This window comes from Caretta caretta, chromosome 1 (genome assembly GCF_965140235.1).
Source record: "Caretta caretta isolate rCarCar2 chromosome 1, rCarCar1.hap1, whole genome shotgun sequence".
NCBI lineage: Eukaryota > Metazoa > Chordata > Testudines > Cheloniidae > Caretta > Caretta caretta.
The window spans coordinates 179,738,680-179,810,768 of NC_134206.1; the positions used below are offsets into that span (position 1 = coordinate 179,738,680).

The 72,089-nt window shown below is 42.7% G+C and overlaps 1 long non-coding RNA gene across 1 annotated transcript; it reads left to right on the top strand.

Moving 5' to 3' along the window:
* The first annotated feature begins 18,034 nt into the window (after positions 1 to 18,034).
* LOC125630089 (uncharacterized) lies at positions 18,035 to 58,942 on the top strand. Its single transcript, XR_007354554.2, has 4 exons — positions 18,035 to 18,125; positions 19,896 to 19,990; positions 47,343 to 47,477; positions 58,639 to 58,942. It is a non-coding gene; the product is annotated as an uncharacterized LOC125630089 (long non-coding RNA).
* Positions 58,943 to 72,089: the final 13,147 nt, after the last annotated feature.

Genomic DNA, 72,089 nt, shown 5'->3' on the forward strand with positions numbered 1-72,089 from the left:
CAGAGCAGTGGGCTGCTGGGGGCAGTCAGCCCCAACTGCTGGAGCAGGGGACCCCACAGCAGCAAGGCCCAGAAGCTGAGATTTAGTAATGGGTATTTTCAGTAAAAGTCATGGACAGGTCACAGGCCATGAATTTTTGTTCATGGACAGGTCACAGGCTATAAACAAAAATTCATGGCCTGTGACCTGTCCATGACTTTTACTGAAAATATCCATGACAATCTTAATTTAAATTATGGTGTATAAGTTACCTGCCTTGGGAGAAAATACTAGGTACTAAAAGGGTTTTTAATTATAATGGAGAAAAGCATAACGAGCTAATGGCTGGAAATGAAAGCCAGACAAATTAAAAATAAGCCACACATTTTAGCTGTGAGGGTGATTAACCCTTGGAACAAACTACCAAGTGCGGTGCTGGATTCTCCATCTCTCAACCTCTTCAGCTCAAGAATGTGTATGTTTCTGGAAGGTATGCGTTAGTCAAGTCAAAGTTACTTTGTACTGAGCTCTGTAACCACATGAAGCTCTATTGCCTGTGTTTTAGGAGGTCAGACTAGGTGATACAATGATTCCTTCTGGCCTATGTCACAAGCTGGATGACTCTTTAAGGGAATTCAGGCCCAGCTTTGTCTGTGATGGCAGCAACTTATCCCTCACAACTGATCCTGAGTGGGTGGCTTAATTCCAAATACTGGATACAGCTGGACAATGGTCATGAAGGTCTACTAAAAGAAAGCTCAGTTAGGAAGAAGGAGACTTAGGAGTTTGGGAGTTCCTCCTTATGTGTGGGCTAGAAGTTAGCCAGAAGAAGAACTGGGGAAAGCCACAGGGCAGGAGTTAGCTCCTGTGGTTTGCCTCAAAATAGTGACAAGGCTCCATGGGGAAGGTTGGGCATTCAGCTGAGGAACAGAGTGTAGGGGAAACAAAAGAGGGATGAAAGATCAAGCCCAAGGATGTCAGAAGTGGTTAGAGTTTATATTTTCATTTGGGATTTGCTGAGGGGCTTCAGAAGGAAGACTGAGCCCCCTGCCGGAAAAGAATGGTGAACAGAAACAGGCTGTGAGCCTTTGGCTGTTCAAGAGGTCATGTAGCCTGGGAAGGAAAAAAAAATACACAGTGGGCCCAGGAAGGGTCTGGGGAAAAGGCCTGCTGACAGGCTTCTTCCTACCTCAGCCTAAGGAGGAACCCAGGGCCAGACAATATGCTGAATAAACAGACCTTACCAGCTCACTGCAGGGTCCCCGGGCTGGAAGCTAGAGGATAGGGAAGACCTGGGTTCCCTACAGGCCCACTGAGAAAATGGTACAAAGAGCCAGAGATCAGCACAGAAGGATTAGTGAGTCTGAATTTGGATCAAAGACTCCATGTGAGGCTATTGGTCTTTGGTTTGTCACACTCTCTTGCCCCAGACAGGGTGAGACGTGAAAGTGACCTGCCAATAGGGCAGAGTCACAAGAAGAGGCAGATCACCACAGAGCCAGAGCAGCTGTCAGTGGGGGGCACAAGATAAGGAGAGCCTGCTATGCTAGCCCAACCACAAGGGAACGCGCCAGCAGTGAGTCCACTTATCTACACCTTAATCTGTTAATCAAACATTTTTATATTCAAGCCACAGCTGCACATATTCTGGGCCAAATTCAATGGAGGTGTATAAAACCAGGTAAACTCGGCTCATTGTCTCTGCAGCATCAGAATATGCACAGACTGCTCTGTTCTTTTCAATGCAGAAAACAATCAGCTCTCCAGTAGACACAAAATTTAAAACTCTGAATGAACTCACTTAAAAGGTTAATGGTGACTAGACACTCCACACCTTATTAACAACAACGGTGAAGGATCTCAAGTCGAACTAGGGAAAGAACAGGTTAAAGAATATTTAACTAAAGTTAGATGTATTCAAATCAGCAGGGCCTAATAAAATTCATCCTAGGGTACTTAAGGAATGAACAAAACCAATTACCTTCAAGAACTCATGGAGGATAGGTGAAGTCCCAAAGGAGTGGAGAAGGGCAAACATAGTATCTAACATTAAAAAGGGGAACAAAGAGGACCTGGGAAATTATAGACCAATCAGCCTAAATTTGATTCCTGGAGAGATACTGGAACAAATTATTAAACAATCAATTTCTAAGCACCTAGATAAGAGGGTTGTAGGGAACACCCAGCATGGATTTGTCAAGAACAAGTCATGCCAAACAAACTGAATTTCCTTCTTTGACAGGTTACTGGCCTAATGGATGGAGGAAGAAACAGCAGATGTGATACGTCTTGGGGCTGTGGGTTTTTTGTTGTTGTTGTGGTGGTGGTTGTTTTGGGTTTTTTGTTAATAGAGGCTTTCTATAGAGTCCCACATGACATTCTCATAAGCAAACAAGGGAAATATGGTCCAGACAAAATTACTATAAGGAGGATGCACAACTGGTTGAAAGCCCATACTCAAAGTAGTTATCAAAAGTTTGCTGTCAAACTAGGAGGACCTATCTAGTGAGGGAACTGGGATTGTCTAATCTGCAGGAGAGAAGAATGAGGGGGGATTTGATAGCTGCTTTCAACTACCTGAAGGGGGAGGTTCCAAAGAAGATGGATCCAGGCTCTTCTCAGTGGTACCAGATGACAGAACAAGGAGTAATGGTCTGAAGTTGCAGTGGGGGAGGTTTAGGTTGGATATTAGGAAAAAACTTTTTCACTAAGATGGTGGTGAAGCACTGGAGTGGGTTACCTAGGGAGGTGGTATCTCCTTCCTTAACAGTTTTTAAGGTCAGGCTTGACAAAGCCCTGGCCGGGATGATTTAGTTGGGGATTCGTCCTGCTTCGAGCAGGGAGTTTGGACTAGATGACCTCCTGAGGTCCCTTCCAACCCTGATATTCTATGAGTGGGGTCCCACGTGGGTCAGTCCTAAATGTGGTACGAACTGATATTTTCATTAATGACTTGGATAATGGAGTGGAAAGATCTGCAAATTTTATGAGCGCAGACACCAAGCTGGAGGGGTTGCAATCACTTCAGAGAAAAGAATCAGAAGTCAAAAAGACCTTGACAAATTAGAGAATTAGTCTGAAATCAACAAGATGAAATTAAGTAAAGACAATATGACAAAAATCTTCAAATATATTAAGGGCTCTTTATAATGAGTACTGTGGTCAATTGTTCTCCATGTCCACTGAAGGTAGGACAGGAAGAAATAAGCTTAACCTGCAGGAAGGGAGATTGAGGTTGGGTATTAAGAAACCCTTTCTTACAGTAAAAGCAGTAACGATCTGGAATAGGCTTCCACGTGAGGTTGTGGAATCCCTATCACTGGCGGCTTTTAAGAAAAGGCTGGACAAACACCTGTCAGGGATGGTCTAGAGGCATACTTGGTCCTGCCTCAGCACAGAGGGCTGGACTTGACCTCTCAAGGTCCCTAAGTTTCTATGAAACAGAAACCAGCATGGTGCTGGAGTAACAGTGGCAGATCAGGCTCTGCAAGTCTATCCCATAATGCAATTCTCATGGACTTCATGAGAAGTTGCAGCTATGTATCTGAAAACAGCATGAAGACCAGAGATAATAGACATAGTAAAGTGCATAATATAATTTCCCCAAGTAGCAGGATGGATTTTGATTGGTTGCATGAGCTCCTTCTGTTCCAAAACAATAATTATTTATATAGAACCTTTCTGCAAAGCATTTCATATCTCCCTGCAAACATTAAGCCTCAAAACACCTCTTTGATGTAAGTATAATATCAATTTTCCAGAAGGATAAATACATACAAAGGAAAGAGGGCAGGGATCTCTACTGAGAATCTATTTTTCTATCTTCCCTGTTGTAGTTCTAAATTATCCTGAGCATACTTCAGAACATCGTCAGGGCTGCTCTAAGCTTTACTGGTTGGCAATGGATCCAGCATTGACAAAATGAGCTGAAATTAGTTGGAGTGCAGTAGCCATGCCCTCTGATATGTACCCTACACCAGTGACTACAGTAGGAGGCCATATATATATATGGCAGTGCTACACCAGTTGCAAGGCACCTGGGGTCCCCTCACACCAGGCGAATTCCCAGGCAGAGAGGTCAGGTAGGTTTCCAGCACTGTGCTAAGCAGCCAGATTATAGGAGAGGCTCTGTCCCTTTATAATTATTGTGAGGAAAAGAGCCCTCTTTTTTCCAGTTGCAAACATACGCCTATAAATGAGTGGGATGAAAAGAATAAAACAATGTTGAACTGAAAATTGCAGTAGCACCCCAACTCCATACTAATATCAAGAATCACCTGCACAAAGTGTGGCTTATTGATAGTCCTACACCTATATGCAGGCCACCTGACACAACATTAGAGTGTTTAAAAACAAAACTGTACACACGCAAGAAATTGATGAATGGAGATCCATGGAGTGCTTTATCAACTACCTGCCACTGTGTGCGCCAGCCAGTAAAATCTCACTTATTCTGATAAGTAAATTAAAGCATGCATAAAAAATATATGCATCTGTTGAAGAAACTGGGCTAAAGATGGCCAACCTAAAGGCATCATATATTAGTACATGACCTGATATTAAGGAACACCCTTTAGGAATATTTATAGACTCTGAAAATGTTATCGTACTATCAGATCTGCCATAAAGGTTACTTTGAAGGATTTTTAAATAGCCTATCAGAGTGAATTGGTGTTTGCATTTGCAGTAAACTATTTGAAAATTATCAATGTGGTCTTGAATTAAAATAGTATTCTGTGATAATGTTTACGATGGCCAGATTACAGTATTTTCAAATTTTGATGTCACTATGTTGAATGCATCCTACTGTTTGGTCAAACCCACTTTTATGCAGCTCCTATTTAATTCCTGATATGAGATACTTTTCCAAAAGCCATATTTGGAAATAAAATATATGTTTCAGTTTGATGATCTCTGATCCATGCAACTCTCCTGTACACAAGGCTTGGACTGTGGCAAAATGGAACAGAATACTCTGCCTGGGTGTTGGCTGTAACTAAGCTAAATTCAGCACATCTGCAGACTACTAAACAATTCAGTCCTCATCTGCTGAGTTGTTGACCTAAGTCAGGTGGGGCAGGACAATGCAGAGCAGAAATAAAATATCCCTACAACATGTGCACAAAGCATCTGTTCCTTGCATGGCTTAATGATGCAAGGGAAAACATGTTAAATTGTATGATTTTATCAATACAGTTTTTCCTAATTAATTTCAGATGATGCATTTTTCCATGCTAGACAGCCAGGGCAGTGAATTACATATCTGGTGGATGTGTGTGTATGTACTCTTTATTTATACATGGTGTATACATATATACACATACCATGTCTGAATAAAGAGTACATATATATCTATATTTGGATATATAGTATAAGGCGAATATGTCTGTTTATCATTGTCTTTGGAAAGAATCAAACCAACAGCAGTGGGCAGAAACTAAAGACCACATTCTTGGCACATACTGCAGCCTCTCTGTGCGGATCCACTGTCTTCTTTCAGTGTAGCCAGCTAAGAGAGAGGGGCCCCCAAGGCCCTACATTTTCCTCTTTCTCCTCTTTTCCCTTTCTAGCTTTTATCCCTTAGCCTGTCGTCCTATTTCCTTCTTGCACCTAATTTCCTCTTTTCCCTTCTTTCCTTCAGAGTGTGTGAGATGCAGAAGGCAACAGTAATTAGAGCCCTGCGCAGACACAAAATTTATATCCGCAAATGCAGATATCCACGCATAGAAATCCGTGGTATTCATGGAGCTGCAGGGTTCTACCGGGCCCCAAGTGGCAAAAGCTGCAGCATGTCAGGCTGCTGCTTCCAGTGGCCAGCGCCCCACATGGGCAGCTCCTCTGGTGTAGCTGTATCACCCCCAGCCCTGCCCACTGGGGTGAGCACCAGGCTCACTGACAACTGTCCCTGGTTGCGCTAGTGTGTACAAATGGCTCACAAGCCCCTGGACAGGAGAGGCAGACCTTGGTGTGGAAGGAACAGCTGCCAATGAGCCTGGTCCCCATCCCAGTGGGCAGGGCTGGGGTCAGTTAGAAACGAAGTGTAAGCTCCTTTAGACAAAAAGGTAATTTATTAGTTATCTTAACCAAAATTTGCTCTAGCCTTTTTAACCAAGCTTGGTTGAGACCCCTTTTTCATGAAGCAAAAGCACTCTCCTTTTATTTCCTCAGTGAAGGGCACAGGAGACTCCTCTGTCCTCCTCAAGCAAACCTTTGTCGTACACCTCCAGATAAGGTATTTTCATCTGCTGCTTTTTTCTTCCTGTTAGTTTCTTTCTGATGTCCTTACAATTCCTCATTTGCACTTAGTTCACACTAGTGATAGACCAACTGTGAATGAGGTAATATTTAATTTACCTGTAAATGGACAGATGGACATGTAAACATCTCTTGTTTGACAGAAAACCTGTTTTTCACCTTTTCTGGTGATACAGACTAAGAATATATTTTCAGTAGATATTTACATAGTATCTATACGTGTGTTTCAGACTAGAGACCAAGTGGCTAGGCTGAAGTTCTGCAGAAAAGGACGTAGGTGTTACAGTGGATGAGAAGCTGGATACGAGTCAATAGTGTGCCCTTGTTGAGAAGAAGGCTAACAGCATTTTGGGCTGTATAAGTAGGAGCATTGCCAGCAGATCAAGGGACGTGATCATTCCCCTGTATTTGGCATTGGTGAGGCCTCATCTGGAGTACTGTGCCCAGTTTTGGGCCCCACACTACAAGAAGGATGTGGAAAAATTGGAAAGCGTCCAGCGGAGGGCAACAAAAATGATTAGGGGGCTGGAGCACATGACTTATGAGGAGAGGCTGAGGGAACTGGGATTGTTTTAGTCTGCAGAAGAGAAGAATGAGAGGAGATTTGATAGCTGCTTTCAACTACCTGAAAGGGGGTTCCAAAGAGGATGGATCCAGGCTGTTCTCAGTGGTACCAGATGACAGAACAAGGAGTAATGGTCTCAAGTTGCAGTAGGGGAGGTTTAGGTTGGATATTAGGAAAAACTTTTTCACTAGGAGGGTGGTGAAGCCCTGGAATGGGTTATCTAGGGAGGTGGTGGAATCTCCTTCCTTAGAAGTTTTTAAGGTCAGGCTTGACAAAGCCCTGGCTGGGATGATTTAGTTGGGGATTGGTCCTGCTTTGAGCAGGGAGTTGGACTAGATGACCTCCTGAGGTCCCTTCCAACCCTGATATGCTATGATTCACAATTATATTGATGACCAGAGTGCACCAGCTTTCATTTGAGAACCAGAACATACATATCAGATTCCGGAGATTCCTGTAACCTCCTTGATAGTTGGCATTAAGAGATTCTTTAGTCACAATGACTGTCAAGCCACTTATGCTTTGTTTGGGGTGAGGGGTAGATTCATTTTTGTTTTTTAACCCTTGGGTCTGGCAGTACTGCAGGAAGCATGTGAGAGAAGGAAACTAAAAAGGATAGCAAGGAAGAGTATGTGAAAGGGAAACAATGAATGGTGGAGAAGAGATGGTAATGAACACAGAGTACCAAATGAAGCTGTGTAAGAGGGTATGCTGACTTGAGCTAACTCAGCATCCTGTCCCTCAAATCTCTGCCCACTTACACTAATTGAACTGTAACTGTAGCGTTGTTCTAAATCAGCCATAAAAATGTTGGCATACTGTGGGGCCATGCGGGTACCCATAGCAGTGCCGAGACACCACTGACTTCCTGAGGAAACTTCAATCCATCGGTGATCTTCCTGATAACACCATCCTGGCCACTATGGATGTAGAAGCCCTCTGCACCAACATTCCACACAAAGATGGATTACAAGCCATCAAGAACACTATCCCCGATAATGTCACGGCTAACCTGGTGGCTGAACTTTGTGACTTTGTCCTTACCCATAACTATTTCACATTTGGGGACAATGTATACCTTCAGATCAGCGGCACTGCTATGGGTACCCGCATGGCCACACAGTATGCCAACATTTTTATGGCTGATTTAGAACAACGCTTCCTCAGCTCTCGTCCCCTAAAGCCCCTACTCTACTTGCGCTATATTGATGACATCTTCATCATCTGGACCCATGGAAAAGAAGCCCTTGAGGAATTCCACCATGATTTCAACAATTTCCATCTCACCACCAACCTCAGCCTGGTCCAGTCCACACAAGAGATCCACTTCCTGGACACTACAGTGCTAATAAACAATGGCCACATAAACACCACCCTATACCGGAAACCTACTGACCGCTATTCCTACCTGCATGCCTCCAGCTTTCACCCTGACCACACCACACGATCCATTGTCTACAGCCAAGCTCTGCGATACAACCGCATTTGCTCCAACCCCTCAGACAGAGACAAACACCTACAAGATCTCTGTCAAGCTTTCTTACAACTACAATACCCACCTGCAGAAGTAAAGAAACAGATTGATAGAGCCAGAAGAGTTCCCAGAAGTTACCTACTACAGGACAGGCCTAACAAAGAAAATAACAGAACGCCACTAGCGGTCACCTTCAGCCCCCAACTAAAACCCCTCCAACGCATTATTAAGGATCTACAACCTATCCTAAAGGATGACCCAACACTCTCACAAGTCTTGGGAGACAGGCCAGTCCTTGCCTACAGACAGCCCCGCAACCTGAAGCAAATACTCACCAACAACCACATACCACACAACAGAACCACTAACCCAGGAACTTATCCTTGCAACAAAGCCCGTTGCCAATTGTGCCCACATATCTATTCAGGGGACACCATCACAGGGCCTAATAACATCAGCCACACTATCAGAGGCTCGTTCACCTGCACATCCACCAATGTGATATATGCCATCATGTGCCAGCAATGCCCCTCTGCCATGTACATTGGTCAAACTGGACAGTCTCTACATAAAAGAATAAATGGACACAAATCAGATGTCAAGAATTATAACATTCATAAACCAGTCGGAGAACACTTCAATCTCTCTGGTCACGCAATCACAGACATGAAGGTCGCTATCTTAAAACAAAAAAACTTCAAATCCAGACTCCAGCGAGAAACTGCTGAATTGGAATTCATTTGCAAATTGGATACTATTAATTTAGGCTTAAATAGAGACTGGGAGTGGCTAAGTCATTATGCAAGGTAGCCTGTTTCCTCTTGTTTTTTCCTACCCCCCCCCCCAGATGTTCTGGATTTAAACTTGGAGAGTGGTCAGTTTAGATGAGCTATTACCAGCAGGAGAGTGAGTTTGTGTGTGTATGGGGGTGGGGGGATGTGAGAAAACCTGGATCTATGCAGGAAATAGCCCGACTTGATTATGTAAAGAGTTGTCACTTTGGATGGGCTAGCACCAGCAGGAGAGTGAATTTGTGTGGGGGGTTGGAGGGTGAGAAAACCTGGATTTGTGCTGGAAATGGCCCACCTGTTGATCACTTTAGATAAGCTATTACCAGCAGGACAGTGGGGTGGGAGGAGGTATTGTTTCATATTCTCTGTGTGTATATAAAGTCTGCTGCAGTTTCCACGGTATACATCTGATGAAGTGAGCTGTAGCTCACGAAAGCTCATGCTCAAATAAATTGGTTAGTCTCTAAGGTGCCACAAGTACTCCTTTTCTTTTTGCGAATACAGACTAACACGGCTGTTCCTCTGAAACCTATCCATCAATAGATATCAGTAATAGGCAGACACACAAGAGGGCCTGGGAAATATTCTACTGGTGGGGGAGCTATGAATTTCAAATATAGACTTCCTGTTTCATAGCTAGTCAGGGCTTGAGCCTGATCTGCTGAAATTACTGTATGTGCAAAATATGAGACTCTTTGGGATGGTTAGTATTTGCAGGGAGCAATTTTTGCCCATAGGGTACAGTGCATGCAGTTTCACAGAACTCGTGCAGAAGAGCAAAATACAGGAGTGATATCTGGTCTGTTTGTGATGGAGGTGGTTGGGTAGAACTAGGGGAAGGGAGTGCTGGAAAGCTGGCAACTCTACTGGGGCAGCATTAAGGTTCTGGTGCATTCTCTCTGTTTGGTGGTGGGCCTCTGGATGGGAAAGTAGAAGGTATGTATTATTCGTAGCCTCAACTTTTCATTTCCTTGCTCTTTTGGTTCTGTGTAGATCTAGAACAAACTTAACTGACATGCAACAAAGTGCTTTGTGCATTAATTTTCCTTGGGGTGTGTGTGTGCGTGTTTTGTTTTTCTCTTTGTCTTTATTGTTTGGTTTTGTTTGTGTGTTTTTTAGATAGGATCTTTGGGAGAGGAGAAATTTCCTTTATGAAGAACAGGATCTTTGTTAAAGCCCTATTGGCATGGGAATGGTGTTTTAATGAAGACTATATCCTGTGAGAAAGGAGCCATTACTATGTCAAAGATCCTGCTCTTCATTAAATTGTCCAGAGGACCCAAGTGTTCTGCTTCTGAACTGGCTGAACAGTAAAGCTGATGGAAATTTTTTGATTGAAAAGTATTTTTCATCCAAAGTCTTTTTTTTTTTTTGTGAAAATGAACAGTTTCACAAACCCAGTTAGATATTTTTCAAAATTGTGGTTGTTGTGTTTTTTTTTTTTTTTTTAAAAGAGCCATTTGGGGATGTGGGAGGGGGAAATGTTCTAATTCAGAAAGTTTTGTCCAGCACTTCTCAGCTGATTCATGAGCTTGAGCAAGCTGAACAGTTTAATGAAGAGCAGGATCTTTGACATAACAATATTTCCTTTTAGACAGAGCAGGATCTTCAGGAAAGCAACAGAGTACTTTGAAGATCCTGATCTTCATGAACAGTTCAGCGGAACCAGAAGCAGGTCCAAATAATTTCATGTATCAGCTAGTCCTTGACTCACCATCAAGTACTGTGTAGAAGATCTCTTCTCTGATGTAGCACAAATGTCCACAGATGATCAAAATTCATTCCCCAAACTCCTGATTTTAGATGGAGAGAGCATTATTGAGGGCAGTTTTTCTCTACTCATGTGTTCCAAAGGGCTTCCCTATACCATGTCAAGGAATGGAAGTGTCTGTTGTAAATCTTGTTCTCTATCCCTTAACTATTTCACAATGGCTATGTAACAAAGGGCTTGTCCACAAATGGTGTGGACTACATAGTTATGAGTTGCAATGTGCAATGAAGTGTTGCTCTGTAACTGCCCCTGCAGATGCTGCTAGAACAAACTAAAAGGTACCTAGTTCACATTAACATAGTCCTGTTTGAAACAGTAAGGTCACTATATGATTTGTACAGCACCTGGCACAAATGGGTCCTGCTCCATGACTGGGATTCTTAGGATTCTGCTAATCTTCATGAAAAATATATTGGCATATGAGTAGAAACTAAATACTGAGGATTTGTTACTGTTTCCATGTTACAGAACTCCAGCTGAACAAAGGATCAATTCTTACTGGACTTAAATGAACCTGTAGTGATGGATGTGATTAGGTTAGGGTACTTTCAATGCTAGAAAGGGAGCCAGAGTAGGTGTTAATAATAAGATAGTAATACACTTTTAGCAGTGGATAAGAATTATTTTTAAAAAAGAAAAGTGTGTGGAAACATGGAGTCAGACTGAACTGAATTGTTTACCACCATGTAGTTCATGGTAGTGGAGCACTCTGAGTTAGCTAACAGCATTAAATTAGGGACTGCAGTGATATCTAGGGATTTTTAATTTGCCTCTGATAGTTAATCATTCAGTAATAAAAAGGACTAGGATTTTGTAAAGAATCCATATATGTTAAAGGCAGCTCACTGAGAATACTTTAGACTGCATTTTGTTTCATATGGTAAGTGCAATGATCATTGAGGTGTTTTTGGATACAAATACAGGTACATTAAAATGTAAATGGCCCAGTTTGATAAATCAGAAACATATTAAGAAAAATGGATTGCTAGTGTATACAAAAAGGGAATACAGTTTAAAGAGGTGCTGGAACTGGATCAGGGGGACAGTGTAGTGTTATGTAAAACTAAACATATATAAGTTTTAAAACTATTGTGGATGAATTACACTTTATTAAAGAAGCCAGAAGCTGTGGCATAGGTTTTTATGGAAAGAAATATAAAGAGGCTATTTGATGAGCGAAATGGAAAAATTTGCCCTTTCCTGGAAGGGTAAGTGGGAGAAATTCCATTCTGTTGCAGCTTCCCCAGCAGATGGATGATGATGCAGACTGAACCTTTTTGCACCTGTGGGGTTGCCTCGGGCCTAGTAAATGGGACTCAGGGAGTTATCTATGAAGAGAGCTTGACAAAACTGGGCTTCAACCACACAACAGAACCACTAACCCAGGAACCTATCCTTGCAACAAAGCCCGTTGCCAACTGTGCCCACACATCTATTCAGGGGACACCATCACAGGGCCTAATAACATCAGCCACACTATCAGAGGCTCGTTCACCTGCACATCCACCAATGTGATATATGCCATCATGTGCCAGCAATGCCCCTCTGCCATGTACATTGGCCAAACTGGACAGTCTCTACGTAAAAGAATAAATGGACACAAATCAGATGTCAAGAATTATAACATTCAAAAACCAGTTGGAGAACACTTCAATCTCTCTGGTCTCTCGATTACAGACCTAAAAGTTGCAATACTTCAACAAAAAACTTCAAAAACAGACTCCAACAAGAGACTGCTGAATTGGAATTAATTTGCAAACTGGACACAATTAACTTAGGCTTGAATAGAGACTAGGAGCGGATGGGTCATTACACAAAGTAAAACTATTTATTTCCCCATGTTTATTCCCCCCCACACACTGTTCCTCAGACATTCTTGTCAACTGCTGGAAATGGCCCACCTTGATTATCACTACAAAAAGTCCCCCTCCACCCCACTCTCCTGCTGGTAATAGCTCACCTTAAGTGATCACTCTGGTTACAGTGTGTATGGTAACACCCATTGTTTCATGTTCTCTATGTATGTAAATCTTCCCACTGTATTTTCCACTGAATGCATCCGATGAAGTGAGCTGTAGCTCATGAAAGAAAGCTTATGCTCAAATAAATTTGTTAGTTTCTAAGGTGCCACAAGTCCTCCTTTTCTTTTTGCGAATACAGACTAACACGGCTGCTACTCTGAAAACTGGGCTTAGATAGTCCTGGGAGAAAATAGTTAAGAGAGAACATGTCTGAAGCATTTCAACTGCCTAAAGATTAATTAAAACAGCAGATATAAAATTAAACTTGAGCTATTCAAGGTTGTTAGAAAGATCTGATCAGGTAACCCATGAGGGTGAACTTAAGAGGGAATATATGCAAGAGGAATTTATAATAAGAATGAGTAGAAGAGAGTTGTGAATATATGGAATGGATTTGGACAGAGGTCATGGTGTCAATCTACATTTTCTCCCCTGCTTGTCACCATAATATTTAAAACATCTTTCCACTCAAGTAGAATCGATTATATTTAAGCAAAAATTGGATAGAGTGTGTGAGTTCATAAATTAAAGGGATGTTAGACAAGTTTTGTTTGGCACAACCCATCACTCTTTCTAGATTTAAAGAAGGGAATTTTCACTGATTGTGCTTTATTCCCAGGATGGATGTGGAGGTTTTGCATCAGTTTTTTTTTTTCTCCCATGCGAGCAAGAAAAAGGGTTTTTAAAAAGTTTAAAAATGTACAGAAGAGAGATGGCAGAATTATCATGAAAGTATTACAGACAGCTAGGCTACTTCTGGTGCCTACATCTCTTTATTAGTACTAGACCCTATAGTGAAACAGTCCTGGGACAGGCTAAAAGAAAACTTACAATGGAGACTCCACTACCGTTTAAAGCAAAGTATAGAACACTGTAATATAGAACAATGTCCCACAGCACTGTTACGCAAAATTTAACAGATGGTTAAATACACACAATTCAAAGCCAGCTTAGAGGCTCAGACCGCAGCCATAGCCTAAGCGGCTTTATGCCACCAGAGCAGCACAAGACAACCAGAAAGTTGACTGAAATGATTACATGTATAAGGGGAAGTTTCCAAGTGGTGTGTAGAGCTCTGTGCTACCTCCCTCCCACACTCCAAGCTAAAACGGGTGCAGTGGCTAAGAAGCCTCCCTGCAAAGGCTTTCACCAGCTACCAGGAGAGCACTTGGGGTATGTCTACTGCAGTTAGACACCCACTGCAATTAGATGCCCAGGCCAGCTGACTCAAGTTCTCAGGGATATTTAATTGCAGTGTGGACCTTTGGTCTCGGGCTGGAGTCTGGGCTCTAGGGCTCTCCCTCCTCACAGAGTCCTAGAGCCTTGGCTCCAGCCCGAGCCCAAACATCTATACCACAATTAAACAGCTCTGCTAGCCTGAGACAGCTGGCATGGTCCAGTTGCACGTTTTTAATTGCAGTGTAGACTTACCGTGGGTGCGTTAGAGCAGTGAAAGCAACAGCTGCCTTTGCTAGGCATGAATGGCCTAGCCCTAGACAGGTGTCCTTCAACTAGTGGATTGTGACTTCAACTCCCCAATTACCTTTTTGTGATTCACAAGGAGTTGTTGAAAAATTTATTTCATTTCTAAAGCAAAGAAAAAGAAATTCCAGCATAACTCTGGGGTGACAAAAATCTTCAAAGTTTGAGGTTAAATTTAGTAGTTGTATTGGAGGCTTATCATTGATATGTTTTTCCTTTATCACAAATGTTAGGGGGTTGTGAAAAAAATTCACTTTGAATAAGGGATTGTCAGTCTGAAAAGACTGAGAAACACCATCATAAAACAAGCTAAGCTTCCTTTACTCCACCCAGGGACACCTCTATGCCAAGGAAATCCCCAGCTGGCTGCTTATGCTAGCTCTAAGGATGGCTTGTGCAGCTGGAGTGGGACAGAGAAGCTTGACGGGGGTCAAGGATTTGGACCCATACTTTTAAAACTTCATTTCTAATTTTTTATAACGTTCACGTGGCCTATGAAATTCCAGAGGGAGAGGTTTCTTTCTGGAGAAGTTGGGAAGCTAGCATCAATCTTAAAAATGGTGTAGCCACTCCCTAATTAAACCAGCATTTGGAATGGCTGCAGATGCTTGGTTACTTACCCCCATTCTATATTGATTCTATTTTTATTTCCTCTTTCTGGTTTGATTAGTACCAGACCTCTCATCATTGCTTGCAGCTCCCACGGGTCTCTTCTTTCGATCACTTTGCACTTATATTCAATTTATTTGAGCATGAGCTTTCGTGAGCTACAGCTCACTTCATCAGATGCATACCGTGGAAACTGCAGCAGACTTTATATACACACAGAGAATATGAAACAATACCTCCTCCCACCCCACTGTCCTGCTGGTAATAGCCCATCTAAAGTGATCAACAGGTGGGCCATTTCCAGCACAAATCCAGGTTTTCTCACCCTCCACCCCCCCATACAAATTCACTCTCCTGCTGGTGCTAGCCCATCCAAAGTGCAACAAGTACTCCTTTTCTTTTTGCGAATACAGACTAACACGGCTGTTCCTCTGAAACCTGTCACTTATATTCAGTCTTCCTGTGTGTTCACAACTGCTGGGGATATCTACTGTATATTTGCTTTTTATACCAACCCTTCCCCTCACAAAAAAGTGGGGTGAAAAACCAGTGGAAAAAGGCAGGAATCAGCTATACACGATGAAGAGAGGTTAAAATCTTTCTTTGGTCAAAAAAAAAAAAAAAGCTTTTGGAAATGTTGAGAGACAAGGATTGGGTAACAGAGGCAACTTGTAGGAATTGTCACCAATGAAACTGAGCTTGAGACAGAAGCTAGTCTACAACCATATGGAAATGTTTAACAGTGCCATGGTTTATGAATCATTGTTTTTCCTGGACTTTACTTTCTCAAAAGAATGCAGGGCTTGGATAAGGTTAAATGTGTGAGGAAATGGATTGAGAGCATGTGGCTATTAAATTTTGTTAAATGTATTTTACTTTACTTTTTCGCCATATGCCCTAAGAGCAAGGAAAGGAGAACATTGGTATTTGCGTTATTTATTTAAATGTTTGGAACAGAATTCTTCTCTTAGATCTGCATAGCCAGTTATAACACAGGTATTTTGATCTTCTGACATGCACATAAATCTACGGGTAACTGCCCTGGCATCAGTCGATCTGGTAAGCTGATCCTTGATACATTAAGTTCAATGGCACTCCATGTGGACTGAAGGGTCCACCCCCACAGATTTGCCTAAAGGATTGGGATCACAATGAACAAAAAGCTGGTGATTAATACCAGGTCTTGGCGGGGTTGGGGGAAGAAAGAGATGCCTTTAAACTAGAAATATGCCAAAGACCTTCTTACCCATTTTATTTGGAGTATGAAACTCAGTATACCAATATGATGCAATTGTTTTATTAATTTGCTGGTTACACTGAATGCCATATGCAGCACCCATAGTCAATAATATCTTAGTGTACAGACTATGCTGGAACTATTGTGAAATTGGGAGGAATTTCTTGGTGACATTCAGAGGCTAAAGTATAAATAGCATCAGTGCTGCTTTAATCTTGGGAGAAATTCTAAACAATTTTCAAATACAAAGGGAAGCTCTGAGAGCAGTTTTATGGCTACCTATTTCTAATTTTGGTGTTGTGTACACAACAATTGTATAAGATTCATATTCTGTAAATATGCATCTCATAAAGAAAACACTATCTTTGACTTTTGTTGCATGCAATTATAAAGCAGATTATTTGTAACTACTAATCTCCAAACACTGAAGACGTATGTTCATTTGTTACTGAAATTTAGTTTAATATTTTCTCTAGTTTCATTCTGAAAATAGTGGTGATGGAAATTGACTATCGAGTTAAACTGAGCTGTTGTTGTACCTCAAGGATTGGGGTCCAATTTACAAATATGGCCCTGGTGACTAAAGCTGGGAGCACAATGGATTTTTGGGTTGTTGGCAATTTCGAAAAGTCAAAATTTTGTTTTGGGTTGAACAAAATATTGTTTGATGTGAAAAGAAACATAGTGGTTCAATTTTGATCATTTTTAACACTTTAGAACTTTCCTTTAATTTTATAAAATTCAAAAGTCATTTTAAACTGAAAATCAAAATATTCTGTTAGAAAATGTTGAAATGAAAGGCTTTCAGTTTTTTCCAGATTTTTCCAAAACTATCTATTTGGTGAAAGCAACACAAATTTGCAAGACATTTTCAGTATCACCATCATTTTTTGCCAAAAAAAAAGTTTTTGTTTGAAAAATTTACCCTCGTCTACCTGTGGCTGCTAACAAAGTTTAGGGTCAAGAAGAAGTAATCTGCCAAATCCCTTCAAAAATCTGTTTATAAGCCGTAAAGGATTTAGAATTGGTGACAAATCCAGTATCATTCACAATATCGTTCAAACAGCCCTTACACCCACCTTTTATTAAAACATGCTTGATTTTCATCAATCTTTACTCTGGTTTGTATACGTGCTGTGCTTGATCGGGGAACCTTAACCTGAGGACTGAATTGTAAAGCTGATTTCTTTAAATACTGTAAGGCTAGAACAATCAGCCCTTATTAATAGCATCAGTCCTTTCTGTTCAGTATTGTGGCTGATCCCACAGCAGGGTGTTGTGTACCACAGCACTCACAACTAACTCCTTATTGATGCTGTGCGCACCATGAGCAAGAAGCCAGGTGCAGTAGGTATTTGAAGTGCTCAGTTGTACAGGCTCTTGTCCTTATTGGGTTCCCATAAACACAGAGACACAGTGAGGAAAATAACAGAACTACTTTACTTTGGCTTGACAGAAGAGGCAACCACTCTGACACTGTTTTGTTTAGTAGAGTAGAACCTCAGAGTTATGGACACTTCGGGAATGGACGTTGTCCATAACTCTGAAATGTTTGTGACTCTGAACAAGCCATTATGGGATGCACCTCAGGGCGGACTGCTCTGCTCTGCACAGCTCTGCAGTGGCTGCCCGGTGAGTGGGGGTGGGGACAGGCAGCTGGTTCTAGCCCCTGGCTGCAAGGGTGATGGGTGAGGCATCCTGGGGCACCGCAGTGCAGGCTGTGGCCCTTTAAAAGTGAGCTGCTCCTCCGGAGTTCAGCGTGCAGGCAGGAGCTCGGGCTCGGGCTCCAGCAACTTACGCTCCAGACCAGGTTTCAGTAGCAGCTTGGGAAATTTCTTTCCCAGCCTCTGAGCTTGCAAGCTTGTCCTCCTCACAGCCAGGGGGAGAGGGGAAAACAGGGTTCACAACCTCCTACCTGTAAAATGGCTGCCCCAGGCCGTGGTGAGTACAGGGTGGGGGTGCAGACAGGCAGCCCACATGAGCCTACCTTTAAGTTGCAATACAGTACAGTACTGTCTTTGCTGGCTTGTTTGTGGTGGGGTTTTTTTGTCTCCGCTGCTAGGGTGACCAGATGTCCCAATTTTATAGGGACAGTCGCGATATTTGGGGCTTTTTCTTATATAGGTGCCTATTACCCCCTACCCCGTCCCGATTTTTTCACCCTTGCTGTCTGGTCACCCTACCCACTACTGCCTGATAGCTTACTTCCGGTTCCTCATAGCGTCCGGTTGACCGCTCAGTCCGTAACTTTGGTGTTTGTATCTTTTGAGGTTCTACTGAAGTTGCAACAAAAGATTAAAACAGTTTTGCATCTTCCTGTGGCTACTGCTGTCCCCCTGCTGGCAACAGGGTAAATGAGCCCAACTCTCAGCCTTCCAGGTCAAGCTGCTTACTGCCTACCCTTTTCTTTGCAGCTCCCTTCCAGGCTGTGCCTTCTGCATGCAGGCAGCCTTCGGCTCTCCCTTAAACCTGATCCCCTCCAGCCTCAGATTATTACTTCCTTTTCCTGTACTGGAAGAGATTAAGAACCCCTCTGCTAACTGGACAGAGAACTGTGATGTGAGAATGAGCCAGTAAGTTGGTTACAATATTGCAACCAGCTTCCCAACAGAGTACTGCTGAAATCTTTTGCCTGGCCATAAAATCACCTCTTACCATGGAAAATGTTGCTGGAACGTAGAATGGTGTATAATAAGCAGTTTAACAACATTACTTTATACTTTGGGAGGCTCATAGTTTTCTGTCACGTGTAGGGCAAGGGATGAAAGCTGAGGTGGGAGGGGGAGTTAATATAAATGGCATAAGCCATTCATGAAGGAAAGAAGACGCTTCTGCTCCTAAAAAGAACAAATTTAGGCCTTGCAGTCTGCATTTTTAAAGCCCCCAAAATTTAGGTTCTGTAGTTGCAATAAATTAAATTTATATTTACCAATGTATATAAATTCATAGAAATTTTTTTTAATTTCAAAAGTAAGAGATGACTCTGTGCTTGACCAACAGCCATAGGACAAGTGGTAGCAGGCAGAAGTATAGCAAATGGGACTGGATGAATGGAATTAACTTAATGATCACAATATGATTTATGATATTTGGGAGAAAACATCAAATAGCTGGAAATGCCATACCTCCCAAGCAAATTAAGACATGCTTTACAGGCAATGCATTCCCAAGAGAACTCTAGTGAATATGGCAGATCAGAGCTCAACTCACTTTTAAAGCGTCACAGATGATGAAAGTGTCTGAGCTAATCTGCATTCAAAATATTTTCCTTTTGTAATTAAAAAATGTGTATGTAGATGCATTACCTAGGGACAACTACTGAATTAATCAGCACATTTACACAGTGGCATGATCTTAACCATAAGATGAGGCTGGGAGACGAGAGAAAATGGACTTTGTTAGTTCTAGCAGAGATGTCACAAGTAAAGCTATTTGGATAACAGATTTTTTGGTTCAGTAGCAGTTCTAAAATGTATTTTTTTAAAAAAAATTTGTTGACCTGAAAGATTTTTTTTAAAAATATTGGTAAATCAAAAAGCTGGAGGGAAAATATTGATTTTAGGTCAAATTAAACATTTTTAAAGTGTTGGGGTTTTTGTATTTTAATAACATTTAAAAATCCTTTTAACCCAAAACCACAACATTTTTAAAATAAAATACTTAATATCAAAATGTTTATACTTTTTTTCATAATTTTTTCAACATGAACAGTTTGGTGAAACAGACACAAATTCATGGAGCATTCTAGTGTTGCCAAATCTGAATTATTTGCCAGAAGAAAGTCTTGGATGAAAGATTTCACCCAGGTAAGATTTGTTTATATGATTGCAGTTAAGGCAAAATAATACTTTGCTACCTGACCCCCTACATCTTACTTTACATCCTTCCCCTCTCATATAACATCCACTCCGCCAGTTACACAAATTGCCTTTTCCAAAAATTGTATATACCGTAGTGTCAAGTGTTGTCTAGTGGATGGAAGGTAGAACTAGACAATAGTGTCACACTACGGTATAGATAGGAGGACTGTGCTAAAAGCATTTTGTTATCTATTTAATATTTGGTGGAGGAGGCTAGAAAACCTGTCTCATCCATTCATTGGAAGTCTCCCCTCAATTTCTTCACTCCCCCCACTTATTTATTTCATGAAAATACAGAAACTGAATCAAAATCAGGGTTTGAATTGTAGTATAATTGTGCTTTTCATGGTAGATAATTAAACTGCTATGTCTTTGAGAAAAGGTCAGCATGTCGGGGTAGCATATATTCATCTCTCGAGGGCATTTGCCCTCATTAGCCATGAATCACTGTTTCATAAGCTAAGAGCCTTGGCTAGGCTCCATCTATGCGAAAATATGTTGGGAAAACCATATGAATTCACTGAGATTCACTTTAATAGTTTATTACTAATTAAGCTGCATATGCCTCTTTATGTTACTCAGACAACTAGCCCTCACTGGTGTCTAGACACAGATTAGATGTTTAGTACTTCTTTTTTATTGCCATGCTTTGGAGTCCATTGACATGCTTGTCACTGCTCTTGTTCTATGTACACAGGGACCTGCTAGGAGAGTTAGCTAGGAGACCTACATTAGGATGCCTTCAATATGCTGACAACACCCAAGTTTCTCATTCCATCTTTGCCAAACCAAATGGTACAATAGGCAAACACTGGTTGTTCTATGATTGGGCATAGACAAAAGCTAATTTGTTGTGGTTCAGTACAGATAAAATGGAAGGAACGTTGCAGGGAAGCACCTGGAAGAGATGGAGGAGATTATATTGGACGCTTTCATTGAAGGTATATGCCCACCAGTTGTAACAAGTTCAGAATCTGGGTGTCTAGTTAGATGCTCACCTGCTGTTAAGGTGATCAGATGGCAATGGTGGACATGATTTTGTTTCAGTCTGTCTCTTTTTTTTGCCACGAGATTGCAACCTTTTCTTTAAGAAACAAACTTCACTCCATCTCATATCGCTCTGGCCCACATCCACAAAGAGATGTAGGTGCCTAAGTCCCAGAATCAGGCACTGCTGTGATCCAAAAAACCATGCTCTGCTGCCGGCTAGTCCAGTAGGTGCTTTGTGGATCTGGGCCTTTGGACTTTAAACCACTGCAATATGATCTGCATGGGGCTGTGGGCCCTAGCATCATCCATACACTGAAGCTGTTGTAGAGTCCAGCAACCTGTTTATTAAGTGGAGCATCCTACCTACATAGGACTTATTTTACACTGGGTTTAATTTTTTAAATAAGACACCATAGGACACCATATTTTTTTAAACTTTTTTATTGTGCTTAAAACCCCTTGTGATCAAAATAATAAGTAAAATAATATTAGTAGTACCTGTATGTGTAAAATAAATTGCAGTTCCCACAGAAGTGAATTTTTGTTTTTTGTTTTTCAATTAACCTTTGGGCAATATACAGAAGAAGGCATTCATTGACAGCGTGAATTGAAACTTTGATAAGAGCTGAATGTGACTTTAGCAGAATACCTTCTTAATGAACTAAATATGTTCGGCAAACCTAGAGACGGAGTTATTGTAATAGAACTCGGATATGCTTTCAGGAATAGACTGGCAAGGGTGAGGTGTGTCTAGCAGCACAGTTTAAAAGTCTGATTAACTTGCACACAAAAACTGAGCAAGTCACCTTTTCAGTGTACTATAATAAGCACAAAGCTTGTATTTGTTTCAACAGAGCACAGGAACTGCCATAGTGATCAAACCAGTGGTCCAGTTAGTCCTACATCCTGTGTCAAACAGTGGCTAGTACCAGATGTTTGAGAGGAGTCTGCAGGAAGTTGTGCAATAGCCTGCCCAGAGGAAAAGTCCTAGCCTCCATTATTTAGAGGTTGACTTAAGCCCTGAATCACAAAGGTTTATATAGCTTCAAAAAAATCTGTTCTTAACAAAAATCCTTACTATAATAATTGTGGATATTCTTGTTACTCACTTTAATGCCAAATTCTTTTTAAAATCTGGATAAGCTCTTGGTGTCATGGATATATTGTGGCAGTGAGTTCCACAAGTTAATTCCATGTGTGGAAAAATATTTCCTTTCATTAGTTTTAAACTTTTTGCTTTTCAGTTTTATTGAATGTCCCTTACTCTTGTATTATGAGAGGGTGAATAGAGGAGCTTGGTCTACCTTCTACATACCATTTATTTTTATTATTATATACTTTTATCATGTCCCATCTTCTTTGTTAATCTTAGATTGAAGACAATCAGAAACTTTCCACTCTCTCTCCTTATATGGAGTTTTTTATACTCATGTTGCCTGTCACTGGACACCTCACCCCCAGTCTCTGCTAAATCCTCCATGAGATAGTGGCCATTACTGAACACATTATTCCAGGTGAGGGCATACTATTGATTTATACAATAGCATCAGAAGATGGCCACTGCACACAGAGTGGGCCTTTGGGAACCACAAAGTCTGCTGCTGAATATTCTGCCAATGAGGAAACGAGAGAATATTCTCAATTTTCATTTCACAGAAAAAGTGTTTTCCCCTTGTGAAGGTAGGATTGAAAGTATAAACTGTGGTTAGCTTCCTACTAGGGTTAAACGCGACAATCAACTGGGCTCCACTTCTGCAACTGGAGGCTACAGGGCACCCAAAATTTTACTTTCATTTTATGCAAAAAGTGAGTGTATGTAACAGTTTTATTTGGGGGAGTATCATTAAAAAAACCTTAAACTAGAACGTTGCATAGCCCTATGATCAATAGTGAACAGGAGTTTGTGGACAGGGTAGGGAGGATATGGTGAAAAAAGTAGTTCTTCAGGACTCGCATAAATACAAAGGTTGCCTATGATGGTGCTAATTCACTATTGAGAATGCTTTTGATTGCAGTGCTGCTCTCTACTTTCACTGGAAAGATTAGCAATTTTAGGGGCTGGGGGCCACTTGCCCTTCCGTCTACAGACTGCACTCTGATATTGCACTGAAGGGGATAGATGCTGCCAGAAACCCTCACTGCTCTCTTCATTTGCACTGTTTGAGAGAAAGGGACAAAGAAAGGCAACTGCCACAAACACTTTGTGTTTGTTTAAAGGAGAGAGGGATTTAACTGCTGGGGGTTAGCACCCTTCTCCCCTCATTTCCAGCCACCACTCAAAGAGCTTTCTTCATGTCAAAGGGAGTCGCCTATCCCTTGGTATCATAATAGTGTAAAATGAGAGAGATTCCCAAATATGCTGTACTATAAATGGGTGATCCGGAAAGAGAGTAGAGCATAAACAAAAAGAAAAACAGGGATAAATGTTAGGTGCTTAAATTAAGATAACTCCTGTTGGCACTTACATGGCAGAAATCTAATATTTTTACACCCAAATTATTTAAAGATTTATTCATGAGTATTTTAGGCAGGAAGCTGTTTTTTCTCATGTGTAGGGAAGCTAAATAATTTCACAAGGTAAAACCCCCTCTTCACCATTTTGCTTGATTCTTTTCCCCAGCATCAGGATATTGTTCCAAAACCATATCTGGATTATCCTTCAGGACTCCACTGCACTGAACTAGCTGGTGGTTTTTAATGACTCTCTGTAGCGTCTCCTGGGGACAGAAATGGATTTTTCTTGTCTTACTGTCCAAAAAGCCAGTGAATGCCCGTTGTCCTATTGCCCTTGCTGTGTAGTGTGTCGTGGCATCAGCAGCATTGTCTAGGATATCAGAAATGTCAGCATCAGGACTTTCAGAATGTTAAATAGACTAGTTTGGGATATTTCTTCAACAGCAGAGGGTTTTAGTTTTTTTCTTTTTTTTTTTTCAGTGTGGACCATATCTTAATAAAGGGGTTATCTTGTGGATACCTCCTATCCATTCACCATTGCACAAACTCCTCCCCTCCGTTTGCAGTCATAGAACATTCTGTGGCAGTTACAGAAAATGCTTACATTAAAAAAAGAGAGGTATTATTTAGTATTTATTTTAGCTTTCCTTCAGTGTAACTTAGTAGCTGGATACAAGAAGATGAGCCATTACCATGTGCTCTATAGCTGAGTGGTGGCCATGGACCAAAGTTTCGGGATCTTTCTCCAACTCTCTATAAAACCATCAAATTTAATTCCCATTGTTTCAAGGCCCTGTACAACTCCACCTCTGCTCAGTCTAACATACTCTTCTTATATCTTCCCATTCCCACTGCTCTTTACTAATGATGCCAGTCTCAATGCCCCATTTGTCTGCTTTTGACCCAACATCTTTCCCCACAGACTTTTTTACCACCCCACCTTCTATGCATTAAATGACCTCCCAGTTCTGAGATGCCAAGCTGCTACCTCTTCTCATTCAAATCCCTTATTAACTTCCTGCTTGTATGCAAAAAGTGAGCCAATAATTTTTTTAAAGTTTAATTGAATAATCATGAGAAACATATGTCTAAAGAGATTAACTGTATGATATACTGTTTGTAATTTCTTGTCCATCCTTATTCCATTTCATCCCAGCTGCTTATACCTTCCACTTGTCCTATATAACATTAGGACTAGATTCTGCCATGCTTAAGTAATAGCTTAATCCACAAGTAGTCCCATTGACTTCAGTAGGGCTACTTGTTGGGTGTGTTACTCTAGTTCATAATGAGTAATATCAGAATCTGGCCCTTAGGGCTGAATTGTGGCTTTACCACAAACCTTGAGCAAAGAACAGTTGTGCTGGCTCAAGACCAGCCCAAGAATCAAACTGTGATATAGTCAGAATCTGTTTCCCCATTGCCCTCCTTTTGAGTATATATGTATATGGATGTATATCTGTCTACCTCTATATCTATAAAATGCACCCACTTGTCTGTAGAGAGAAATTATGTATTGATACTCCCAATTTCTTAAGTATCAATCAAAGGAATCATCTATTTTTTAAATCTATCTATATATATTTGAATGTGTAGTATGGGATTTCCAGAAATGGCTACATAAATTAGGAGAACAAGTTCTGTTGTATTATGTTGTTTACAGAACCATAAGCTTGCCCTATAGTCTTACTGAAATTCTAGAATCTCTTCTAAAATATTATGTGTATGCTTGATTGAAATATTTTAATTCATCACTGGACATGTAATAAACTTTCTTCTGTCACTGGATGACATGAAGGATTTTTTTCCACTGACATTAGTTTTTTGAACTGCTTCTGGTCAGATGCCAGGCTCCTCCAAAAGTATTGTAAATAAACATGAGCAATTCAGTCTAGCATATATGCAATTGTGACAGAATGTCCACACCCTACACACTATTGTAGTAATCTTTGTACAAATATGCTTTCTAAGGTATCGTTTGCAAACTCATCATTTTCTGGTCAATAGTGTCCTGATAAAATTTGTGGCAACACTATATGTGTAATTATAATAATCCTCTGTATGGTATTATTAGCACATGTTCCAAACTGAGGTTGGCAAACAGGTCTGTCTCAAACAAAGGAATGTGTGTTCTGCTTAATTTGCATTTAAGTGGTAAACAGAGTCATCAAGCAGGAATGGAAAACAAAAAAGCTCCAACAGGTGAGGAAAATCAGCAGGTAACATCCTTTCCTATAGATTCTGTCTCCTGAATCTCAGTTGGAAATCTTTTTTCCAAGAGGGGGACTGGCATGCTCTCTTCCCCCCCCCCCCCCCCCACCAAATGATTCACTGCACCAGAAAGAGCAAAGGAAACTGCCATTGAACTGCAAAAGGGTCCTGACCTACAGGGATTTCCCTATATGCCCCCCTGAATTTCCCCAACACCCCCCCCCCCAAGTTACATGCAGTGTTACTAATTTAGTCATTGGTTGGAAATTTGAATTGAAAGTGAAACACTAATACACACTTTAAAAGCATATATAGTATATGAGAAAATACTTGTACATGAGAAAGCATAATGGGTTTGAAAAGTATGAACAAAGACTAGCTTCCTCATACAGCTGTTATTTATGACAATGTCGGCACATTTATTTCGGCTATATTGGCCAACCTAATTTCAAATTATGTTTTGTAAGCAAGGTCTGAATGAACTCCCCCTGACAGGTAGTGATGAGCCAGGGGTGGGGGGAAAGGCCTCAGGACCAGACTGTATTTACATGAACTCACCTACCCTGCCTAGGTATCTAGGAGACAGAGCTGTGCTGTCCAAGTGATCAGTTTTGGCTGGTGCTGGGTTACAAAACACTTTTGTAAATGGACAACCTACCCTAAATTCTCAGTTACTGAGGGACAATCTTCACTCACTGATATATTTGCTTTCCACAACTAATTCTCTCTGTACAACTTTTCATGAGTGTTGTACCCGAATACTTGGATGCTAATATATAAACTGTATTGTTAAATTTATTCACCTAAATTTGAGTTATTGCTGATTATACACTACATGTACCTTATTACTTTTAAAACAAACTTTGTGGATAATCTAAGCACTATACCAAGATGTACAGACACTCTTTTCTTAACCTATACATTTATATATATTTTTTAACATTTAGCTATCCTAAAATTTTTAAATTTGAATGTGGGGGTCATGAAATGCTGTTATTGTATGAGCAGAGGGCAGCAGAACTGTATGTAGCCTGCCTGAATGAGGGGGGTCTCCCTCAGTGCTTAATTTGTGCTAGGGCTTGCCAGGGCTGATCCCTGGCACCTCTAGACTTGGCAGCTCATAGCCCCAAGACCTCTGGGCTTGACACATCAGTTATGAAAGTAACAAACTCGATTGAGCCCCAGCACCTCTCTCATTACAAATTAAGCACTGGTCACTCACAACTGAACTGCACTTCCTAAGCAGGCGGTTTGGATGCCATATCCTAGTGAAGAGAGAGAGGGTAAGGCACAGGTGTTTTGCTTGGTTGTGTGGGATCTGCCTAAGAGTCATAGGCACTATTTGACCTGCCCCCCTCTCCTGTTTAGAGAGAGAGCTGATTAGGCTCCCATAGAGTCTTTTGGTTTAAGTGACCACTAGAGTTGAAATCACCGATAGGTTTAAGTGCTTAGACCTGTTGTGGGACAGTGTTTCTGTGGAAGAGACAGCCCAGTCTGCACTAGCAGCGAGGTTCCCCCACTGAGAGCTGAAAGCTGGGTGGAACCTTGAGAGACCGACTCGCAGAGGTCACAGTGGCAGATGGCAGCGGGAGGTGACAGTACAGGGCCATTGGGGACAGAGCAGTGGAGTGAATGATGGCACGATGAACAAGAGCAGTCAGAGCATTTATTTGTTGGACTATGTTTTAGTGACTTCACCCCAGAAATACTAGATCTGTGACTGGGAAACTTTATATAAATATACATTTCCCAGTCGGCCGAGATTTTTAAAATGCATTATTTGCAAGGTCATTATCTCACATACACACTATCTTGAGAGGTCATTATCTTGGAGTTTCTATACTAAACTTTTTATTATAATTTTTTTATGTAAGACTGGCCATATTGGGTCAGACCAATGGTCCATCTACCTCAGTATCCTGTCTTCCAACAGCAGCCAATGCCAGGTGCTTCAGAGGGAATGAACAGAACAGGGAATCATTGAGTGATCCATCCCCAGTCGTCCACTCTCAGCTTCTGGCGAACAGAGACTAGGGATGCTTAAAGCATGGTGATGCATCCCTGCCCATCCTGGCTAATAGCCATTGATGGACCTATCCTCCAGGAACTTATCTAGTTCTTTTTTGAACCCTGTGATAATGTTGGCCTTCACAACATCCCTGGCAAAAAGTTCCACAGATGACTGTGCATTGTGTGAAGAAGTACTTCCTTTTGTTTGTTTTAAACTTGCTGCCTATTAATTTCATTGAGTGACCCCTGGTTCTTGTGTTAAGTGAAGGGGTAAATAACATGTACTTATTCATTTTTTCTCCACACTAGTCAAGATTTTATAGGTATCTATCATATCCCCTCTTAGCCATCTCTTTTCCAAGCTGAAAAGTCCCACTCTTAATTTCTCCTCATATGGAATCTGTTCCATATCCCTAATCATTTTTAAAAACACCGAGGAGTCCTTGTGGCACCTTAAACTAACAAATTTATTTGGGCATAAGCTTTCATGGGCTAAAACCCACTTCATCAGATGCATGGAGTGGAAAATACAGGAGAGAGGTATAAATACACAGCATATGAAAAGATGGGAGTTGCCTTACCAAGTGTGTGTGTGTGTGGGGGGGGGGGGTCAGTGCTAACAAGCCAATTCAATTAAGGTGGAAGTAGGCTATTCTCAATAGTTGACGAGAAGGGAGGAAAAATCACTTTTGTAGAGCTAATGAGTTCAGTGTAATCTAGGTGGTCCATTTCAAACAGTTGACACGAAGGTGTGAGTAACAGCAGGGGGAAAAGTTAATTTTTGTAGTGACCCATCCACTCGCAGTCTTTATTCAGGCCTAATTTGATGGTGTCCAGTTTGCAAATTAATTCCACTTCTGCAGTTTCTCATTGGAGTCTGTTTTTGAAGTTTTTTTGTTGAGGCATTGCCACTTTTAAGTCTGTTGTTGAGTGCCCAGGGAAACTGAAGTGTTCTCCTACTGGTTTTTGAATGTTATAATTCTTGATGTCAGATTTGTGTCCATTTACTCTTTTGCGTAGAGACTGCTGTCCGTTTTGGCCAATGTACATGGCAGAGAGGCACTGCTGGCACATGATGGCATATATCACATTGGTAGATGTGCAGGTGAACGAGCCCCTGATGGTGTGGCTGATGTAGTTAGTTCCTATGATGGTGTCCCCTGAATAGATATGTGGACAGAGTTGGCAACAGGGTTTTGTTGCAGGGTTTAGTTCCTGGGTTAGTGTTTTTTGTTGTGTGGGGTGGAGTTGCTGGTGAGTATTTGCTTCAGGTTTAAATCCTTCCCTCTCATCACCCCACCCCACACACAAAATGTTCTATACTTCTCCCACCCACACCCAGGAACCCTCCAGGTTCACTCCCAAGTCCCTTCCCAGCAATTACTTCCCTCTTTCTCAGCTCCTCCATTACCCCTGACTTCCCCAAGCGTGTGCACTGCTTCTGAGGGATGTGGGAAATATCTGTCTGTTTTGTAGTTTAAATGAACTATTACTCAAAGTTCCGTATTAACATTCCTAGTAAGGAATCTAATTGTCAAATAAAAAAAATTAAGGAAATGTTTGTCTGTAACAATACTTGTTGACAGATATTTTGAAATAAAATATCAAAATAATTGAAACCACCATGACAGATTAAAAATAACTATTTTGACAAATACAATTTGCAGAATTTTAAAATATTGTGTGAAGAATTTTTAATTTTTTGAGCAGAATTCCCCCATGAGGAAAAATTGTGTCATTGTCCAGCAGTTTGCCAGAAAACTTTAGGACCTAACTTTTTTTTTCTTCTTTTTTTTTGCTGATTTCTCATGTTTGCAAAAGTGTAAAGTTTAAACCATGGTGCTGTGAGACTTAGAAGCAAGTATCCACCTTACTGTGATTGTGTGACTATTTGCATTATATATTGGTATGTCATCACAGAGAAATTCAACACACAAAAAGATAAGATTTCTGAAATAAATTTGTCATTTCAATTTCATTTACCTGCTACAAACAGAATCACATAATATACTAGAAAGATTGTATATGCACATCATTAAGTAATACAACAAAACATATGCCTTCTAGAGGAAAATTTGGAATCTTTACACATTCATCTGTAACAATTCTATTCTCCTCCCCCCCACTCAAGAAAAAAAAAAATGGGGGAACTCTGAAAGTTTAGAGATGGTCTGCAGGAGTTTCTTGGTATTCATTCTTCCTGAAATCAGATATTCTGGATTGGAAGCCCTACATTGCTCTCAAGCTATTCTTTTTGACAATCTGAAATCAATTCAAACATCCTACAAGCTAAAGTTGAGTTTGAAACGAAAAATAAACTCCCTTCTAATATCACTATTCTTTTTAAATCATTTTTAAAATTTAGATCTCTTGCTCTGTTATGGTATAAATAGTTTGATACTGAAGTTTACATATTTGATGATTTAGCAGGCCATCCTCTGATTTATTCACATCACATCCCCAAAGTGTTGAATGCAGTGATGCTTTATCTACTTGAGCCTGCAGCACAGGAAACATTATATATGAAGGTGGTTCTATTTTAAAGTGTGTGTGTGAGTGTGTGTGTGTGTGTGAGAGAGAGAGGTGCATTTTTTAAATAGTAGAAAATGAATGCCCAGAATCAATGATATGCCTTAGTGTTCTATAACTTAAGGTTGACAATACCAACTTGCGCTAGAACCTGATAAGATAAAACAGGGTCTGACCTGGTAAATACATGAAGAGGTGACCTCCAAAGAAAAATCTAGGATTGGTGTTGCTGATTCAACAGGTGGCACTCTTCCCTTTGAACCAAGTTGGGAATTATTATAACTTAGTCCTAGTTACAGCTTTACAGAAGAGATGTAAAAATGAAGTTTTTCCAAACTACTTATCTGGGTATTTCCTGTGTTCCACAAAAGCCATTATGAAGCCTAATTTTTAAATGATTTCTCAGATTGAAACGTTGCATAAGAAGTCTAAAGATAGGAATGACTTGGTTCAGAAAGATACCATTAGGGAACATTTCCCAATTGCTTGTTTCATGGGGACAGGAAAGGAAGCAGATGTTTTCCATCAACAGCTAACGTTGAAAAGCTACCATTACTCCCTCCCTAACTACATGCTGTAGGCCATAATCATGTACTCCCTTCTTCTGCTTTCATAGACGCAGTAGCATGTAATAATTCAAATTCTGTCTTGACACAGCTTGCTTCAGCTGTTTCACAAAGCGAGTTGTTTGTACACGGCATCTATGGGCACATCAGCATTTTGTAGAGCGATTAAATGGAGTTGCTGCTTTCCTGATGATGGTTGCAAATGTTTGCTGTAGTCTGAGAGTTCAGAAAACCTGTGGGTGTAAGATTAAATACTGCTGATCACTGTAGCACTAATATTTGCATTAGCAGAAATAACAAACTTCTGCTAAATCCCTTTAGGTACCCAATCTAAAATAAAACTTTGTAAGCAACTTCCTCAATTAACAGGGAACAGTGATTTTTTTTTTCAAATAATTATGCCATTTTTTGGATACTCGACTCTAAGTAAGTAATGGCAGCAATGACAGCACAGATCAGTAGCCCTGCTCCAGAGCTGTGTTCTGTAGCTTCAGCTATGGGATGCAAGTGACTAGCAAGTAAACTGTTCTGGTGCTCTGTATGTATCCATGTATTAGTATGACAGAATATTGTATGGATGCCAGTAACTCACCAATACAGGATTTTCCAAGAGGCATAAAGCATTTTTGTTGTGTATATGATGATTTTAATGGCATTCCATATCAGCCTAGCTAATCCTTTATATAATAAAGATTGCCAAGTGGGTTTATTTTTGTTCATTTTTCTAACAGCCACAGTAATTTGCAGTTGAAATTCTACCTCCTTCATATTTATAAATATAAATTCTGGACAGTCCTCTAAATGAAAGGTTTTAAACACTGGGAAAATAGCTTGTATGTCCTTTCTTGGAAACTAATGTGGAATAAGACACTTTGGACATGACTTCAAACTGCTTTGTTCTGCACTGCTAGTGAAGACCAATGTTAAAAAATGGTCACTGAGTTTGGGCCACTATTTTCCCTTGCCCAAGTTGAGACTGCTGTTAGAGAGGGTGGGGCCATGGGAGAATCTAGGTGACAGAGAACATGAGAGCAATAAACCTTGGTGCTGATTTTCACAGATGTTGAGCACCATCTCTCCAGAATAAGTTAATGGAAGTGAGGATGCTGCGCATCTGTGCAAATGAGTCCCATATATTTTCCCCAATACTTCCAATGGCTTAAAAACAAACTAACAGGAAAGTGGCTTTGCATGGGGAGAGAATAGAGTCCCCTGAACATTTAAAGCGACAGGTTATCACACAGCCCTTTTGTATGGAGTTAAGTGTGCTTTAAGAATTGCCCTGCACCTAGTTTCAGGTTCCCATTGAGGCTTATCTGTCCAGGTGCCTAGACTGAGACAGGAGTGTGCATGTTCAGAGACCGAAACATAGCCACCTACGTGTTGAGGGACTTCGGATGCCTCCAGTGATAGCCAGCAGCTGAGCAAGGGTGTTGTGAATGCCAGTGGTGCCTACCTTTTGGACTTTGGTTAGATACCTAACTCCATTTGTGACTCTAGTGCTTTGGATTTTCTGATGTTGCTCTCTTTCACCATGGTTTACTACTTAGTTACATTGTGTCTTTGTGTTACAATGTTACTGTTTATCATAGTAAGACATTTATCTGCCCAATACAGTGGCCAAGACTTTCAAATGTGACCTGGTCATGTTGGGTGCCTGAGCTTGAGACACCTTAAAAGACTTTGATTTTCAAGGGATTTCTGCTCAACATTTCTAAAGAATCAGGCCCCAGTGAAATGCCTCAAGTGAGCCATCCAAACCACTAGTCACTGTTGACAATTTTGGCCAGTATATTTTGATGTATTTATTTTTATCATCAACAGAATATTTAACAAACCTAACTAGATAATAGACAATGTTAATTCACCTCCCCCTTGAAGCCTCAGACTTGTCCCTCTCATTCCCCTCATTTATTCTTCCAGTCACTCAAACTGTGGATAGCTTTTCTTTGATGGAAAAGGGCTGGCTACATCCATCCTCTAGAGACTAACACCATCCTTCATTAGCCAGAGAGAGGCCATTAATGAATGGCATACCCACACGTCAAGAGCACATTCCTCCATCTATTTTATTTCAAATGAAAGGAAAGAACAAATTATGAAGTCTCTATGAGAGAGAGAACACAGTGTCTTAATGCACTGGAGCTAAAAAGCAAAAGGCATCTGTCTCACAGCAGCTCTTGAAGCAGACAGGGACCCCTCTGCTTGTAAGGGTGCAATATACAGGCATATGAATGGCATTATCTCCTTTCAATCAGGCAGTTGCATAATAGCAGAAACTGCTTTTTGTTCCCCATGTAGACTTATTGATGGATTGATTTATTAATTAGTATTGATTATTGATAAATCAATTAGACAAGTGGTCAGTAAAGGTTTGGTCTCCTGAGATCTACAGTATCAGCAATATTATTAGTGTCATTGGAATAAGAGAACTGAAAAGCACCCTAGAAACAAATGCTAGTTATCATAAGACCTTTATTAACAATCCCACACACACTGAAATACAACAGACAAGATAGAGAGTGCAAAGCGTTTAGCCCTATGACTGGCATCCCTCGCATCTCATGTCTCCTGCTGGGGGACTTTGGAGCCTCAGTCATTATCTTCCTCATCCGCATTTTCATCATAATCACTTGTGGTTGTCATCCTGGCATCCTCCTGTGCATTCCTCCCCCCACCACCACACACACACCCCAGCACATGGGCCTCGTTTTATCCTGAATTATGCCTACACCCCTTTTTCCTTATCCTTACTTCCACCCCACTAATTTAGGGGTATCCCATTTCTCATTGGCTATTCCCTGAGTTCCCCTTATTTTCATTAACATTTGCATCACATAGTTACCATAGTAACTTGTGGTCAAGATAAAATTCCTAAGATGTTACTACTGCTCATCCTGCTATATAAACTGATACATTGTAACATATTTTCTACTTTGTTGCTGCATAGTTTCCAGAACATCAGCACTTAAGATGTCTTTTACTCTAATCTTACTCTTTACTGGTACAGGAGTACCTCTTGGTTAACTTGCCATGCCAACCTTTTTCAGGCCCAATTCCCCCTTTGGTTATACTGAATATCTTACCACCTGAGGCCAATAGGCCCTGTGTTACAACAGTAATTATACTTATATTTCATCTCTATATCCTGAATATACTTAACATCTTTTTAGCCTTGGCTACACCTGGGAGCAATCATACTGCCTCCACAGCACTCTGAGACCTTGTTGGTCTGAAACGTAGAATCAGTTTAGATTACTTGACTTTCTCAGGCTCAATTCTGCACTTACACCACTGCCAACAACTTAGGGAGATTTACATTAGTTTTCATGATGCAAGGATTCTTGTGCAAAACTCAGTGCCAGCACCAGACACTTCAGCAATTTTCAGCTAGAAGGGGTTAATGTTCAAAGATGAACTGCCGAAACACACACTAATTGCTACTGATTAGTTTTATGTTGTAATGATGAAGCAATAATGATCAAAGCACAGGGCATTTCTTGGGGATTCCTGACTGCCTGGTTTGCTTCAGGCCATTAACCCCAGTCAGTAATACCTCTGGAAATGCACTTTGTGGAGGTCATTATTGTTAATCATTGGAACAATGCAGAACATTCACCCACACTATAAAGTGAGGTGGCTGAAGCCTGTGCACATGCAAGTTTTGTGATTTGGTGTCAAAATGTAAGAGAGGGGTTAGGTTTGCTTATCATAAGCCCTAAGGGGAATATATAATACACAGAGTGAAGCCTTCTTAAAGACCATGAAGACATACGTTTGTGCATATATGAGTGTATGTACTTTAGAGAAAAATACAGTAGGTGCATATGTAGTTGGTTTTATGAACATTTTACATCCTGATCATCAATTTCTTAATTTTCTTTTCACCAGTTTTTTCTTAAAATATATGGGCCAGATTCTCTCTTAGGATTTTGCTCCTTTGCACTGCTCAGGCAGCTTGAAAGGGCCAGATTCTTGCTGCAGATGGGCAATAGTGAATTCCCTTGGTGGAGGGGAACTCTCCACTACCATAGGATACACATCAAGGGAAGGATGGGGACACATCAGGAGAAGGGAGGCGATGTGGAGAAGCTCTCAGTCTAGTCCTCCATTGGTTAATGGCTTTTGGAGACTACAGGCCAGTGGTGTAAGTGAGAACAACCCCTAGTCTATCGTCTCTGCAGACCAACTCCCAGCTTATTTAATAGAGAGGAATGGCAAGGCCATGATATGTAAGGGTATGTATAACCTTTGAGCTGGGGGGGAGGGAGCTGTGATTTCCAGTTTGAGCAAATGTACCCATGCTAGCCCTCGTGAAGCTAGCACGCTAAAAATAGGGTTTAGCTGCAGCAACGCAACAGCCTAGGTGCCCTGAGTACATGCCACATCTTGGACTGGATCACAGTCAGCACTGCTAGCCCCTCTCTTTGCTCACATACCAATGTTTGTACTCTATTTTTAGCACACTGGCTTGATCAAAGCTAGCATAGGTTTCTCTCTTCAAGCTGGGACTCATATACTCAGCTCAAATTTAGACATACCCTTTGTTTCTCATTGTATATCTCTGCAATGGGGTTCCCAGGGTGCAACTTGGACTGTGGGAGCGCTGAGCTCTCCCCCAACCCTCTAATCTGGGGTATCCTTCTCAGACTGTGAGGCTGATGTCAAGCCATAAACCTCTGGCAGGTTCAGGCACTTACATAGACATCCACAGGCAGGGACACATTCAACTAGAGTTATATAAATGATCTCTCCCAGACACTCATGAGCCATCAGTAGGGAGGCTCAACCAATTCCTCCCAGCTCCCCAGTCTTGCACCCCTGAACTGTACCATTTTGCACTGCTCAGAAGCCTGGCCAGTATAAGTTTATTACCCAGTCTGCGCCCCCCTCAATGTGGAGAGGACATATGCTAGCCTTTGTAAACTGAGCTGAAACTTTCTAAGCACTTCAACCAAAACACACTGTTTTAGGTAAAATATCAAAAAGATTAACTACAGAATGATAGATATTAAGTGATTTTAAGTAGCAGGCATAGAAATCAGAGTTGATTATTTAAGAAACAAAAATAAATTTGCAGTCTGAGTTCTACAAAGTAAGCAGGAATTGAATTAAGCAATGTCTCACCCTGATAGATGGTACAAACAGGTCACAGATCCTCAATACACAGGCTGAAACTCTTTCCCAGTCTGGGACCACCCTCCCACTAGTTCAAAGTCTTTGTCCTACAGACAGTTCTTCCAGATGCTGAGTTGGGTGAGGGAATAGGTCAAGTGATGATGTCATTTCTCCTCTTTCATAGGTTATTCCTATGAATAAAGATCCATGATCTGGAAAGATCTATGCTTGTAACATGGGGTCTTCCCCCACTGGACAAGCAGTCTCCATTGTCTACGTGCTATGAGGAGTCTTTTGGGATGGCTTCTGGGAGAGTGGATTCCCTTTAATAGGCCATCAGCGTGTCTGGCTCCTCTATTGTTGTACCTGAAAGGCTGGTTGTTGGTGTTACCAAACGCCCAACATATTTCAGTAATGCATACGTGTAACCCTTCTGTCCGTCAGAGTTGGCAGCAACAAGGGCCGGGTTCAGTATCTAGGGGTTCCATCCCAATAACGCAATGCAAAACTGGCTCGAGCCCCCACCCAGTGACCTGGGACAAATATATACCACCCCCACTGGGTGCCTCTAAGAGGCAATACTTCCCCTCTCGCAGGCACAGAGTCTGAGTGTAGCAAATGCCTTTTAATAACCAATGTGGCATTATGTTGGGGAAACACCACCAACAGGATTCATAACACAACCCATGAGCAAAAACCCACCCCAAACAAATTGGGCCATGTCCTTTCCCTTTGGCTCTTGAGTCCAGCAGCCCCAAAGTCACCCAAAAGTCCAACAACCCAAAAGTCTCTGTCCCTGGTCAGTGCAGCCCCAGTGTCCGAAAGTTTATCTGTACAGTTTTACCTCCCAACTTGGGTGGAAATGCGGGGGGGAGGGTAAGGGGCACCTTATGTGGTTCAAAGCCAACTGGTCCACCTCTCCGTGGGGGCTCCACTCCGCTCTGCTCCACCAGCCATCCCACGAATCGCGCTGCTCTGCCAGCCACTCCACTCCACTAGCTGTCCCACAAACTGCTCCACTCTTCACCCCCCCACCCCTACTTAACACAACGCTCAGTGATTTTAGCTCTTTAGTGATTTCAACTTATAGTAGGGGAACCTCAGGGCTGGTGGACCATGGGCCCAAAGGGCCTCAGCAGCCTGTAACTAGACTCCTAGTGGAATCAAAACTAGCTCTGATATTCTACAGTGAAGAAAGGAAAAGATGCAATTAGCATGGAGGGCTCTCACTGAGGGCCTATACCATCAAACATTAATATCTATCCCCATTCACTAGGGGTTGGAACCAATGACCCTTGCCTAGCAAGTGCTGCTTAACTGAGGGTGAGTCCCTCCATCATAACAAAAGGCCAAGTACAGTTCTACTGTCTTTGATTCACATAATCAGGATAATAACAGTTTATTCTTCCTGCCCCAATAACAGAGAAACTGGGGCTCCTACAGCAGCCAAAGTGACCATCTAGGTGGGGTGGGTGTGCCTATGCAAATGAGATCAGCCCCTGAAGTTCTTTTCCACAACCCACCATGACTCGCCACCAGATGTCAGGGTAGAGCTCATCCTGACTCTGCTTACATCCGCAATACTTCATGAACTCACATACAATGATAGCACATACAATCCAATAAGATATTCATGTTCAACAGATCATGACCTTTTAAAATGATACCTCACGAGGCATACTTTGTGCAAAACATATCATAATTATATAACCGTGGTGAATATGGAGGTTCCAGGGTGTTGCTTTGCGCAATCCATGAAATTTTTTTTGTTCTCCTACTTACAATTCTCTGAATTATGTCATAATGGTAACGCTGTTTGCTAAAGAAGTGTGCTCTACAAGAGCACCACAATATATTTCATGACGAAAGGCAGTAACTCAAGCACTGCTGTTCACTGGCCCAATGATAACTTTTAAGCATGGTTTATATATGGCTTCTGCAAAACTAGATAATAATTGCAAGACAATGGGACAATCTGTGTGAAAATAATGTTTAAAAGCTATTTCTTTGTCATCTGCCCCCTAGACCATGTTACAAGGTGATTTTGCTGCAGCTACCCTTCAACTTTTTTAAACAGACTCTTAGATATGGTTATTTTATTGGTGAAGTTGCATCTCAGACAGAAGGAAGAGATGATGCCAGGTAAAATGGCCATTGCAAATTAAACAACAACCTTCAATTGAAGAAATGCATGGTATGAGGTCGGGGGGGGAAGGGTGGTGCACTTTTGTAAAACAGGTACAACTTTGAATGTAATTTAGAGATGGAGGAAGTCACAAAGCAAAGATGATAGAGAATTACAGTGATGTGGTTCTCATGTCTGAAATAGAATGGGGACACCCCATCCCCTCAAAGTATAGAGAGAATAGAGATTTAAGAAGACCTCAAAAGAGGAAGTTTGACCACAATTTATATGAGGGCCTGATTTATGAACAATTTATAAATGATTAAAGAATATTTAATGTATATATTAATACACTGATAATCAATAGTTATAGATTCCCATAGAGTCCAAATGTCTTTAAGTTGCTTATGACTATGTATTAATTGCTAGATATCTGTAACATGCTTGTATCATTTATTATCCCCTTGTACGCCATTTATAAATGGATCCTTACTAATGTGACCGGGAATTGTGTTAGTAGACAGCAAATATAAAAGGCATGAATTAGAATCTCAACCAAAACTGTTAAGATTTATCAAAAATTACAGCAATTACAGTGAATTGCTGCTCTTTCTTGTAGGATCACTATAGCATTATATATATTTTGAAAAGTTTTTTAAAACACCTACACAGTCTGAAAAATATTTGGCCACATAATACATTTATGGAGGAAGAATGGAGGAAGAGGAGAAGGAAAGAGAAGGCAGTTCTAATAAATTCTGAAAAGGGTACTGCTGTTCCTGGATGTTTTTGTTGGGTTTACATGATGTATTAAAAGCTGACATGTCTTGTAGGGGTTAATTTACCTTTGTTATGGAAAGTTACAGTATTCTGGACTTATTTATTTAAAGTCTTACGCAAGCAATGTAAATATTTATTAAGGATTTAACTCCTTAAATTTTGTGCAGCCTTTGCACTCCAAATTTGTGTGTGATTCATTGTATGCTGAAAACATGAATAACACCCTTATATCATGTACATTCACAAAGAAAAAACGTCAGCTATTTCACTTCAACTCTTCACCTTAGAACAGACAAGATAAGGAGCCCAAGGGGAAACATGCTTGTTTCAGATCGGAAATTAATTCACTGGAAAAATAAGTACATCATTCAAAAATGCATAGGCATGAACACTAAGCAGGTGAGGGGGGCAAATTTAATCTACCTGCTGTAGAACTTTAAGTAAACACTTCCATTTTACACATAACCTAACCAGTGGTGAGCTGGAGCCGGTTCGCACCAGTTCACGTGAACCGGTTGTTACATTTTGAAGCAGTTTTAAAACCGGTTGTTAACCTGCTTCCCTGGAGGGGGCGCTGAGGCTTTGATGGGCTCCGGCCGGGATGTGATGTAATTCCTCCTCCGGCCGCCGGGGGCGCTGCGCTGCGGGAGCCATGTGGGCTGCCGCCTGGCCCTGGCCACGAGCCCTGTTGCTGCTGCTGCTGCTGCTGCTCCCCGGGCCCTGGGGCTCCCGCTGCTGCCGGGTGGCTCCCCAGCTGCTCTGCTGGGCCTGGGCTGCGTCCTGCTGTTCTCCCTGTGAGCACCCACCACCCTGCCCGCAGCCAGCCCCTGCTGCACCCCCTGCCCTGCCCACAGCCAGCCCCCTGCCTCCAGCCACCCCGCCTCCAACCACCCCGCACCCCTTGCTTGCAGCCAGCCCCTGCCACACCCCCTACCCTGCCCGCAGCCAGCCCCTGCCCTGTCTCCAGCCACCCCCGCACCCCCTGCCTGCAGCCAGCCCCTGCCACACCCCCTGCCCTGTATCTAGCCAACCCCTGCTGCACGCACCCCCTGCCCTGCCCGCATCCAGCCCCTGCCTCCAGCCACCCCCTGCCCTGCCTCCAGCCACCCCCGCACCCCCTGCCTGCATCCAGCCCCTACCGAACCCCCTGCCTGCAGCCAGCCCCTGTCTCCAGCCACCCCCGCACTCCCTGCCTGCAGCCAGCCCATCTCCAGCCACCCCTGCACCCCCTGCCTGCAGCCACCCCTGCACCCCCTGCCTGCAGCCAGCCCCTGCCACACCCCCTGCCCTGCCTCCAGCCACCCCCACACCCCCTGCCCACAGCCAGCCCTGCACCCGCTACCTGCAGCCAGCCTCTGCTGCACCCCCTGCCCTGCCCACAGCCAACCCCTGCTGCATGCACCCCCTGCCCTGCCCACAGCCGGCCCCTGTCTCCAGCCACCCCCGCACCTCCTGCCCGCACCAGCCCCTGCCGCACCCCTTGCCCTGCCCACACCAGCCCCTGCTGCACCCCCTGCCCTGCCCACAGCCAGCCCCGCACTCCCTTGCTTCCAGCCAATCCCGCACCCTCCTGTCTCCAGCCAGCTCCGCACCCCCTGCCCTGCTCGCAGCCAGCCCTGCACCCCCTGCCTCCAGCTAGCCCTGCCCCACGACCCTGTCTGCAGCTGGCCCCACGTCCACTGGTGCCCTGCAATTCCCAGGGCAGTAACCCTGCACACCTGTTTCAATGAAGGGGGCAGGGAGCAGCCGGGACCCACACATGTGCACACCCTAGGGTGACCAGACAGCAAGTATGAAAAATCAGGGCGGGGGTGGGGGGTAATAGGAGCCTATATAAGAAAAAGACTCCAAAATCAGTACTGTCCATATAAAATCGGAACATCTGGTCACCCAAGTACACCAGGGAGTGGCGGGGACGCACACATGTGAAACGGAGCTCATTTCTAGTTCAGGCCCATCTTTTCCTGGACAGGTCAGGCTTTTTGGTTCTTAAATCGCCGTCTGGGAGGAATTTTTAAATTTTAAATTTTAAAAATTCCTCCTGGGAAAATACGGACGTATGGTAACACTGTTGGTACAGAAAATACATACTGGGACACATCCCTTAAATCAGAACTTTTTATAGGGAACCAGTTGTTAAGATTTTGGCAGCTCATCACTGAACCTAACACCAGAGTAGGAATAAAGAGATTTTTTGACAGCCTGTTATCTCTGCTGTTTTGTTAACCATCCATTACAGAGTAATTATATAAAAATGGTATATCAGAGTACTGATGTGATGTATTCAGAGAGTCAGATTCTGATACTCCAGTTTATGCTGCATAACAACAAGAGTGATCAGTGCCATTAAGTTATTATTGCATATGAATAAGAATATCAGAATCTGGACCACATGTTGTGTTGTTTCTGTGACTGATCCAATGTCCACTGAAGTCAATGGGAGTCATGCTATTTACATGAGTGCCATTGGCTTGGGGCCTTTGGAAATAATATTAGAATATGCAGGACCAGATCCTCAGCTGGTATAAATCAGCATGTCTGTTGAAATCTGTGATGGTTTATAGCAGCTGAGGAGATGCTCATTATTTCTAGTCATTTTGCACATCTTTATTTTTATACATGCATGTTCATAATTAGGGCTCTACCAAATTCCCAGTCCATTTTGGTCAATTTCAGGGTCATAGAATTTTAAATATTGTAAATTCCATGATTTCAGAGATTTAAATCTCAAATATCATGGTGTTGTAACAGTAGGGATCCTGACTCAAAAAGATGCAATGACCTTGTGACCCCCCTCAACCTCCTTTTGGGTTAGGACCCCCAGTTTGAGAAACACTGGTCTCCCCTGTGAAATCTGTGTAGCCATTGGGCCAATGAGGCCTGTGCCCCGATACCCTGGCCAATTGGGGGGCTCCTGAAAAATGTGCACCACTGTACCCCAATCTGCCTGCCAAAGCAATGCTCCTGACAAGGTGCAGGGTCTGGGCTCAGGGTGCCCAGTAGGATCGCTGGGTGGGTAGAGCAGTGCAGGGCAGGGCAATCCCCCCCATTCCCTGACCCCATTTCCCCTGCAGGAGCGCCAGGGCAAGCGGGATGGGGGGACTTCAGGTGAAAGGGGTGGTGAGGGGCCCCCACTTGCTCTGGCCCAGGACCCCATAAAATCTTAATCCGCCTCTGTGTATAATATAGGGTAAAAGTACACAAGAGACCCAATTTTACAGTCCATGATGTGTTTTTCACGGCGATGAATTTGGTAGGTCCCTATTCATAATGAAAGCATTTATTAACACACACCTGCACCATTACCTCAAGCCACCAGATAAAAGTACTGTTGAGTACAAGAAAATCCATCTAGAAACTTGAAAGTTTAATTAAAGAATAATCTGTCACTGACAAATTACCAAGGGGTGAATATGTCATTCACAGCCTTTGCACATAATTTCAAAGAACACAGTTTAAATCGCCAGAGACCAACAAATCAGTCTGCCCGTTTGTAATTAACAGACAATGGTTGCATAATTGATAGGGAGCACTTTCTAGAAGTTTTCTGCATGAGAAGTTTCAATGGGAATTACTTCATACTGAAAGGTGGATCAGGCACCCGTGTCACTGCTGCTTTGTGAAAGATTTTTTTAGAAGTCCTAGTAAAATGAGCACTCACTTGACAAGTTTAGAGCTCTAGAGCTAACGTGATGGGACTTAAAACTGGGTAGTGGCTTACCAAGTATCTTCACTGGATAAACAACATAGCAGCTTTTACTTGCCTTCATGGGTGCAATGTTCATAGTTCAACATTGATTATTTTTCAAAAGACAGGAACTAGCAACAGTGTGTGAGATAGAAGAAGGATCTTTCAAAATAATGAAAAATCTTAGTCCTACAATTCAGAGATTTTCATCTGTTGATGCTCATCTTTGTAGCCATTTAGAAATGTATCACATCTTTATTCTAAGTTCGTATGCAATCACCACTTTATTGGTACAGTAATGTTAATTTGCACATTCTGTCATGGTGAATGGTGAACAAGCATTACACAAGAAACAGTAACAAACAAAGATGCCTATGCACCTGATGTGTAAAGGTATTTTTTCATCTCAGGATCTCAAAGCACTTTAAAGAATATTAATTTATTATAGCCTCTTAATTCCTCTGTGAGATGGGTATTATCCTCTATTTACTAATGAGTGACTAGCCCAAGGACACAAATCAAGTCAGTGGGTAACTAGAGGATAGAAGCCAGGAATCTAACCATGAAAGCAATCTATATTGTATAGCCTTTACTCAGGCAAAACTCTCACTGACCTAAAGTAACACCAGTGGGAGTTTTTCCTGGGTAAGAACCTAAACAGCAACAGTTAATTAGTGAATAGTGGTTATGGGTTGTCTGCTCCTTTTCTACAAAGCTGGCTTTGTTTCACCTTCACATCCTCCAGAAGATTCTGACCAATTGTTTACCTCTCTTCACCCTTCCCCCCCAAGAAAAGAAATTAAACAAAATTATCAACGTTTCATTTAGCGCTGGTATAGCTTGCAATAGGGAGAAATTCCCATTGACTTGGTCCAAAACATGTATTCAAACCCCCTTGAGCTGTAGGGGAACATCTGCCTTCAGTTGCATCTCTATAAACATTGTGACCTCTCTGTCTGTTTCCTTTTTTGTGGTGTTTATTAGCCTTGTTTCTGTCTCTTTTTTTTTTTGATTGAACAAAAAGTTAATAGATTGGGGTTTTTTAAACCCACTGAAATTCATCCAGCAGAAACTACATTGAAGGAATGATGAGGCTGAAATGGAAGCAAGGAAATTGGCATCTAAGGATCAGAGCTGCAGTACCTACAGGCGCAAGCCTGCAAGATACTGTGAGCCCTTAACTTCTGCGGACTTCAGTGGCAGCAGAGGATGCTCAGCACCTTATAGTAGTGGTCAGCACATTGCAGATATACAATGGGATGCCTTCTTAGCCTTCTGAGTGTTGCTGTGACTGGGAGTTGGGTTGTTTCATTGTCAACAGTTCAAGTTCTTGCTTTTTTGATTTATCATCTTTTTAATGTAGCTTACCTTGGTTTCAGAGAAATATATAATGCCCACATGGTGAAAGTCAGAGTTTTAGGGAAATGGCCAAATGCAAGCGATCCCTAGCAGAATTTTAATTTTCATGAAAAAAAGTTACATTTACTGGGCCGTCTCAAATTATATAATGGTAGTTTCAGTGTGTGACTTACTTTTAATTAAATTATATTAATAATGACCCATCTCTGTTACACATGACTCTAAAAAAGGTGTTCGATAAAGGTCTGATATTTCTTTGTTAATTAATTCCCTGTGATAAAGCTTCCACATTATTGCATTTTTCCATGGCATGCTGATCCTACATAATAGGCTATCATTCTAGCAAGACTGTATAACTATTAACAACAAGCTTTTCTATGCTCACTGGGTTTCTGCTATTAAGATTTTTAATGTAACTATAAATAATATTGACAACACACATTGAGCTGGATCAATTTAAAATTCTACCCCAAAATAGTAACCTCAAACCAGTTATTAAATAGCATCCAATATAACCATTAAATAGGAACTGAATTGCAGATGTTATGGCACTATGATTAGATGAAGTTGAACTGCTGCTTTTAAGACACTAGAGCCCTTTTATATGACAAAAACAAAAGCAACAAGACAAGGAAGCAATGTTAGCGAGTTTTTGTATGGAAATATTCTGTAAAACTGACAAATTGCTATTTCCAACTAACGTCCTCACCAGGTGATTTCCAGTGACTTGAACAGATTTTGTTACTCTGTACTAAACAAAATGGAGTGCATGGTAGCTCCATTTCTTTCTGGGAATCAAAGCAAGAAGTGCACGATTCTGTGTTTTCAGTCATATATTCCACTTTCTATGCTATGTTTTCAGTTTCTAAAATCAACCCTCCATTCAAAAATGTGAAAAATAGATAGATTTTATTCCTTTTAATTGTATCATATAAATGACAATCTTTGACTGAGATCTTGGATTTGGATGCTGATTGTTTATGCTGCACTGATGTCACAAAGTAACCTTTAAACTTGCATAGTGAGCACCAACGGATTATATCACTGGAATAGAGCCAGCACCGTGGTTTCTATGGAGCACAAAAGCACCCCTCCCCCTGAAAAGGTGTTCCCGCCCAACCCCTGCATTCTTCCTGGGAAAAGGCCGTGATTTTGCATGTGTATAGCATTCTCCCCCTCCTTGGGCAATGCTTCTGAAGGGAAGCGTTTTAAACTTTGATTCAAATTCATCAAACTTCAGCTCAGCCTGATCTCTTCTGGCCAGAAGCTCCACAGCCCAGGAATGTTTTGTTCCCACTGCCTGAAAATAGGGTCCTGTGTCTATCCAGCTGCATCATCCTTGCAGAGTATATGACGGGAATTGTAAGGAAATCTCTCACTTATAAACATTCATCTGCCAAGTTCTCTTCCCTTATGGATAGTGATTAGTATGGGATGGTGTAGTTTATATTGGAAGATGTGGTCTAGTGGTTTGAGCATGTCTAGGAAGTTGTGTGCTTCAGTACAGACTCTGACACGGATTCCCCTTGTGTTCTTGGTCAACAAAATTAGGCCAAAATTTCCCACTTATTTTAGGAGCCTGCAATTTTGGATCCTCAACTGAAAATATTTAGAGCCTGCTTTTCAGACATGTTGAGGACGTGATGTCTTTGAATTCTCTTGGAGCTGTGGGTGCTCAGCATCTTTGAAAATCAAATTCTAGGTCTCATGAGTACCCAAAAATTGAGACACCCAAAATGAGCACACACTTTCTGTCAGAATTGACTTGCCCAAGGCCACAGAGGAAGTCAGGATCAACAGCAGAATTAAAACTAACTTAAGAAATATGTCATAATTTCAAATCCAAACATCTGGCCATCATTAACCATCATTATTCATACATGATATTTTACTTAGACTCAGAAGTCAGAGAGTGATTCATAGTCCTTTATTCAGTGAAGAAAATCTGAGAGAATTTATAAATGGTCATAGATGAAAGCCCCTGGCAGGTTCAGCTGTGGGTAAGATCAGTAGGGAGGTAGATTTAAGAAAGGAAACCTCACCCTTGCAGATTTTTACTGGCCTAGAATGATGATGTTGTACCTAAACTCTTCAGGATAGGAGTGACGTTAAAGTAGCCTGTGCCTCAATGTGCCTGGCTATCTCTGATGGGCTCTTACAATATAAATGTTAGGTTTGGTTGTGTGTTTCTTTGCTTTTACTCTTTGAGGACTGGCTGTATTCCAGTTTCTGGGGGGGAAATGTGCCCATCGAATTCTAGCATTGCTTCATTTAATTCACATTTGGCTTCCTTAAATGTTAGATTAGTAGCTCTCAGGCAGTCAAATATAACCACAAGAGTTTGACTTTGTACTTCCTGAGTTTTGCCAAAGACTAAAATGTCATCACTATAGTTAAGAACATTGGGAATGTGCTGAATTACTCTCCAGATTATGTTCTGAAAAGTTTCAGCAGCTGAGCATATTTCAGACATTAATCTCTTGTACCATTTCAAGTCTGTCTGTCTTCATGGGCCAGACCCTCAGCTATTGTAAAACAGGAAAGCTCCACTAATTTTAGTGAAACTACATTTATTTACTGTAGGATCTGGCCCTATTTATTTACGTATTTAAAGTTATCCCTAGGTTTTAAGGGGGGGGGGGTTGTGAAGTAAGTTGTGCAAGGCCCCAGAAAGTCTCACATGTTCCTGGGGTTGGAGGATTTGACAGGTGGACAGATCAAGAGCATTTGTCTTCAACGCGGTAAAAAGGGTCTTACAAAAACGGTAGCCCTTTCCCCTCATTTCTAAGTGACATGGAGATCAGAAGGTTTCCATCATTCAGAAGAAAGCACAGGAAAGGGTTAAACAACTTGGAACAAAATTGAATCCCCACAGTTAATCGTTCAGTGTGGGAGAGAGGTTATGGAAGCCTACTGGTTGGTGGAGATCTTGTCAATAAGCTGGGAAGGGGCATGGAGAACTGTGGTCCTTAAAAGCATGGGACCCAATGTATACCACAGTCTTGGAACACAACTAAAGCAGCTCCTGTATATTAATTCATGTATCTATCTATCTAAAGTATTTATAGAGCATCAATCACTATAGTATCAAGGTGCCTTATAAAGAACAAACGTCCACTGAGTCCACACAGTGGCTGACCCAACACAGTGTTGCTTCCACCCCATCGCTCCCCACATACATACCTAACCTGCATAAAGCCAGCTTGCTTTGGTGAAAAAATAATCTCATACAAATTGAAAACATAAGCTTTGCCATGTGGCCAAAGTTCACTGAACTTTGGCTCTTGAATCTACAGCCTGAAAACAAATTCATATCCATCTCCAATTCAGCTATACTGACAGGCTCCACAGCTTTCTAGAGCCTCCTGGGAACTTCCTCTCAAATGTGGGGTTCACAATCATGGTGGACTGGAGCCAAAAGTTATAGAGGCTAAGCATGTATTCTCTTTCCATTCTGATCTTTGCCAGATTGCTGGGACAGTGTGAATACCCCCAATCCTCTGCTCTCCAACTCAGCTTGCCTATTCTGCATCCAGCTCCATTCTTTGCTTCTAGATGGATCCCAGCACCTGTGGGGTACCCAGCACATGATCTGGAATAGAGGTAAATGGTGCCATTTAGGTTGTTCTCCCTGGACAAGGGAGATTCAAGAGTTAGTCCACAGAAACTGGAGACAGAAAAGTCCAATCCTGTCCCCATTTCTGTTTAGTGTGTTTATTGAAAGGCTTTGTGACATGTGATTTTTGTCCTATTTTCATTAATACATAGTTTTCCTTGGAGGATGGTGTATATGCCCAATTCCATATTCCTCATACAGACAGAATAGTCATTGAAATCAATGACCTGAATGATGAATTTCCCACTACTTCCCTTGGGATAGACTACATAGAAAAGCATGACTGTGTTCCAAGTTTCTTCCTTACCCATTGAATACCTATGTTTGTGGTTTTTTCCCTGACATATTTTTCCGACATGAATTTCACTTTCTTATATCCTGCCTTTGGTATATATCGTTATGTTGGGAATTGGGTGAAACCTCATTGGAGCTGAGGGGTATGACAGCTGCACTTCATCAGGCTAAATGTAAAAAGCACTTACACTCTTTTTGGCATATGGTAGCTGAAACAGTAGGAGCTGCCATCCAAAACACAGTCCACATGCAAGGCTAGTCAGAAACTGAGCTAAGTGGGCAGAGGGAGTTTGCTGAGTATTGTTTTGCTAGAGCTCTGTGTATGAGAGGAGAAATACCACAGAAGTAGACAAAGAAGGCAACAGAAAGCAAGGACAGCCAGAGAAGCACTTGTAGTATGACCCTGAGAGAAAGCTCAGTAAAAGATTTTTAAGTACAGTACTGGCTGTAAAAAATGTGGATTGGAATATTGAGTAAGGAAACTGTTGCCTGGTGTTTGATTCTGCTATATTCAGAATAAAAAAAAAAACAGGATTGCAGCAAAGAAATACCTGACTTTATCATCAATTGCTCCTCCTAATGAAAACAACCTGCAAGTACATTATAGAGCTGTTGTAATTATCCCAAAATCCAGCATTATAAATCCAGGAGATTCAGAGTTAAGGTTAAACTTGAAAGTAATCCAAACATGTGAAAGTTAGGAAAAGCACAATTAAGGACCCCAAACACCCTTAGCTCTGCCCTATAGTGACAAAATGAGGTGGGGGCATCAAATGTGCCTTTCAAATGCAGTTTTATCTAATTTGGGACCACAAACACTAAAATGCCTTAATTATAATTAAAAAGTTATTGCATTGTGGGCAGAGTTAAGGTTGTCTGGGTTTCCTAACTGTGCATTCCTTTAACAGAATAAGACCTTGTGTGAGCAGTTTTCTAAATGACATGAAAATATAGTGGTGTGTCAACACCATTTAGGACTTGAAACTTATGTCTGGGCACCCTCAACCCCCATTAACTTTAAGGAAGTTGAGATTGGTCAGCATCTCGTAGGACTGAGTCCTTACAGAATCATAGAAATGTAGAGATGAAAGGGACCTCAAGAAGTCATCAAGTCCAGCCTCCTGTGCTGAGACAGGACCAAGTAAACCTAGACCCTCCCTGACATGTGTTTGTCCAACCTGTTCTTTAAAACCTCCAGTGATGGGGATTCCACAACCTCCCTTGGAAGCCTATTCTAGAAATTAACTACCCTTGTGGTTAGAAAGTTTTCCTAATATCTAAGCTAAATCTCCCTTGCTACAGTTTTAGCCCTTTACATTTTGTCCTGCCTTCAGTGGACAAGGAGACGAACTGGGCATTGTCCTCTTTGTAATAGCCTTTAACATATTTAAAGACTGTTATCAGGTCCCCGCTCCATTTTCTTTTCTCAGGAATTAACATGTCCATTTTTATTAACCTTTCCTCAGAGGTCAGGTTTTCTAAACTGTTATCATTTTTGTTGCTCTCCTATAGATGCTTCCCAGTCTGCTCATATCTTTCCTAAAGAGTGTGGCCCAGAATGAGACACAGTTCTCTAGCTGAGGCCTCACCATTGCCAAGTAGACTGGGAAAATTGCCTCCTTTCTGATGGGGTTCCCAGGCTACAACCTGGACTGTGGGACCACTGAGCTCTCTGTCCCTACAACCTGGGGTATCCCTCTCACACTGTGGTGCTGTGTCAAGCCATAAAACTATGGCAGGCACTACACTTACACAGACATCCACAGGCAAGGACACACCCAAATGAGTTACATGAATGATCTCTCCCAGACACTCATGAACCACAAATAGGGAGGCTCCAGTTAATTTCTCCCCACTCCTCAGCCTCGCACTCCAGAATTGTACCATCTTGCACCGGTCAGAAGCCTGGCCAGTATAAGTTAATTACCCAGTCTGCCCCTCCCTCAATGTGGAGAGGACACACACTAGCATTTGTAAACTGAGCTGAGATTTCTCAAGCACTTCAACCAAAACACACTGTTTTAGGTAAACTATAAAACAGATTTATTAACTATGTAAAGATAGATTTTAAGTGATTATATGTAGTGGGCATAGTCTAGAGATCAGTGTTGGTTACTTAAGAAATAAAAATAAATTTGCAGTCTGAGTTCTGCAAACTAATCAGGATTTGAATCAAGCACTTTCTCACTCTGACAGATGGTATAAGCAAGTCACAGATCCTCAATACACAGGTTGGAACTCTTTCCCAGCCTGGGACCACCCTCTCCTAGTTCAAAGTCTTTGTCCTTCAGACGTTTCTTCCAGGTGTTGAGTTGTGGGGGGAGTGAGGCCAGGTGATAATGTCACTTCCCCTCTTTTATAGTTTCTTCCCACTTGCTGGAAAGATCTATGACATTGAGGTCTGCCCCCATTGGTAAAGCAGCCTCCATTGTATAAGTGCTCTCTCTGATAAATCTTCTGGGATGGCCATTGGGAAAGTGGATTCCTTTTAATGAGCCATCAGCACATCTAGCTACTCCATTGCTGTACCTGAAAGGCTGGTTGTGGATGTCCCCAACCTTACAACATATTTTAGTAACGTATACAGCAATACTTCATAACCTCACAAATAATAATAGTACATACAATCCAACAGGATATCAATATTCAGCAGACTAACACTTTTAAAATGATACCTCACAGGGCATACTTTATGCAACACATATCATAATTATCTGACAGTGGTGAATATGATGGTTCTAGGGTTCACAGTCGTACATATGACACTCCTGTTAACATACCCCAGAATGATCTTAGTCTGTTTAGAGTAACAGCTGTGTTAGTCTGTATTTTCAAAAAGAAAAGAAGTACTTGTGACACCTTAGAGACTAATAAATGTATTTGAGCATAAGTTTTCTCTTCTGGAAACATGTAATGTAGGTGTAGCTACATGCCACAGTGGAAAAACAAGCTGCATCCACACCGTGATATATAGCTGTACATGTCAGCAAAAGGCTTGGCAGGATGAGGCAGTGAAGAAAGGCTTCAGCAGCTCCTCCCTGCCAGAGACTCTCTCTGCTGCCGGAGTCCTTGTCCTTGATCTCCAGGAGTGGGGAGCTGCTGGAACCTTTCCCCACTGCCTCTCCCCTGCTACCAGAGTCTTTTCCTGAATGCATCCTATGAAGTGAGCTGTAGCTCATGAAAGCTTATGCTCAAATAAATTTGTTAGTCCCTAAGGTGCCACAAGTACGCCTTTTCTTTTAATGTATTTAGCAACTCCATCACATTGTTGACTCAAACTCAGTTTGTGATCCACTATAACCCCATATCCTTTTCAGCAGTATTACCACCTAGCAAGTTATTCCCTATTTTGTAGTTGTGCATTTGATTTGTTCCTCCCTAAGTGAAGTACTTTGCAGTTGTCTTTATTGAATGTCATATTTTTGATATCAAACCAATTCTCCAATTTGTCAAGGTCATTTTGAATTCTAATCCTTTCTCCCAAAGCCTGCAACCCCTCCCAGCTTAGTGTCATCTGCAAATTTAATAAGCATACTCTCCACTCCATTATCCAAGTCATTAATGAAAATATTGAATAGTACCAGACCTAGGTATGACCCTTGTGAGCCTGCTAAGTTCTGGCACCTCCCAGTTTGACAATGAACCATTGATAACTGCTATTTTAGTACAGTCTTTCAACCTTTATAGTAAATTCATCAAGACTGCATTTCCCTAGTTTGCTTATGAGAATGTCATGTCAAAAATCTTACTACTGCTTCCCCCTCAGCCCCATCCACTAAGCCTGTAAACCTGATAAGGATGGAAATTAGGTTGGTTGGCATGATTTGTTCTTGACAAATCCATGCTAGCTATTCGTTATAAACCTATTATCTTCTAGGTGCTTACAAACTGATTGTTTAATAATTTGTTCCAGTATCTGTCCAAGTATCTAAGTTGGGTGGACTGGCCTATAACTCCTGAGGTCCTCCTAATTTCGCTCTTTAAAGATAATTACTAGGTTTGCCCTTCTCCAACCCTCTGAGTCCTCATCCATCCTCAATGAGCTCTCAAAGTTATTTGCTAATGGCTATGAGATTGTTTCAACAACTTCATTAAGTACCCTATGATGAATTTCATTGGGCCCTGCTGACATGAATATATTTAACTTAGCTAAATATTCTTTTCCTATTCCTTCCCATTTGTTAGTAATATTAATTGTTTGATTATCTATTCACCATTAACTTTTTGTTCCTACATCTACACTACACACCACTTCTGGAAACATGTAGTATAGGTGTAGCTACGTGCCACAGTGGAAAAACAAGCTGCGTCCACACTGTGATGTATAGCTGTACATGTCAGCAAAAGGCTTAGCAGGATGAGGCAGCGAAGAGAGGCTTCAGCAGCTCCTCCCTGCCAGAGACTCTCTCTGCTGCCGGAGTCGTTGTCTGCAGAGGGTGAAGATCTCCAGGAGTGGGGAGCTGCTGGAGCCTTTCCCCACTGCCTCTCCCCTGCTGCCAGAGTCTTTTCCTGTGGCAGGGATTGGGGAAAGGCTCCAGAGAGTAGGCAGTAGTACACTACATAGCTAAAAATAACAGTGTAGATGGAAAGAGACAGCTTGAGTGAGTGGGGAGCCATGTAGATTATGTATTTGCGTACACACTCACACCTTTCAGGTGTATCTGTACTCTACTCACCTAAGTTATGCCTCATCATCTACACTGCTACTTAAATCCATTTTAGGGGAGCTACCCCAGTACATATGCTACATGCCGCCGAAAGCAGCATGGGGTGTAGACTGTCTTAACGTGAATACTGAAGCAAAATAGGTATTAAACAACTCAGACTTCTTGATGTCATCCGTTATTAGGTCTCCTTCCCCACTAAGTAGAGGAACTACACTTTCCTTTGTCTTTCTCTTGCTTATAAGAGAGTCAAGGAGGGTGAGATAATATCTTTTATTGGACCAGCTTCTCCAAATATCTTGCGTCTAATGTATTGAAAAGAATCTCTTCTTATTCCCCTTTATGTCTCTTGCTAGGTGTAACTCATTTTGTGTCCCTTTGTGCTTGCGCCATTCTTTTGTACTCTTCCTTCACAATTCATCCATTTTCCACTTTTTCTAAATTCCTGTTTGATTTTCAAACCATTAAAGAGCTCCTAATAGAGCCCTGATGGCCTCCCTTTAATCTTCCTATTTTTGCTTTGCACTGGGATAGTCTGCAATTGTGCCTTTAATATTGTCTCTTTGAGAAACAGCCAGCCCCCGTGAACTGCTTTTTCCCTTAGATTTTCTTTTCATGAGACCTTACCCACCAATTATCTGAGTTTGTTAAAGTCCGCTTTTGAAGTCTATTGTCCTTATTTTGCTGCTCGCACTCCTTTCCTTAGAATCATGAAGTCTAGAATTTCATCATCACTTTTACCCAAATTGCCTTATACTTTCAGATTCACTACCAATTCCTCCCTGTTAGAACCAAGTCTAAAATGGCTGTCTCCCTGGTTACTTCCTTCATTTTCTGAAACAAAATGTTGTCCCCAATACATTCCAATAACTAACTGGAAATGTTGTGTTTTGCTGTATTACTTTTCCAACAGATGTCTGGGTAGTTTAAATCCTGCCACTACTACCAGACCTTGTGTTTTGGATATTTCTGTTATTTGTTCTAGAAATGCCTCATCCATCTCCTCTTCCTGATTTGGTGGTCTATAGTAAACCCCTTTCATGACATCATCCCTCTTTATCTTTACCCAGAGCTTTCAACTAGTCTGCTTCTGACCTCCTGCTGGATCTCAGAACAAGTGTATATATTCTTGATGTAAAATGTAACCTTCCTTGTTTATCCTGCCCTCCTTCCTGAACAAGCTACACCCTTCTATAAATTAATCTAGTCATGAGACTTGGCCCATCAAGTCTCTGTAATGCCAGTTAAGTTCTAATTTAGTTTATAGACTAATACTTCCAGTTCTTCCTGTATATTCCCCGTACTCCTTGCATTTGTGTATAGACATCTAAGATGTTTAGCAGATTTCCCCACTGATTTCCCTCTTGTTACTCTGATGATCTTATTGCCATTTTTCATGTCACCCCTAATATCTAGCCCTCTGTTAAGTTTCCCTTTTTTATCACTTGTCCTTTCTGCTATGACTCACAACAAGAGTTCCAGTTGCAATGGGAACACTGGACTGCAATGAGGACTGAGATCCAATTTATTTCCTGTAGGCCACTGACTGCATTCTTTGCCATTTCTAGTTTCAACTTCTGGTATTGTCTCATTAACATAGTGTCATTTAACTGGCTCCATAATGGAGTAAAAAAGCTGTTTTCTCCATTCAGGTCAATTATATTGATTGTGATCATGACGTCTCCAAATGCATCTCTCAATTTTCTCCAATTATACTAAGCAAGATTGTTAGTCTGATATCTCAGATTTAGGAAACACATGCAATGAGTCGGCTCTCTTGTACTCATGTCATTATTAATTCATTTTGCTAAATCTAGAATGATCAGGAATGCATTCTGTATTCCCCTTTGAATTAAAATCACTTTCTCACTGCAATGCTATTCCAAGTTTATATTGATTCTTGTCTCAAAAAAGTATTAACTTTTATACCAACTCTTTTAGCCTGTGTACGTCCTAGAGATCAGGGAGGAGTCACTAGTTTTGCTTTGAACACTTTTTCTCCAGGGGTCCAATCCAAAGCCTGCTGAAAGACTCACATTGACTTCAATGGGAGCGGGTTCAAATCCCAAACACCTTGACAGTTATTTTTAGATCTGTTTGTAAGTGTTGCGTTTCATTTATTAAGTATTCTGCCAAGCTTGCAGTAATAAATATCTGTGCATATTTGTAGAATACAATAGGGCCTAATTATCTCAGATGATATAGTGCAATGCACGGAAGGCATAGGGCTGCACAGGTGGCACTGATGGCCTACTTTGGATTGCATCTTATTACTTCTGATGACATGCAAAATGGAAAGAAAAGTTTCAGATGTTTGTCTCTCAAGAGTACAGGCTGAATTCGCAAAGCTGGTAGTTGTAAAATAAATATTTTAAATTGTATATTTAAGCATATTTAGTCCCTTACCAGAAGCTCAAAGTGAATGGGAGTCTTTCCACTGACTTCAATGAACCTTTGAAAACAAAACAAAAAATTTCAACCAACTCTAGTGTTTGGGCCAATAATCTTACACCTGGCCTCTGTTTTACGCCTGCAGTTGTTTGAAGGAGCTATTATGGTCAGTTGGCTGTCTGAGTACTTGATTTATAGACACAAATAGCTATTTAGATATCTTCAAATATGCTGAAAATAATTGCACCCACAAAACTGCAAGCATACAAATGGCAGCCTATTTGCAATAAGGCTGAATATTTGACTCTTTAACATAAAGACGTATAAATCACATTCTTCAAAGTGTTGTGACCAAACGATGTTACAATTTATGGCTGTTTGGAGGTCTATAGTGAAATGAGTTTGGCAGTGTCACTCCTGTTCCTAGTGGACAAGATGCTGCATGATGCAAACCACCATAAGGTTTGATATAATAATCTCTCTTTTGTCTCCATGATAGTCCTTCCTAGTTAAGGCACATTTTTAATAGCAATGTAAGGAAGTTTGCATTCTCTTCACTTGTACCATGCTTTAGTGGATAAATAATAGACTTCAGTACTGTTAATCAGGCCTCTTTATGTTCACACTTTATTAACACCATTTATTTTAAATGTGTTTTGTGCATAGCGCTGAAAGTTGAAAATACACTTTCCACCTGAGAACATTATGTAGTGTTAAACATTTCTATTTGGGGGTTTTCTTGGGGTTTAGTGTCAAGGATGCTGAACTGAGCTCAAAAGTTTAGATTTCACTTTCTGAATATAAGGCCCCAAAAGTATGTACGTGTACGTTAATTTACTTTGCAATTTACAAGTTAATTGTATATTTATTGTAAGTAAGTATATACCTTTCTTTCATTTTATTTTTATAAATATGAATATGCATTCTGCTCCATACATCCTTTTCCCTACTTTGTCATTGTATTTCTAATATTAAATCAATAGACACATTTGTCTAATAATCCTTGGTTCTCCCTCCTGCTTTGTCAATGATTTCCAATATGCACTCAGGAAAATCACGTAACCTCTCTGTGTTCCATTTTCCCCATCTGTAAAATGGTGATAACAATACTTAACTATTAGAAGGGTATTGTGAAATTTGATTAATTACTTTTTTGTAAAGTAATTCAAAATCTGGTATGCAAGATGCAATAGATAGGAAAATTATTAGCCCTTACTCTCAGTCCCATGCTCTATCCACTGGTCCTTGGCCCTCTTGTAGGCACAAAATGAGTAAAAAAAATTAAAACCGAAGAAAGCCTTATTGATATAAACTAATATTCACCCCTGTGCCGGGAGAACACACTAGACTCTACACGTCAGTTAAGCGCCACAGTATGAAACTGAGTGATGTATGAAGTGCTGTTTATGTCCCTACGTTGGGTGAATGTCACCTATAGGGCCATATTCTGGTCAAACTCCTGTTCAGTTCAATAGGAGTTTGGGCAGTTTAATGACTAAAGGCCTGAGCCAAAGCCCATTGAAGTTAATGGGTGTTTTTCCACTAACTTTAAAGGACTTTGGATCAGGCCCTACATAATATGAAAATTATAGATGTGATGAAGTGTGGTTTTCTTCACCTTGTTATGTTGCATGTGAGTCTTGTGTATGTACCTCAGTTTCCCTGCATACTGTACCAATGCTTAGGTGATGGAAATTGGGGGTGTGACTTTCGCTGAGGCCCTTGGGCGTGTGAGGCTGCCTACCTCTACATGTAGGTGATGGCTAATGCCCTTCATAACCTGAGACCCAGGAGGGGGATACGGTCAGGTGACTCTTTGCCCGAGAAATGAGACAAAGGCCAGGAGGAGGAGCAACGGGTGTGTTGGAGGTTGGGTCGCTGGAAGCTGGGCAGTATTCATTTTGGGACTGGAAGAGGGGGAGTCCAAGGCATCTGACTGCGGAGTTAGGGTGCAGGGCCCTTTGGCTTCCCCAGGAGCCCCACCAGGTTGACTTGCTGCGTATGGTGGCTTGGAGCTTGGGGGCCCACTGCCTCAGGCAGCCAGCATACGTCACAGCTCCCTGCCACTATGGGAGGTGGTAGGACCCTGCAGCTGAAGGGACTTGGGCTGAAGTCACAGAGTTCTTTGAAAGTCACAGATTCCATGACTTCCATGACCTCCTTGACAAATCATAGCCTTATACATGTGCTCCTGCAGGCCTTCATCGAGTTTAGAGCCTCATTGTGCTAGGTACTGAACATCCATATAGGAAAGTACAGTTTCTGCCTTGAAAATTTGCAGTCTGAGTAGACAAGAAAGACAAAAGGTTTGTGGGGAAACAGAGACAGAGTAGAATTGACTTGCCCCAAGGTCATAAAGCAGATCTATAGCAGAGCGGGATATAGGTCCCAGGTCTCCTGACTCCCTGCCCAGTGACCTATCCACTAGACTACATTGCCTCCTCCCTTTGTCATAGAATATCAGGGTTGGAAGGGACCTTAGGAGGTTATCTAGTCCAACCCCCTGTTCAAAGCAGGACCAATCCCCAATTTTTGCCCCAGATCCCTAAATGGCCCCCTCAAGGATTGAACTCACAACCCTAGGTTTAGCAGGCCAATGCTCAAACCACTGAGCTATCCCTCCCCCCAAGACACAAGAAGCTAAAGAAGTCTGTCACTATCTGACAATGCTAGTGCTGCTGGCATAGACATTGGCACCTAACCCCAAGAGAGGAGCTTGCTTTGAGAATCCCAAGCAGAGGGAGGTACCTCTCTCTAGCCTGGACTCAGGCACCAAACTCCCTGGGAGTGGCAGAGGGAGGGGGGTGTGCCTTAAGACACACGACTCAACATGCTATCTCTCATTCTCTAGCTTACATGGAGAGCTGCCTAGTGTGCTGGCTTTTGTGAACCCCATTCTGAGGTGCCTATCTCCCTCCAATCATTGTACAGGGAGCCTTGGTGACAAACTCAGGTTTTGTGAATTCCAGTGACTATCTAGGCACCTAAGGCCTGGTCTACAGTAGACAATTAACTACATTGGTCATGGGTGTGAAAAATCCACACTCCTGAGCATCATTGTTAAGCTGACCTAGGTCCCCATGTAGACAGCATTAGATTACAAAAGCATTATTCCATCAACCTAGCTACTGCCTCTGAGGGAGGTGGATTACCTATGCCAATAGTGTTCTAAATGTAGAGAAGCCTTTCGTTTCTTTGTGAATCTCATAGAATCATAGAATATTAGGGTTGGAAGAGACCTCAGGAGGTCATCTAGTACAATCCCCTGCTCAAAGCAGGACCAACACCAACAATCTAGCCCAAAACTTCAGAAGTTTACACAACCCTATATGAACCTCTCTGGAAGCCTGGAAACTTACAAGAACAAGCTTTCTATGCAGATAGTTAGTACTTTCTCATTCCAGATCAGTAAAAAACACCATAAGAGTAGTTTCTCTTTCATGTATCATATTCTGGTTAAATCCAGGAAGTACTAAGGCACATGAAAGTAAAAACATAAGTTTGGGGTTTTCTGTGAAATGTCTATGGCTGCAAGTATTACAAGGAACACTTAAGGTTACAGCAAAGAAAAAAAAGATTAGAGAAAGATATTTTGTTCTATTCCTTCAGCTTTACTTCATGATAGCACTTCAAGTACAGACTGTTTCCCTTTTTTTCTCCTGTATAATCAATTAGTCACTTTGCCTTGCTGTATGTTACTCCTGGGGGAATTCTGCACCACTGTGCAATGCAGAATTTTGTATAAATTAATGTTGGGAGTGCAGAATTTCCTTTTTTTCCCCACCAAAATGGGCTGCAGAAATGTTGGCTACCACTGGGAGCCGCTGGACCTGGTAGACCCCAGCTTGAAAATAGAAGACAAGTCCACAGGGATGGGAAGGGAACTGGAGGTGTCCCAGCAGCTGCAGTTCCCAGCACTCCCTGAAGGAAGGAGGCGGTGGCGATGTGCAAGAAACTCTGTGCAAGCCCTCAACCAGTATCAGGCAGTTTCTTCCTCTGGATCTCTGGGCTGTTGGAGGGTAGGTGGCTTGAGTGTCTGGGACCGGGGGGACCTGCACCTGGTCTCTGGGGAGGTATGAGTGTCTGGGCTGGGGGAAGCCATGGCTGGGCTCTGGGGAGGAAGGGGTTGGAGTGTCTGGGCCAGGGAGAGCCCCCAGGTGGGCTCTGGGTGGGAGGGTGCAGAGAAATGGGAGTTGCTTGTCACAGGGTTTTCTTTATCTCTCTCCTTCTGGGGGATGTTTTGTGTGTGTCTGTATTGTTACTGGTATTTTGAACTAAATTACCAAAATAATTGAAACTGGAGTGATTATATGATGTTATTTTGACAAATAAAATTTGCAGAATTTTAAAATATTGTGAGTAGAATTTTTAATTTTTGGCACAGATTTGTGTGTGTGTGTGTGTGTGTGTGCGCAGAATTCCCCCAGGAGTATGTTTGTGTAGCATTTTATATAACAAGAGGGGAGAGAAGAGCATTTAAAAAAGCAGGAAAATGTGATTGAAAAATTATAAAAGATCATAAGGTAAGGAGCTCAGAGAGATGGTAGAGCATGAAAATTAATTTAACTCACTTTCAATCTTTAATAAAGTCCTAGTTTGGGGTTTTGTTGCAGTTTGAGGTAAAAATTCAGATTAGTTTCTGTAATACCCAAACCAGTTTATCCATCCTCTATTTAAGCCTCTCATAAACTATACAAATTGGACAACTGTTGGGCCCATCTAAAAAAAGTCAGTGAGTGAAATTACTCAATTAGCTTCTGTTTAGAAGCAGGTTTTCAGCATTAGCAATTGGAAACCCCTTATTAGCATGAGTTACTGCAGCTGAAAACATTGCCAAAGTTTGGTAATACAATCATGTTGTGATGGGCACTGTGTGAAATAAGCCAGTGCCACCACTGTAAACTCTCATTTGCAAAGACTTTTTAAAAATGTAATGAGAAATGTCAGGCAAGTCTGTTGTATTTAGTATATCTGGGAAAGCTCAAAGAATCACCTGAAAGCAACTATTAAAGATATAGGATATAGGCTCTTATCATATTAGCGGACTGCTGTGTTTCTGATTCTTGGTGATTTGGAACACACTTTACAAAAGAAATGCTAAAATGTTTTTTTCCAATTAAATAATCTCCAGAGAGAAAGCAGAGTTTTGAATATTTGTGCATCACATACCAGATCATATGAAAAGATCTGTGACAAGAACGACCACTCACCATAATGCATTTGAAACTAATTGTAAAACCCCATGCCCAGGCTTTCTTTCAGTGACAATGATTCATTCATTTAAACTAACCAAGTCTACTTCTTGTTAGATGGAAAGAAAAAGCACATTTGTTATCCTTTAAATAAAGTTTGGCACTCCCGGCTAGATCCACAAAGGAACAGAGATCCTAACTGCCACTTTAAATGCCACTGAGATCCTCTAAACCTCTACTATGGCTGCTGCCTAAACATGTAAGAGACTTAAATTTCCTAGCTGCTAAATTTCCACAAGTAAAGTCCTGTAAGCACCTACCTTTCTGTTGGTGGACATGCACAAAACTGCTTAAGGCCTGATTCTGCAAAGCTGCTTGGCACCCTAGCTCATACAGTCATACATCAGTTCTGGTGGACTTCTCAAATTAGGTGTTCCGTCACCTAGCTAAAACTGGTAGGCATGCTATGGGCACATGAGACAGACTGGGGGAGAAACATGATGAAATCAGAGAGAGACTATGTATTAAAATATCCAATAGCCCAGTGAATTGGGCACTCATTTAGAATGTGTTCACATCCCCATGCTGCCCAAATTTGAGCTGAAGGCTAAACCCAGGTTTCCCATATTCCAGCTGAGTACCCTAACCCCAGGCTATTGAGCAGTCTGTGGTGGTCTTTCTCTCAAATTCTCCTGTTGAAGTGGTTATATAAATCTATATATTTTTTAATTAATTGGTCCAGAAAGAGAGAGAGAGAGATTGACCCTGTAGTTCAGTGGTTAGGGCACTCACCTGGCAGGTAGGTGACCTAAGTTTAAGTCCCTGTGTTGATGAATATTTAATTATTTATATAAAGTGGAACTGCCTTACCAGGAGAAATTGAGAGCACCTCATCCTGGAATACCCACCAGCCTGGTGGTCAAGGCATTCAACTGAAAGACTGGAAACCTTAGTTCAAGTCCCTGCTGCAGAGTAGGATTTGAAAACAGGTCTCCCACATACCAACTGTGTGCTCTAGCTACTGTTTTCCTTCTGAGAAAGGGCTGATCTGGGTTAGGCACCTAACCCTAGGAGAGGGTTCACAGCTGTAAGTCCCCCATGGAATTATGAACCCAAATATAATTGAGGGGTGGGGCTTCAGTCCTGCTCCTCCCCTTAGCATTTACTATTGGCTAACTTAGCCAGCTCCCTGCTCAGTTTGCTGGCTTTTGTTAAACATGTTCTTAGGCACCTAACTCTCCCCATGCACTGTATAAGGAGCCTGATCACCCAAGTTGGGACTGTGGATTCCACTGGGTGACAGAGTACCTAAAAGTTAGGCATTGCAACATTGAATGGTGCTGGAACCCTATGCCCTGGTCTACACTAGGACTTTAGGTCGAATTTAGCAGCGTTAAATCGATGTAAACCTGCACCCGTCCACACGATGAAGCCCTTTATTTCGACTCTAAGGGCTCTTAAAACCGATTTCCTTACTCCACCCCTGACAAGTGGATTAGCGCTTAAATTGGCCTTGCCGGGTCGAATTTGGGGTACTGTGGACACAATTCGATGGTATTGGCCTCCGGGAGCTATCCCAGAGTGCTCCATTGTGACCGCTCTGGACAGCGCTCTCAACTCAGATGCACTGGCCAGGTAGACAGGAAAAGAACTGCGAACTTTTGAATCTCATTTCCTGTTTGGCCAGCGTGGCAAGCTGCAGGTGACCATGCAGAGCTCATCAGCAGAGTGACCATGATGGAGTCCCAGAATCGCAAAAGAGCTCCAGCATGGACTGAATGGGAGGTACGGGATCTGATCGCTGTATGGGGAGAGGAATCCATGCTATCAGAACTCCATTCCAGTTTTCGAAATGCCAAAACCTTTGTCAAAATCTCCCAGGGCATGAAGGACAGAGGCCATAACAGGGACCCGAAGCAGTGCAGTGTGAAACTTAAGGAGCTGAGGCAAGTCTACCAGAAAACCAGAGAGGCGAACGGCCGCTCCGGGTCAGAGCCCCAAACATGTCGCTTCTATGATGAGCTGCATGCCATTTTAGGGGGTTCAGCTACCACTACTCCAGCCATGTTGTTTGACTCCTTCAATGGAGATGGAGGCAACACGGAAGCAGGTTTTTGGGACGAAGAAGATGATGATGATGAGGTTGTAGATAGCTCACAGCAAGCAAGCGGAAAAACTGGTTTTCCCAACAGCCAGGAACTGTTTCTCACCCTGGACCTGGAGCCAGTACCCCCCGAACCCACCCAAGGCTGCCTCCTGGTCCCAGCAGGCGGAGAAGGGACCCCCGGTGAGTGTACATTTTAAAATACTATACATGGTTTAAAAGCAAGCATGTGAAAGGATTAATTTTCCCTGGCATTCGCGGCTCTCCTGGATGTACTCCCAAAGCCTTTGCAAAAGGTTTCTGGGGAGGGCAGCCTTATTGCGTCCTCCATGGTAGGACACTTTACCACTCCAGGCCAGTAACACGTACTCGGGAATCATTGTACAACAAATCATTGCAGTGTATGTTTGCTGGCATTCAAACAAAATCCATTCTTTATCTCTCTGTGTTATCCTCAGGCGAGTGAGATATCATTCATGGTCACCTGGTTGAAATAGGGCTTTTCTTCAGGGGACACTCAGAGGTGCCCATTCCTGCTGGGCTGTTTGCCTGTGGATGAACAGAAATGTTCCCCGCTGTTAGCCACGGGGAGGGCTGAGGGGGTAGCCACGTGGTGGGGGGAGGCAAAATGCGACCTTGTAACGAAAGCACATGTGTTTTGTATGTAATGTTAACAGCTAGGTTTACCCTGAAAGAGTATAGCCACTGTTTTATAAAATGTCTTTTTAAATACCGCTGTCCCTTTTTTTTCTCCACCAGCTGCATGTGTTTCAATGATCACAGAATCTTCTCCTTCCCAGAGGCTAGTGAAGATTAGAAAGAAAAAGAACGCACTCGTGATGAAATGTTCTCTGAGCTCATGCAGTCCTCCCACACTGACAGAGCACAGACGAATGCGTGGAGGCAAATAATGTCAGAGTGCAGGAAAGCACAAAATGACCAGGAGGAGAGGTGGTGGGTTGAAGAGAGTAAGTGGCGGGCTGAAGACAGGGCTGAAGCTCAAATGTGGCAGCAGCGTGATGAGAGGAGGCAGGATTCAATGCTGAGGCTGCTGCAGGACCAAACCAGTATGCTCCAGTATATGGTTGAGCTGCAGCAAAGGCAGCTGGAGCACAGACTGCCACTACAGCCCCTGTGTAAACCAACCGCCCTCCTCCCCAAGTTCCATAGCCTCCACACCCAGACGCTCAAGAACACGGTGGGGGGGCCACCGGCCAACCAGCCACTCCGCCACAGAGGATTGCCCAAAAAACAGAAGGCTGGCATTCAATAAATTTTAAAGTTGTAAACTTTTAAAGTGCTGTGTGGCATTTTCCTTCCCTCCTCCACCACCCCTCCTGGGCTACCTTGGTAGTCATCCCCCTATTTGTGTGATGAATGAATAAAGAATGCATGAATATGAAGCAACAATGACTTTATTGCCTCTGCAAGCGGTGATTGAAGGGAGGAGGGGAGGGTGGTTAGCTTACAGGGAAGGAGAGTGAACCAAGGGGCGGGGGGTTTCATCAAGGAGAAACAAACAGAACTTTCACACCGTAGCCTGGACAGTCATGAAACTGGTTTTCAAAGCTTCTCTGATGCACACCACACCCTCCTGTGCTCTTCTAACTGCCCTGGTGTCTGGCTGCGCGTAACCAGCAGCCAGGCGATTTGCCTCAACCTCCCACCCCGCCATAAACGTCTCCCCCTTACTCTCACAGATATTGTGGAGCGCACAGCAAGCAGTAATAACAGTGGGAATATTGGTTTCGCCGAGGTCTAAGCGAGTCAGTAAACTGCGCCAGCGTGCCTTTAAACATCCAAATGCACATTCTACCACCATTCTGCACTTGCTCAGCCTGTAGTTGAACAGCTCCTGACTACTGTCCAGGCTGCCTGTGTACGGCTTCATGAGCCATGGCATTAAGGGGTAGGCTGGGTCCCCAAGGATACATACAGGCATTTCAGCGTCCCCAACAGTTATTTTCTGGTCTGGGAATAAAGTCCCTTCCTGCAGCTTTTGAAACAGACCAGAGTTCCTGAAGATGCGAGCGTCATGTACCTTTCCCGGCCATCCCACGTTGATGTTGGTGAAACGTCCCTTGTGATCCACCAGAGCTTGCAGCACTATTGAAAAGTACCCCTTGCGGTTTATGTACTCGGCGGCTTGGTGCTCCGGTGCCAAGATAGGGATATGGGTTCTGTCTATGGCCCCACCACAGTTAGGGAATCCCATTGCAGCAAAGCCATCCACTATGACCTGCACATTTCCCAGGGTCACTACCCTTGATATCAACAGATCTTTGATTGCGTGGGCTACTTGCATCACAGCAGCCCCCACAGTAGATCTACCCACTCCAAATTGATTCCCAGCTGACCGGTATCTGTCTGGCGTTGCAAGCTTCCACAGGGCTATCACCACTCGCTTCTCAACTGTGAGGGCTGCTCTCATCTTGATATTCATGCGCTTCTGGGCGGGGGAAAGCAAGTCACAAAGTTCCATGAAAGTGCCCTTACTCATGCGAAAGTTTCGCAGCCACTGGGAATCGTCCCAGACCTGCAACACTATGCGGTCCCACCAGTCTGTGCTTGTTTCCCGAGCCCAGAATCGGTGTTCCACAGCATGAACCTGCCCCATTAGCACCATGATGCATGCATTGGCAGGGCCCATGCTTTCAGAGAAATCTGTGTCCATGTCCTGATCACTCACGTGACCGCGCTGACGTCGCCTCCTCGCCCGGTATCACTCTGCCAGGTTCTGGTGCTGCATATACTGCTGGATAATGCGTGTGGTGTTTAATGTGCTCCTAATTGCCAAAGTGAGCTGAGCGGCCTCCATGCTTGCCTTGGTATGGCATCTGCGCAGAAAAAAGGCGCGGAACGATTGTCTGCCGTTGGTCTGATGGAGGGAGGGGCGACTGACGACACGGCTTACAGGGTTGGCTTCAGGGAGCTAAAATCAACAAAGGGGGTGGCTTTACATCAATGAGTATTTCAGGCAGGACTTCACGGAGGGTTCCAATAAGAAATGGTGCACCTAAGTAATTGTTCTTATTGGAACAAGCAGGTTGGTCTGGCCTCTGATTGATACATGGCTAGATTTACCTCGCTGCACCTTCTCTGTGAGTGACTGCAGTGTGACCTAGAGGAATGAGTCCCCTAGACGGGGGGCTGCTTTCACGGAGGGAAGGAGGGAATGGGGGCCTGACGGTATGTACCCAGAACCACCCGCAACAATGTTTTAGCTCCATCAGGCATTGGGATCTCAACCCAGAATTCGAATGGGCAGTGGAGACTGCGGGAACTATGGGATAGCTACCCACAGTGCAACACTCCGGAAGTCGACTCTAGCCTCGGTACTGTGGAAGCACTCCGCCAAGTTAATGCACTTAATGCACTTAGAGCATTTTCTGTGGGGACACACACACTCGAATATATAAAACCGATTTCTAAAAAACCGACTTCTATAAATTCGACCTAATTTCATAGTGTAGACATACCCTATGCACCCAGTTACAATGCCACTCCTCAAACCCAGGAAAAACCTGAGTGGGCAGTGGGGCAGCTCGCAATTCTCCTCTTTGCTACTGCCTTGGGGCCAGCTCCTGCAATAGTGTTCCCCCCTGGGGGCCTGCTCAGCCTCCAGCAGCCCATTTCCCTTCTGCTAACAGGACTTTTCCAGTCACAGCCTCAAGACCTGCTACAAGTACCTGAACCAGACCAGCTGGAGCTTTGCTGCCATCATCCAGGCCCTGAACGGGGATCTGTGGTGAGTGTCCGCGCAGGGGAGCTTGCCAGGAGAAAGGGGGCGGGGAGCCCTGGCTGGGCAGACATGAGGTGGTTAATAGGGCAGTGTTCCTTGCAATAGGATCCAGTCACTGACTAACGTTGATGCAAGATGGTTAATTGAGCAACATCCGTGCAGTAGGAGCTAGACATGCTTGGGTTAATAGATCACTAGTGCCGCTGTGCTGGCCAGGACAGGATTAATATGAATGCATCCATACCATCGCAGCATCTATTTAGCTGCCCATCAAAGGGTTAATAGAAGAATATTCAAGCCACAGGACCACTGCATAATCAAATTGTTTCAAAGTGAATTTAGTGAGGGGGTAACACGCCAGACTGATAGTCTTTAGCATAGATGGTCTTTTGCCACAGTGCACTCTCCCCGTCATGCTGCCCCTTTGATGCCTCAACCCTGAATCAGAGGGGCCAACTCTAGGGATGAGGGGATAGTTCAGTCTGCATGATCATTCCATCCTTGACCATTCTTCTGAGGCTGCCAGCCAGAATACTAATTATTATGAACTGTGAAGATGAGGGAGACACTTGTTTACTTGAAACTGGACTCAAACTAGCAATTTACTTATAGGAGCAGCAATGTTTCAGTATCTTGGTTGCTAGGCTCAGACTTTGAAGCCTTTGTTCCAGTCCCAAATTTACCATTAGCGAGTCACTTACTTTCTCTGTGCTTATGTAACCCACATGCTTTATACTGCAGCATTAGATTTTTATAGCCCAAAGAAAGGGAGCAAAGTAGTGGGGAAGACACATGGATTTTCGCTTGATTACTGTGTCTCCACACATGTGCAGAGAGCAGAGCAGGACAACTCAGCTGGACGGGCATCCAGAAGAAGGTTATGGCAGTTGCTAGAGATGCTCAATAGCTGTTTCTGAAGCTGTATGGGAAACTTTCATTAAGGCCAAGCACCCTGGCAGGACTTTATCCTCTGAGAGCTGAGCCAATCTGAGTATGTGTTGGGGGGAGTTATAAATATAGTCGTTAAAGAAAAGCCCTAGGACTTAGTAGTTGATATAGGTAAGATCAATGGATGTGTCTTCTGTGAGGGCTGGGTCCTTATCCCTGGTGAGTGCGATTCCAGCTTTACTTGCTAGAGATTCTTCTAGAATGTTTAGTCCACTGCGGTATGTTTTATGGATCTGGAACAGAGGTGGCAAACTAAGGCCCACACATGCGGCCCACAGGACTGTTCTGCCCAGCCCCTGAGCTCCTGGCCCAGGGGGCTTGCCCCAGCCCCAACCCTGCTTTTCCCCCTCCCCTGCAGCCTCAGGTCACTGCACTGCCGACACAAGGCTCTGGGTGGCGGAGCTGCGAACTCTTGCCGGGCAGCGCAGCTGCAGAGCCCAGCCTGACCCGGTGCTCTGTGCTGTGCGGTGTGTGGCTGTCCTGGTGCAGCCGCACTGCCAGCCACTGGTGCTCCAGGCAGCATAGTAAAGGGGCAGGGAGCAAGGGAGGGAGATTGGACAGAGGGCAGGGGAGTTCAGGGGGTGGTCAGGGGCCGGGGGTGTGGATAGGGGTCAGGGCAGTCAGAGGGTGGGGAACAGGGGAGTTGAATGGGGGCAGGGGTTCCGGGGGGGCAGTCAGGAAGGAGAGGAGGAGTTGGATGGGGTGGCAGGGAGCAGTTAGGGACGGGAGGTCTGGGGTGGTCAGGGGACAGAGAGCGGGGGGGATGGATGGGGCAGGAGTCCCGGAGGGGGCCGTCAGGGGGAAAGAAGCAGTGGGGTGGGATAGGGAGTGAGGGCCAGGCCACGCCTGGCTGTTTGGGGAGGTACAGCCTCCCCTAAACGGCCCTCCATACAATTTCTGAAACTTGATGCAGCTCTCAGGCCAAAAAGTTTGCCCGCCCTGAACTAGAAGAAGAGCTGGGAGGGAAACATTTGTGTCACCAATAGAGGTTATGCAGCCTGTGGAACATTTAATTATTGATTAACTGCTTAAAACTGGAATTCTGTCTCAATTAAAGATAAACAGGAGCTTGGTGAAATGAAGGCTTCAAATCTTACCTCACTTAGCTGGGCTTCTGGGGAAGAGATAGTGCTGTATAGAGTGAGAGCCTTATAGACATCCAGGGACCTGATATTTTATATGCTGATTCCAATATCTGTATTGATTTGAATACAGGCTAGAGGTTTCCTCTCTTACCTGCAGCTAAGGAGACTAGTCAACTCTTAACCCAAGGACTGGAATGCTGCTAGCTGGAAAGGTCCCTTGTTTGCTGACAAGGTATCCCTAGCTTCTGTTTGCGAGAAGCAGGGAATGGGCAACAGGGGATGGATCACTTGATGATTACCTGATCTATTCATTTCCTCTGAAGCACCTGGCATTGGTCACTGTCAGAAGACAGGATATTGGTTTAGATCAGTGGTTCTCAAAGCTGGTCCGCCGCTTGTTCAGGGAAAGCCCCTGGCGGGCCACACCGGTTTGTTTACCTGCTATTTCCGCAGGTTTGGCCGATTGCAGCTCCCACTGGCTGCGGTTCATCGCTCCAGGCCAATGGGGGCTGCAGGAAGTTTTTCCCCCTTTATTTAGTTTAACTTTAGAAAGTGTGGTTAATCCTTTCCTACTGGACTGGGGAAAAAAAGTTAAACTTTATTATGGGTTGAATTAAAACTGTGTGAATTCACCCTTCTTTTAAAATAGTTAAAAGAAACCCCGAAGGAGTTACACTTAAACAAGACATAATAGCATCTTCCCAGAAACTAGCATCATGTGGACAGGGAGTTCCACTGAGGAGTACTGTCACCAGTTGTGGTGTGTTCTCTTGCACAGAAACCAGGGACAGACAAGAACTGAGATAGAGGCAGAAAGCCAGAAAACCAAGCAAGAAAGCATAGGCTTAATGAGACCCTGGAATATGCTAGAGAGAGAGTTTTTGGATCTGTTGGCTAAAGAAGCTTGGGGCTATAAGCTAAGAAACTTCTTCTTTTGTTCTTGGACCTTGCTGCTTTCAGGCAGCAGGAATACGTACATTCCTTGTAAATAAACAAGATTGCATCAAAGAAAATACCAGACTGCATCAATTTCTACTTCCAACTGGAATATCCTTGGGGCCCAAAATTTGACTAGCATTCAGGTCAAAAAGGAGCAACAATATTTTAAGCAGAACAAATGAAAAGTTATTAATTCAGCAGAAGAAAAATCAGATTTGATAAGTCTTCCAATAATACATATACACACAGACACACTATTTAGATAGTGCTGATTAATCACATGTGAGAACGTTTTCACACGTTACAGTATTGGAAAACAGAGCAAATGAAGAAAAATGGAACTGCAGATCAATATAAATGGCATGTGGTTAAATAGATTAGAAATGTAGTTAAAATATAGTTATAGAATAATGATGAAGAACAAAATAGTGCTTATTAAATGGAAAAGTGCTACAGGATATAGATAAGGATTTGGAAATTAAAATCATATTTCATAAACAAAGCAGAGCTTGGTCTTGTCAACACATGAATAGGATAGGAGAACTCAAGAAAACCACCACCACAACAGAAAAACTGACCCTACCTGCTGCAGGAAGAAGTTTGATTCAGTGATGCTCTGAGTTAGTACTGAAACAATGCTGCATCAAAGTTAGGGACAGTACTGCTGCAATGTCATCTTTCAAGGAGGGTATTGAAAATACTTGGTTTTTTCTCTCTCTCAGAATTTAGGTGGGTTAACTCTATTATGATGGCCAATTTAAAAATAGGTAATTACATTCAAGTCTACTTACAGTTGGTCTGAAATTGGCTATGGATAGGGCTATGATTATGTCACGGAGGTTACACAAGCCACGGAATCTGTGACTTCCAGAGACCTCCATGACATTTTCTGCCCCGGAGCTGGACTGCTGTCACAAGGCAGCCCCGCAGCTCTCAGCCGCTGCTGGTGGAGGCCCCCAACAGCTCTTAGCTGCTGGGCAGCAGGGGGACCCAGGAGCTCCCTGGAGTTCCCCAGAGCTCCCACTCCCTATGCAGCCGGTGGGGGAGGGTAAGGGGACACCCTCCCCATAGCAGCCCAGCCATGGTGGGTGATGGGTACCAACCCCCCAAGTAGTCTAGCTGAGGGGGTCGGCCAGAGCCCCCCGCAGCTGCCCAGCCACCAGGGCAGGGATTGGACCCCGCAGCAGCCCAGCCGCTGTAGGTGCTGGACCCTCCCCATTTTGTCAGTGATATTTTTAGTAAAAATCATAAACAGATCACAGTGAACGTTTGTTTATTGTCCATGACCTGTCTGTGATTTTTACTAAAAATACCCGTGACAAAATCTAAGCCTTAGTTATGGGATTCACTCTCTATCTTGAAATAACACTGCAAAACTGAGTCTAAAAGTTATCACCTTCCACCCCAAAAGCAGCTTCACTGAGGTGAGGATACCGTCACATAAAATGATATATGTTTTTATTTCTGTATATTTATAATAGTTGTAATATGGACAGGGGTGGTAGATTGGGACTCAGACAGCAAGCCTGGAGGGGGAGACTAACAGTGGCTGGGCAAGGGAGGTGGAGATTGGAATGAGAAGCCTGAGGCAAGGAGAGTAGGTAGGCGAGGAGAATGGAGATGGGACAAGGAGCCAGGGGTTGGGAGGAGACAGGACCAGGACGAGTTAGAGGGGATGGAGCAGAAGGTGTCAAGCTTAAGGGAAATGGGCAGAAGAATCTGTGCCTACTGGAGCACACTCCCCTCTAGAGTCTGTGCAATGGAGCCCATGATTCCCGAGTGTCACCATTCCTTTGCTGTCAGTAACTATCTGTGAAATCCACTGGCAAAATGTCTGTCTCATCTCCCTCTAGTGCTGGTCCACATAGAGAATGACCACTAACTACTGCAATCAGTTAGCTCAAGTGGCAGAGGTCCATGTCGTGGATGTAAATGTTGCAACCCTGCTGATGAACCAAACATCTGGGTGTCCATATGTTACATGATGGAATTACTGATTTTTCAGTTTTAAAAACCTAGGAAATTACACATACACACACAGTCTAAAAGAACATTCTTAAGGTTGAAAAGTGAACTTCTCAAAAGTTAGGAAATGCAGTATTAGGTTGCCTGTACAGCCTTACTTCAGCCCCCTATGAGTATGCATTACGAAACGGACTCACTGTGGGACCTTGCAGTCAAGCCATTTCCCCTTACTTCTCTGCCCTGGGGCAGGGGGGAGACAGGGAGCAGGTCCCTGCCACAAAGTTATAAGAGGGGGTGGTACACTGAAGTTTTGCCTAGGGTGGCAGATTGGCTTGAGCAGCCTCTGGTGGAGAAGGAAGACATAAGCACTCACATCCACCCTCTTCTCTTGGTTTCTGGCCCTGGTACCTAAACCACTTGGACTGCCTGCCCCAAAATCTATACTGCCTTCTCTTTCCTTCCCAGGGCTTCTTCCTGTGTCCTCAGCCTAGCCTTTTCCATGTTGGCTCTTGGCTTTTAATTGACTATTATCTCCTAGCAAATTACAGGCTGCCTTTATATCCCCTAGTCACATGTTCCCCTTTGTCATGTGAACTCTGCACTCATTCCCTTCACCTGGGAAGGCAGCAAAACATGGCATAAGGGCAGATGTCCCCCAACTTCTAAAAGGGCCAGCTCACCCCATGGCAGTCTGAAATTGGAAACATTAGGTCTAACATTCATTGTTTGCTATCAAAGATGCTCAGGACACAATGGAAAAGTAAATTCTTTTTACTGTATTTGTTATTCCAAAGGAAAGTGAATGATGGAAAATAAGTCCAGATTTCTCTCAACAGCAGCGGAAAAACGCCACGTTTTGAAGGCAGAAGGGAGAACTATGACAGTTTCATCTGACATCCTGCATAGTGCATAACACAGGCTATAGGGTTTCACTAAGTGGTTCCTCCATCAAGTCTATAAATTCTGTGTGAGCAGGAACACACATTTTGGAAAGACATCCACATGCATTATAGCCAGCTGGCTAACAGGAAACCCTTCCTCTCTGGTGTTGTGGAGTTCAGAGAAATAGGAGAAAAAGTTGCGGGGGGGGGGGGGGGGAGTTTAATTTCAGTTACAGCCCAAGTGGACCAGAGAGGCCAGGCATACAAGAGATACGGCACAGGACTGGCAATCAGAACACCTGCATTTTTCTATTCCTAGTTTTGCCATTGAGCCATGTTGTGACCATGAACAAGTCACTTCACCTCTCTTTGCCTTTGTCTCCCCATCTGTAAA